This window comes from Lycium ferocissimum, chromosome 8 (assembly GCF_029784015.1).
Source record: "Lycium ferocissimum isolate CSIRO_LF1 chromosome 8, AGI_CSIRO_Lferr_CH_V1, whole genome shotgun sequence".
NCBI classification, from domain to species: Eukaryota; Viridiplantae; Streptophyta; class Magnoliopsida; order Solanales; family Solanaceae; genus Lycium; species Lycium ferocissimum.
Genome location: NC_081349.1, coordinates 10,814,483 through 10,886,571, shown reverse-complemented (window position 1 = coordinate 10,886,571; position 72,089 = coordinate 10,814,483). Strand labels below are relative to the sequence as shown.

The window sequence follows — 72,089 nt, the reverse complement described above, 5'->3', positions numbered from 1 at the left end:
CTAACTGAAAAATGAGCGACATGCAATGTGAATACTATTAAAGCAAATAAATCGAAAATGAAAATACAACATAAATTCAAAAACCACAAAAAAAAAAAAAAAAAAAAGGTTAACATAATATTCTTATGTCAAATTCCAACATAACATAAAATAGGTTTCAACATAACTTAAGTAAATATAATTCAAACAAAAAAAAAGTCTATAATCTCATTCAACAACGTAATTTTACTTTAATAATATCTCTCATTATATGCCAAGTTTGTTAATACCTCGTTATTTCTACTATTAGGAGGTGTAGTTTCAAAAACTAGAATAATAACGTGGTTACGCTAAATGGAGAAAATAAAAATAAAAATGTGAGCAATTATATGGAATCACGCAAAGCGAAGGTTGGGAAATGAGAAGAAAAGAAATAAAAGATAAATAATGTCAAAATATATATTTTAGAAATAGAACCAAATTCAAAAAGAAATAAAAAAAATTAAGAATAAAAGAAATTAAAATAAAAACAAAAAAGAACCCTATAATTACACCATGTAATTACCAGCAATTCTCACCTTCCCCTGAGAATTGAAGAGTGTAATTACACCCCCTCAATTACACGAATTACATGTTGACAAACAGGCCAAACTCTTACTAGTAATTGTTCTTGAAGACTACAAACACCTCAAGATGGCACATAAATAGAGCAAATATTTAATGAAGAGATATTATATCTTAAGACACAAATAAGTGTAAAATATTCAAAACCCCCTCGTAATTAATATTTTCTTAAGGGGCATGTAAAAGAAAAACACGACAAAATAATTTGAGATGGAAGAGTACAAAATTTTCATACCATCATGTTAAGTTTAGTAATCCTAATTTGATAACGGAAAAATTACAGTAAATAATTCGTTATAATTAGTTAAATACACTAATTATGTAGTAACAAAAACTTTACACTATAGAGTATATGTGTTGAATCCTTCTAAAAACGGTGATAGAAAAATGTGAAAGGAGGGAAATACCAAATTTATGGAACAGTTGATACAGGTAGGTTCAAGTGGTGTTTGGTTGGTTTATCTTCTTTTCCTCTGTATATAAAACCCCTCCAAAAGTCCCACATCCCTTCATTCCAAACTCCATACACTTATCAGTTCTCCACAAAATAATTCTTCCCCTTAAAACACAAGGGGATTTCAATGGCAATGCCACTTTCCTTTCTTCTTTCTCTTTTTTTAGCTCCTATCTTCACATTCTCCTCCCATGTTCCTGACCCTGAAGTTATAGTCCAAGAAGTTAATCAGTATGACACTTACACCCTCACTCTTATTCCCCATTTCATTTTTTGACAAAATCTTTTTATTATCAAAAATTAGTTGGATGCAGCTATATGAATCCTTAGCTTTGATATTCAAAATTTATCATAACTTGCTTATTTGACATTAACTGTGAACATGCTGCAATCTTGATTTTTTTTAAAGGAAGAAGTAAGCAAATCAAGATTTTTACGTACTTACATTATGAAGGGTTGCTAACCCTTCATTAATATATGAGTTGCTAACCCTTGATCACTTACATCGCCCCTAACAACTGACTGCATTTTTTAACTGAAATAGAATATTTATTACTACCTAACTTACATTTTCTTCTTTTTTTTTCGGCTTTTGGACCCACTATGTTTAACATCTTGGTGGAGTTAAATTCTTTAACTAAAGATTTCAAAAACAATTTATATACTTTTGCAGGAAAATCAATGCATCAAGAAGGAACTTAGGCTATTTATCATGTGGCACAGGCAACCCCATTGATGATTGCTGGAGATGTGACCCCAATTGGGAAAAAAACAGGCAAAGATTAGCTGATTGTGCTATTGGCTTTGGCAAACAAGCCATTGGTGGAAGAGATGGCAAAATATACATAGTTACTGACACTAGTGATGACCCTGTGAACCCAAAGCCAGGCACTTTAAGATATGGTGCAATTCAAGATGAACCTCTTTGGATAATATTTTCTAGAGACATGGTCATTAAGTTAAAAGAAGAATTAATGTTGAATTCATTCAAGACTATTGATGGTAGAGGTGCTAGTGTACACATTGCTGGTGGTCCATGTATTACCATACAATATGTTACAAATATTATTATACATGGATTGAATATTCATGATTGTAAGCAAGGTGGGAATGCTTATGTTAGAGACTCACCAGAGCATTATGGTTGGAGGACATTATCAGATGGAGATGGGGTTTCTATTTTTGGAGGAAGTCATGTTTGGGTTGATCATTGTTCTTTGTCAAATTGTAGAGATGGGTTAATAGATGCAATCAGGGGATCTACAGCCATTACTATTTCCAATAATTATATGACACACCATAATAAGGTAAATTAATCAGTGGCGGATGTAGTCTTTCCCTTCATTTTCGACTCGAATTATGTATATATATATTTGAAAAACGCGACATTTTCTACGTACTGACTTTAAATTTTGGATTTTCATATGAAGGTAATGCTTTTGGGACATAGTGATTCATTTTCTAGGGACAAGAACATGCAAGTTACCATAGCTTTTAACCATTTTGGAGAAGGGCTTGTGCAGAGGATGCCAAGGTAAAAAAACAAAATGTCGGATCTAATATGCTTTGTTTGTTTTCTTAGTACATTTATTATAGGTGTAATAAGGCAATATGTTTTTGGGATTTACAGATGTAGACATGGATATTTCCATGTGGTGAATAATGACTACACACATTGGGAGATGTATGCAATTGGAGGAAGTGCTTCTCCAACTATCAACAGCCAAGGCAATAGATTTCTTGCTCCTAATGATGTCTTCAACAAGGAGGTAGATTTTACTATTACCTTAACACTCTTACTTTTCCCTTTTTTGAAGAGAAAATATTTTTTCAAAAAGGAACAGGGTGAACTTTTGGTGTTTAAAGGTTACAAAGGTATTTAACAATTAAACAAAAAAAAAAAAACAAGAAGCAAAACCTTCTCATGATTTTTCAAGATTACAATTTTTACTAATAAAATATAGTAGCATATTTTGTCATCTTTATTTAGTAATATAACTTCTTTTATGCAGATGTCCTCACTAGTCACTAGTTACCATAATTTATCTATAGTAATACTGATTTATTAACATTTGAATAAATTTTAGCATGTTGAATAAACTTTATTTATCCTTTAGCCCGTACAAAGAATCTCATTGAACCAAATTTTGCCTAATTAGAGTTGAAACTTGATAATGTCAATCGCCTAGTTATTAGGTGTCATAAATGTGTACATAATAATAACTAACTTTCATAAAGATGTTAGTGCAATGAAAAGATTTGCTGAAATCAAAAGCATGGTAACTTTAACCTATTTAAGGGACAAATCTGACTAAATGTTTGTTAAAAAGGTGACAAAACATGAGGATGCAGCAGAAAATGAATGGAAAAACTGGAATTGGAGATCTGATGGTGATTTAATGCTTAATGGAGCTTTTTTTACAAGATCTGGTGCTGGAGCTTCTTCTAGTTATGCAAAAGCTTCAAGTTTAAGTGCAAGGCCATCTACTTTAGTTAATTCTATTACAATGAATGCTGGTGCACTTGGCTGCAAAAAGGGCAAAAGATGCTAATTGGTTTATGATTATCAATAATCCTAATTAGCATTATATGTTCTCTTTTTTTTGTAATTGTCTTCTTGAGAAATTGTGAAATATTATAATCTCTCAGTCAATTCCCATATAGTATAAATGGATTGATGAGTTTGTGACTTGACCCCCCTCATTGTAATGTTATGTGATAATCAAGGAACAGGTGTGAATACTACTACAACATTTCAACTAGAAATAATTGTGCCCCAATGCCCCCACTCCTTTCCCTACCTACACACTTAACTGATGCTTTATAATTGTTACTAGCAATTCTCCTTCACTTATGCCCTTCCATAAAGGTTACATTGATGATATGGGTTTTTTTTATGATGCCTAACTTACTGACAGCAACTCCTGTATATTATCGAAAGAGTACTGTGGCCATAAATAATACTATCATAGTATTTGTAATTCCATGTGTACAATATTTGCAAATGCTAATTTAATCATCAGTATTTGCAAATCCTAAACTTCAGTATTTAAATTACTGCTGAGCAACTGAAAATAATTCAAAATAATTGTTTGAAGAATATTTCAATGAAATAATGATTTTCGTTCATAGCTTTTATTCATGTCGAAACAAATTTGTGCTTCCGAAATAACACTTTCTTACCTTCAATTTTGAGCACGTCTACAAAATAAAGCGAGCACTCAACACACTCTTACTGCATCAGGATTTTAGCTTTCATTGAGAAGAAGAGATTACTTTCAGTTAGTTTTTTTTCTTTTTCTTTTCCAACCCTAACCAATAAACGATAGGCGATTTAGAATAATTGAAAACGAATTCACTTTAAGTAATTGGAAGCAAGTTACGAGCCAGGGCGGGCGCCCCCGGCTTCTTAAATTTGGTCATTTATTTCTTCTGTTGAAGATGTCCCACTTGGGGGTTTCCTTCACATGGGGTGGTACATCAACATAAATGCAACTATAGTGAAATAAGAAAGAGTAGGGACCTTGTTTGTACACTCTGAATTGGACCATGATTTGGTAGACTGAAATTGCAGTCACCTAAAAAGAATGCATCTTTTGACAAAAGTTGCAATGGCTCCATCAATGCAGAGATCTTGTTTTTTTTTGCAGAGAGCAATGGTGCCCAAAGGCCTAACCGCTCAACTACCAGTAGCAACTAACGTGTAGATATTAAAAGCTTCTGTCTCAACCCCATAGATTTCCTTAAATGAACTACCAGACATAAATTTATAACCAATCTTGCACCACCCTACCCATAAATAGCATATCAAGGTTCTCCCATGAAACTTTATGCCAATTCGTTCTGGATTACAAATTGCATCTACTCTTCTTCTATGTTAGCATAATTGTTCTTTTTTCTTTTATAGATGATAAATCCCCAAAGATCGTAATACACAATTAGAAACTCAATGAATAATAGTCAGGTTCTCTATCCTCTGCTCCACTTAAATACCACTTCTTTTCACAGCAGAGTTCGAACCTGTGACGTGTCTAACGCACACGTATTGCAATCTACCACTAGACTAAAGCAACACCTACCACTAGACCAAAGTCTTAGGAGCAAGCATCAAGTTCCAACGTCAACATACGAGGAAAAAACAATCAACTAGAATATCCAGATTGATGAAAGGTTCAGTTGATTATTATGATAATTCTATTTAGGCTGAAAACTCCTATAGCGATTTGAGACGACAACTTTACGTCCAAACTTAGCTAATGCAACAAATTGGGTCGATTTGTTAAAACTGTAGTCTCGTCGGAGAATTTATAAAGCGGGTAACCCTCAACACGTATAGGATTGATTGAAAATTTTATCCATAAGTACCACCACACATGGAAATGGAAACCATAGCAAACAAATCTCAGCTTCGAACTTAGGATGATAAAGAAATTACCCCGCTCACTTTTTTTCAACTTTAATGAGCAAGTTGTATTTAAATGCTCCTCCATGGTAGTAACTGAATAATCAACATTCGTTGCCACGCAGAGGCAAAGGCGCATAATCCTTTTAATGTAATTGCTACATCATTGCATATAAACTAAAGAGGAAGCACACCATGAAGGTGCCACTAAGTTCAGATGAGAACGCAAACAGAAACTATAGTGTTTGCGCAATCTAATTCTTTCAGAGATAAATTGGTAAAATCTATTGATCGAGCATACTGTGGCAGAAACTGAGCATCAATCCAGTTAAATTCATCAACCACCAAAACTGTACTCAAATAGACAATACAGAAGCCAAAGCATAAGATGGTGAAAATTTAACACAAGAAAACTTGTGGTTTGTGTAGCCAGAAGGAAAACGTTCATCTTCTCTTGGGCGAAGAAAAAATTGCATTTCCGTACTTAACATCAATACTCAGATGGAGAAATCACATCATCAATCTTTAGGATCATCTTGACAACCTGAGTTGCAAGCAAAATCTGTTGTTGCTTTCCAATTAGAGTCTCGAAGACATTTTGCTCACGCATGTCATTTGTGCCAACATCATTACAATCTATTCCACAGCAAGGATTGTTCTCCTGCATATAAGATTTGAAGTTGAGGTTATAACATAATTGTTCAGAAAAACATTGGATACATACGTGACAGTCAGAAATGGCAAGAATAGCTTCTGTAAGTTTCCTTTTTTAACACCCGAACAGCTAGAAATGTCATGGAACGACTCATCAATATTGGACTAATTTAATAATGCTCTTAAATTCTAATAAGTCAGGATTACCTTAATTTGCTGAGCCTTAACAGCAGATAGAGTTTCGATGGGCTGGAGACCACTGTTCTCAGCAAGTGCCATGGGCACAGAATCCAAAGCATCTGCAAATGCCCTGATGGCATACTGCAAAAAGAAAAATAGAGGCCTCAGCTGAAGACACTTAAATACACAAGATAGACGCAGAAAAATTAAAGATACTTTACGCTATACCTGTTCAACTCCTGGGTGTTTATCAGCAGCAGCTTCCACAGCAATTGAGCAAGAAATTTCTGCTGAACCACCACCATATACAATTGAATTGTTGCGAATAAGATTTCTAGCAACACATAAAGCATCATGGATACTACGTTTCGTCTCTTCTATCATCATCTTGTTGCCTGTACAATAATCAAAGATCAGTTCAGGCATCATAATCCGTAACAGTTCTGGTCATATGGCATAATGCAATGCTATTTCATATAGTCTGGATAATCTCTAGCATAAAAACCTCAAATTTGCACAGGTAAAAACATGCTGCACCATGTGCTCCATGCAAAATGAATGGCACAAACCATGATGACAGCAGATTATGCTTTACTTCTATATTTAGTTCCCATCTACAAGTTAGTTACACTTAAAAAAGGGGGAAAAGGAGGGGACTGTAATAAGCCAATCAACCAAACAAGACCAACCCCCTTTCGGAACTTAACTGGTTTGTTTTGATTTTGGTACTGTGAATAAAAAACCATAGAAAACCAAATTGAACAGATTATTTGTATATATCTTATGAAGTACTCCTAAGTTTGGTATGACGGAAAAAATACTCAATTGAAAAAACAGTTCTAAAATGTTTTGAAGCATTTTACACAATGAAATCTTTTTAACATTTTCTTCTGTTGGCTTAACTTCAAACAACTAGTTATGGAAGGAGAATACCCCAATAATTATTCCATCTAATTAAAAAAAGAATATCTATGCTTCTATTGCTTATCCTGAACAATAACATTTTGAGAAAATGAAATTCAGTGAGCATTTAAAATGTGCTGTACTTTAATTAAAATGCTTTTATGGTTCAAACATTCAGTTGTTACATAAATTTTGATACATAATATCATGGTTGATAAGTAATTACTAAAGAATGTCTTATTATGAGGAATGGTTCACTTTCAGACACAACGTAATGTAGAGGAAAAACTATCTTTTATATTGGTAGAGGAAACCCAAATTTTCAAACATTCGTTTGTTACATAAATTTTGATACGTGATATCATGCTTGATAAGTAATTACTAAAGAATGTCTATTATGAGGAATGGTTCACTTTCAGACACAACGTAATGTAGAGGAAAAACTATCTTTTTTATTGGTAGAGGAAACCCAAATTTTCATAAACGATAAACCAAATCAAATTGGACCAATACTGCCAATAAGAAACCATTGTTTTTAAACATACTTTGTTCGACTTGTTCTTTTTATCTCCAAGTAAGGATAGGTTCGGCTCGATTTTTCAGTAAAATTTGGACCATCTGAACCACGCCGACACCTAATAAACTGAGCCGAAAATTTTCAACTCAGACCAAATTGGAGCTGTCACTCACCTCTCCCAGGAAAAAAAGGCTTCAAAAGAGAATTAAAGCTTGTTTACCCTTATCTTTTGCATGCTTGTTTTTTTTTAAAAAAAAAAAAAAAAAAAAAAAAAAAAAAAAAAAACTGTGTCCTTCCCTCACTGGGTTAGTAAGTTAAGGTTTGGCCTCTCCTTACCTGTAATCTCATTTTGAGGCATTATTAATAAAAGTCCACACTCCACACAGGAACTATGTCTGGGTGGTTATATTAAAATTATTGAAATTAAGGAAGCATTATTGATAAGTCATGAGTCATGACATTATGCACCCGATCTAGATTCAAGGATCACATATTTGTAGAGTTCAATAGTAAATAATACTGACACAATCTAATAAAACATGGACATAAGCAAGGGCAAATAAAGGAACTCCAAAATTTAATTAAATTCTTGCGAATATTGATTACCAATTAAAAAAATAGAACCAAAAACAACACATGCAATTTCCATTAGCAGCAGAATGAACTAATAAGGCTTTTCAGCAGGCAATTTAGATTAACAATTAAATTCACCAAAAATTTAGATTAACAATTAAAAGAAAGACCAAAAAGCAACACCGTTTCGATCAACAGCAGAATGCATTAACCAGGCATTTCAGCAGGCAATCGACTTACCACCACGGATGAATATAGTTACTGCTCTTGAATTTGCACAATGCTCAATGTAAATCATTCTATCCTTTGTTGTACCGAAAGATTTCTCCCGAACAATACCAGCCTGAATTTATTAAAAAGTCATCTTTAACCGGTAGATACTAGAGAGAACTTCAAATCCATAAGCACAACATTACTCATAATAGAAAGATTAATGAAATGGTGAGGCTTTAATGGAAAAACGCAGCAAGATCCCATATTTAAATGAATGAGAAAGACTTTCACAACATATTGATGCAATGTTTGGCATTAACAATATATAGGTAAAATGCATTATTATCCATAAACTTTACGATAATCCCGTTATTAGCTTTAAGAACCAATCTTTTTTTAACAACTTCCGCATATATGTTGACAATATTTCATAGATACATAATGTACGTCCACAAACAGAGCAGAAAGAAAGGGATGTACCTTGCCAAGTTTTTCAGGTGTCAACTCTTGAAACCTTGGAACTATTCTCCCACCTAATCAAAAACAGATACCAAGAAGAACATGTAAACAAGTTAGTTAGATGCAACAAAAACAGTGAAAGATGCAAGGCATCTATTCAATAAGAAAGTGGACACAAACCTGTGGCAATTGCTATCAGCTCCAATTCCACACCACCTACCCATCTAACAGCAGGCAAATTTCTATGCATTAATAAGTGATTAGCTTCATCGTCAAAACCCCACTGGCATATAACTAAGGTGGCACCAACATCCTGTTATATATGGCACCCTTGTTAGACAAATAAAGCTCCAGAGAAGCCAAACCAGCAGAAATGCAAGGAAAATCGATCCAGATAAAAATCAACTGCATGTAAAAATAAACATACCCTCTGTTTCAATTTATGTGAACCTATTTCCTTTTTAGTCCATGCCATACCTCTTTCCTAATTTGGAAACAAATTTACTTTATGAATGATATACAGCCACACAAATATTCAAGACTTATTTTGAACCACAAGTTTCAAAAGTCTTCCCTCTTTCTTAAAAGTTGGCGTAGTCAAATGGGTTCACGTAAATTGAAACGGAGGGAGTATAAATTAATGGTAATTGTGAACATAAGCATCGGCATCCCCATTGACTCTACTTGTTTATGCTAATAGCAGACCACATTGTATAACCTCATAGGAAAAGGGGAAAGAAGGAGAACATATATCTCCAGATTTTTTTATTTTTTTTTTTGAAAACTGGTAAGTTGTATATCTCCAGATTTCATTCTTAACTAAGTCTGCACATACAACAATAGGCTGGGAACAACAAATTCATTTGCTAAAACAGATAAATAGATGTGAGAGAGTGAATAGAACAACAAATTCCTTCGCTAAAACAAATACTCCCTCCGTTTCAATTTGTTTATCTTACTTTCTTTTTAGTCTGTTTTAAAAAGTACGCCACTTCCTATATTTAGTAACTCTTTTCTTTACACCCAGCACCTTACATGGAATATTTAAGAGCACAAGATTCAAAAGTCTTCCTTATTTTTCTTAAACTCCCTGTCAAGTCAAACCAAGACAAATAAATTCAATCGGAGAGAGAAATAGTTATGAGAGACTGAAGAATTGGTTTTGCAACACTATCACCTGAAAATTCAAGGAAAATACTACTCCCTCTGGATAAAAAAAAGTGTCCACTTAGCCTGTTTTTCTTGGGTCAAAAAAGTGTCCACTTACGAAATCAAGAAACAATTAACCTTATCTTTCCAGATTGGCCCCTATTATTAATTGTTATGTGATCAAATCCCAATGCCTATTTAATTAGGGGTAGTTTAGTCAATTTACATATTTTTTCCTTGGAGTGAGTAGTTTCTTAAGGGGTGTGCAAATCGCTAAGTGGACTCTTTTTTTGATCCGGACGGAGTATTAGTTTTAGCTGATCATAGACTTTTCACTACTCCAATACATCTATAAGGGCTCAAAAACATGTTTCAAGCTTTTGTTGCTCCAACCCTCCCATTTTCATTCCCCTATTAAACAACAAGATTAGCTTCAACTCTTTCCTTCTTGTTTTCCCTTTGGAAAAGGTTTTCAACTTGATCTCATGTACATATCAGCAGTTTTACCTTGCATTTCTGAACCATGTCATCGAAGTACTTCTGCTCCTGTTGCCGTAAGTTCTGAAACTTTTCAACAGTATCAATGTCAACCTTATGCTTGGTCTTTGGTTTAGGAGGCTCAAAAGGACATGTCAAAATTGCAATTTTGGCATCCTCAATTTGCTTTGGCATCTGTGGATGACTCATATCTTTGTCAACTATAATACCATAAATTAGCTCTGTGTCCTCCAACTTTCCACCAACTTTTCCTTCAACTTTGATTAAGTCCAGGTTTACATCCTTCCTCTCTAAATCAGCAACTGCTAAAACTGCTTTAACAGCAATTTCAGCCATGCTCCGCTTGCATCTGTTCACACTGCAGTAAATTATTCATGTCAAAACAAGAACAAGTTTTGTTGCAGGGTCTTCAGCATTGTAATCAATATCAAAAGCAGCAAAATACTATCCATGATGCATGTGTAGTAAATAAATAACATGCTTGTGCATGAAGCCATAAAATACAATTCCATAACACAGAAAATTATAACCAGTATCTAAAATTGACTTGTCACTTACATCTTAGATGACAAAGTAGTCATGCAAGTTTGAACCAAAGGCTCAACATCATTCAGACCGAATTCAAACTTATGTGCTACACGCTCCAAATGCTCAACTGCAATCCTCGAAGCCATTTCATACCCTTCTGCAACTCGAATAGGATGAATACCACGTTCTAACAACTTCTCAGCTTGTTCTAGAAGTGCCCCAGCCATGACAACAACACCAGTGGTTCCATCGCCAATTTCATAATCTTGACTCCGTGACAATTCGACCATCAACTTTGCAATCTGATTGTCGACATCCATCTGCTCCAAGATGGTGGCACCATCATTTGCTGACAATTGAAATATCTAATATTAGAAACTTCAAAACAAGAGATGAGATTGTATGCATAGGTTTGATCCAGAAAGGGAAGAGCTCATAGTGATAGTAGCTTTAACTATGCGTTCAACCAAAAGGTCGCCTCAACTGGCTTGCCTTTTGAATGAGGCAAGGCCTCACAGGAGCCTTTTCTCAATATAAAGTGCTCAAAAAAAGTCTCCTAAGCAGTATTGTTACCTCTTAATCATATATTAATCTACCCTTCACACTTAAACCTTGTAAGCAAATGCACAAGAATAGACGTAGAGTTAAGATTTTCTCCCTTAATTGTTCAAAATTGTCAGTAATGTTGGAATTACAAATAATTGATGCAAACTAAAACCATATCCTAAGAGAAACTCAACAATCCAATTTCCATGAATAAAATGGGCCAACGGCAACCGAAAGCTTGAACTTATACACCGGCTACGCACCATCCCCTTTGAATCCCTCCTTAAACCAAGTACAATTGCAGGCACTCATATGGTCATACATCAATCAAACAGAGTAAATGAAATGGACGCACTTAAACAACCAGTGGTGGTTCTAACTATAGCAGCCTAACTCACTTGACTCTAGAGCCGTGTAGAGTAGTACCCTAGACATTCTACTAAGCGTAGTTGCTGGAAAAAAAGGAACTCATAAGCTCATTCACTGCAACCTCACACAAATTTCTTTAAATCAGTAATGCATCTACAACTTAATGGCATACACAATACAGAACCAAAGCTCCTACACTTACAGTTCCTCTCACATCGTTATTCAGAACACTAGGATTAACACTAGTTATGCAGAATCGAGTTTTATTTACAAATACAATGTGCCAAAATATTCCACGTGGAGAAGTCATTTTCTGGTGTTCGGTTAGCAAAAAGTATTTTTCCCAAGAAAATATATACATTTTCCAAGAGAAAGGGGGGACATTCCATCCCTTGCTTTTGCCTTTATAACTATCCCAACTCTAACCCCGTATCACTTTCCTTATCAAAAAAAACTCTGTATCACTTGCTCCAAATAATACTTAGACATTGTTATCAATCATTACTACTCAAAGATTTTATCAAAACACTATCCAATTCGTTGACATTATTATCAATCTTGGATAAATATATTTTCAGAAAACATTTTCAGCTCACCAACCAAACATTCCTGGAGAACACTGTGCACTAAACATTTTCCTTCATACACAACATGCTTTCTGGAAAAATTAAATCAAAACCACAAACGATGTTTGTTAAAAACATACTCCCTCCGCTTCAATTTGTTTGTCTTACTTTCCATTTTAGTCCGTTTCGAAAAGAATATCCCTTTCCTTTTTTTTTTTTTTTGACAACTCTTTAATTCTAATTTTCATATGGCATGTTCAAGACCACAAGATTTAAAGGGCATTTTGGTACATTAAACATATCTTTAGTTTAACACCACAAGATTCAAAAGTCTTGTTTAGTTTCTTAAACTCTGTGCCAAGTCAAAACCAGAAAAAACAAATCGAATTGGAGAGAGTACTACACAGCCATAATTAGGTAAATAAAAAAAGATTCCTTTTTTCATACATCATAGGACTATTTTGGTCAAGGGGAATATATCAAGGACCAAACTAGTCCAACACCTATACATTTAAGGACCATTTTGATCAATTTCTCTAACATTTTTCCTTCATACCGAACACACAATATACTTTCTCAAAAAAGCAAATCTAAACCAGAAACGATGTTTACTACATGATAAGTTTAGAACCACAAGTTTTCCAGCTCCAACATGAACCACAAGTTTCAGGACATTTTAGTACATAACATATATCTTTAATTTAGAAGCACTTTGTTTCTAAAACTCCGTGTCCAGTCAAGTCAAACTAAGACACTTAAATTGGGACGCCAGGAGTAGTACGCAGCTACTTAATTAAAGAGTAAGAGAAGGAGGAGCATATATACTGATGGTGACATCGCCGTCGGGGCTTTGAAGCATTTTATCCATGCCTTTAGGACCAAGTGATGTGCGCAATATACGTGCTACTGCTTTCCCTGCAGAAATGTTGGATTTCTGAGCATCGAGACCTCTTAATCTGCTCTTCTGTTCTTGCTCTCTCAGTATTATAAATGGCCTTCCGAATTCATCGAATGCTAACGCCATTCTTTGTTTCCGGTCAGATCTCGGAAACTAAAAAGTTACTAATAGAGAGAGTTGCGCAATCTAGAAAGGGCTTTCAGAACCCTAGCATAGCATGTTTGCTTTCTGTGATGCGATAAACCCTTAAATGTAAAAATGCTCCCGCTTCTTGTTTATTTATTCATTCATGCCCCGTTTCTCTATTGGGTCGGGTCGGGTCGGGTGAACTCCCGGTCTCAAGTTATTAGCCTCTACTAACTTTTACTTGTCACGTTTCACTTCTCGAGAGTTAAAATGTATGAACTTTAATCAATATTTTAAGATATATTTTTTCATCTTATTAATATGAGAACTTATATTATTTTTTGTATAGTTCCCTAACATCGAAATTTTAATTTTAATTTTAAAATATTAAATTAATCTAATTTAATTTAGCTCTGAAGATTTATCAAATTGACTCTCGAAAAATGAAAGTGACAAGTAAAAATGAATGGAGTTTGATGCTAAGCTCACGTGAGTTAAATGTGCACCGAGACGGTGACAATGGCAAGGGGGAAGACGAGGCCAAAGGCAAACTCAAGGCCAAGGACGAGGTCGAGGAAGCCCTCGCAAGACTAACTCGATAGAAAATACAGCGAATTTGGATGAAGGAAACAAAACCCCAATTCTTGTGAACAATGTAACAGTGATGCTGGTGACCACCACGGTGCAAGTGACAGACCTAATACTCGATGCAGTACTTCTGGGGTCTTGAAGCAGTTGTAGATGAGTGTTCCGGAATCACAAGCAACCCCATCCGGAATCACAAGCAACCCCACCCCAATTTTAACAGAACTCAGATCATGTTCCTATTTCAACCAATGGAACAGTACTAATGGCAGTTGCAGCCACTACTTCGCTTGAAGTTGTTGCTGATAAACCACCCGAGGTTTTATGGACGAGTATCTTTGTTGGTAACAGAGCAGCAACAAGTAGGTTAAACCTGAATTTTGTAGCTCCTAAGTTGATTAATGGTAATGTGGTGGTTCAACAAGATGAACAGAAGGTTGAGCAAGAGATAGAAAAATGGAAGTGCTCCTTGATTGCATACGTTGTTGGGGATTCGCCTGGGTACAACTTTCTGAAAAGATACATAGCACAAAACTGGTCTTATGTAGCACCTACTACTCTATTTTATCACGAAAATGGTTATTATGTGGTGAAATTTCAGAAGATGGCTGATTTGAATGAGATTCTCTACTCTAGCCCCCACACTAGAAACAACAGGCCTTTGACACTTAAAATGTGGAATCCGAACTTCGATTTCAAAAATGGACTTATTACTGAGGTTCCTTTATAGGTTAAATTGCCTAAATTGTCTTTTAGCTGTTGGAGCAGTAATTCTCTAAGCTGTATTGCTAGTGCTTTGGGAGTTCCCCTGTTTGCGGATGAGTGTACTGCCAAAAAATCGCAGATCTCTTAGTTAGGATCTTAATTGAGATAAATATTACTAAACCTCTTCCCTTGACCACTACTATTAAGGACCCTTATGGTGGGGAATTTCAGCAGGATGTCATGTATGGGTAGATCCCAGAATATTGCACTGAATGTCTTATAATTGGACATGATTGTGATAAACTGGAGAAGGCTAATCAAGACAAGGAACAGGCCCATAAAAGGAAGAAACAACCTAAACTTGTACCAAAATGGTTTGCAAAAGATCATCCAGATGAGGGCACTTCTCTCAACACTGTCCAAGCAGAGGTTGGCATGGGCACTGTTCCTGAGATGATGGTTCCAGAATGACTATACAACAGAGAAATGTTATCACCACCTCTCTTTGGATGGATTTCACCTACCAAAACAATCAATAGAGGAAAACAGACTATGCAAATGGTGAGCCTTCTATTGGATCCAGAGGAGTTTTCTGTCTTGAGTTCTGCTACTATGAGGAACTCTTTTTTAGCTCTGAGAATTGGTGAGTATTCAGGTAAACCACTTCCCTTTGATGAAGGTGGTACCACTTTATCACGATGAATTGGATAGTGTGGAATATAAGGGGCTTGAATAAGAGATATAAACAAAGGGAAATGTGAAACTACTTGAAGACCAATAATATTAAATTAGCTGGACTTATGGAAACTAGAGTCAAGCAGCATAAAATAGATAAGATCATGAATAATATTACCTTTGGTTGGTCTTACAAGAATAATTATCAACATGCTATTAATGGGAGGATTTGGTTGATTTGGGATGACTCGATTTACTCAGTGGATGTTCTTGACAATTAAGCACAACTTATTCATTACACTATTAGATGTAGAAGAGATGATTTCACATGCTGCTTAACTGTCACTTATGGTTTTAATACTATAGAATTGAAGAAAGCATTGTGGGATAAAATACACTCTCTTGATGGTTTAATCAGTGAATCATGGCTGATCATTGGGGATTTTAATGCAATGCCTCATCCCCAATATAGGTTGTTTGGGAGCCCCATTACTCAAGATGAATTAAAAGATTTCGTATGTGTTTAAAGTTTGCAATTGACTGAGTAATCATGGAGGGATAATTATTACACAAAGACCAATAGACAATGAAGGAGTGACATAGTGTGTAGTAGGCTTGATAGAGCTTTTAGAAATGCCTCACGAATGATGAAATGGGCCCACATCTCACTGGAATATGATTTTCCTCTACTCTCTGATCATTTGCCTATGAAATTAGTTTTGAAGCATGAAAACTGGAATATTAAGTGTCCTTTTAGATAATTTTAATGTGTGAGTTGCCTTTAAGGATTTCAAGAAGATTGCTTATGATGTTTCAAAAATGTCACTCCAATGCAATGCAAAATGTATGGCAAAAACTCAACATGCTAAGACCCAAACTGAGGCAACTTAACTAGCAGGAATTTAATAATATCTCTCAGAAGATTGGCAAAACAAGAGCTGATCTGAGAGAGATCGAACTTCATATCCAAAATTAGAACTCAAACAGTTTCTTAGAAGTGGAAAAGGAAGCACTACACAACCTGGAGAAGTGGTCTTTCATAGAGGAGGACATGCTTAAATAGAAATCAAGAACAACATGATTGAACTAGGGGACTCAAATACAAAATATTTCTCTACTGTGGTGAGGGAAAGGGCTCAAAAGAAACAAACCACTGAGCTCACTAATGTTACTAGACAGAAAGTAAGTGAACCAAAAACTATCCAGAAGGAAATAATTCAGTTCTACAAAGCACTAATGGGATCCTCAGCACATCCGATACCTGCTATTAATAGACTAGTGATGACAAGAGGAACTAGATTGTTTCATTCTCAACAGCTTATGTTATGTTTAGAAGCAATTGCTACAGATGTCCATGATGTATTATGGAGTATTGATAATGATAAGGCTCTTGGAGTGAATGGATACAATGCTCACTTTTTCAAAAAAGTATGGCCCGTTATTAATACAAAAGTGACTACAGCTGTTATTGATTTCTTTGCCACAGGTAAACTCTATAGAGGAATGAACTATACAACAGTTACACTTATTCCTAAGGTGGCCAACCTCGAGACTGTTAAGGATTTTAGACCTATTACATGTTGCACCATATTTTATAAAATCATTTCTAAGATTCTAGCTTCCAGAATTTAGCAAGTTATAGCTAGTGCTATTTGTGAAGCTTAGGCTAGATTCATTCCGGGGAGGAAAATTGTTGACATCATTTTGGCACATGGATTGGTTAGAGCCTATGAGAGGAAATATTTATCACCAAGATGCATGTTCAAAATAGACTTGAGGAAGGCTTATGACTCAGTGGAACCCTATTTACAGCAAATCCCTGAGGAATTAGCTTTTCTCCAACAATACATAGCCTGGCTTATGGAGTGTGTCCAAACTGTTAATTATACCATCTTGATTAATGAGGAAACTACAGAGCCTCTTAATGCAGCTAAAGGTTTGAAGCAGGGGGCTCCAATGTCCCTATTTTTATTTGTTATTGCATGGAATACCTTAGTAGATCACTTAGTGGACTTTCAAAGGATGACAACTTCAAATTCCACTTTAGATGCTCTTTACTAGGGATCACTCACCTTAACTTTTCTACCAATTCGTTGTTATTTGTCAGCGGAGGTATTGAGACAATTATGCTACACATAACTGTTTTAATCTGTTCTCCTTGGCCTCGGAGTTGCAAGCAAATTCAGATAAGAGTTTCTTGTATTTTGGTGGTGTAGGACTGCCTTATCAAAATGCTTTCTCTTTTGGGGAACTCTCTTTCAAATATAATATTTTGGGAGTCTGTTTGTCCATAAAGAGATTAACTATACTCAAGTATTATCCCCTCATTGATAAAGTTGTTGCAAGGATCCCATCTTGGACCTCTAAGAAACTATCCTTCGTTGGTGGAATGCAATTGGTATCATCTGTCTTATTTGGAGTTTAGGTCTATTGGTCTCAGCTCTTTCTTATGCCAGCTAAGGTATTGAAAGTCGTGGAAGCCTTTTGCAGAAACGGTTCCTCTATTATCACAAACAAAGCTCTTATCTCTTGAGAGAGAATGTGCATGCCTAAGTCCTCTGTTGGTTGGAACCTCATCAACATGATAGTGTGGAATAAAACAACTTTAGCTAAAACATACTGAAACCTCACTCATAAGCAAGATAAATAGCAGATAAAATGGATCCATAGCTACTACATTAAACAACAACAAGTTCATCAAATAGGAGTGCCAAAACAAGCATGTTGGATGATAAGGAAGATTGCGGAAGCAAGAAGCATACTAAATCAAATGCAAAAACCTTTATCAGAAGGAAAAAGCTTAATAAGACAAATATATCTACAATTACTTGACATTGCTCCTAAAGGCCTATGGAAGTGCCTCATGTTTAGGAGTGAAGCTACAATTAGATGTTTCCACCTTTTTTCAACTTTTCTAAATTAATTCTCGGGCTCATTATGTCTTGTATCACCACTAGCAATATGGATATTCTACTAGACGGAACACCCACCAACCGTCTTAAACTGTCTAGAGGCATCAAATAAGGAAAACATATGTCGCCTTACATTTTTATCATATGCATGGAGATACTCTCTATAAACATAGACCATGTTGTCGATCCAAGAAACATGAAGTCTGTAAAAATTAACAGGACATGACCCTTCCTATCCCACATCTTCTTTGCTGATGACTTCACTATTATGGCTAGAACTATCAACAGAAAGATAAATAATATTGTAGAATCCTTAGAAGACTTCCGGTCACTACATTAATTTCACCAAATCAAAAATCATCTTCTCCGCTAACTACTAAGCTCAATTTATTGATGGCATTACCAAGCAACTTTTCATAAAGTAAAGTAAATTCTTTGACAAATATCCAGTATTCCCGATCCTAAACAAATGCCAGACAAATAAAGACTTGCAGTTCATCATTGACAACATGAAGACCAAGCTCGCAATGTGAAAAACAAAATTTCACACTATTGCGAGGCGTTTTATACTTGCAAAATCTTTATTAAATAGTAATCCCAACCATGTAGTGCAATTTATTAAGCTTCTCATTTATTAACAAATGTATTAATAATATTCAAAGACAACTTCTCAAAAAAAAAAAAAAAAGATGCACCTTGTGAAATGGGATATAAGTTACTATGCCTAAAACTTTGTGGTGATTGAGATGAAAAAACAAAAACAAAAACCAAGAACGAAGTTGCTTTAGCAAACCTCGTGTGGCGCCTCCTATAAAACCCGATAAATCTTGAGCAGAAGTCCTCATTGCAAAGCAATGCAATTACAACTTTGAGAAACATCATCATAAAATTATGAACTCCAAAATATGAAAGTGCGTAATACAAAGATGGACATGAAATGAAAAATGGAGAATGGATTATAGTTTACATGAAGGGACTTCCATCGACAATCAATACAAGAACTGAAGTTATTGCACTCCTCCAAGGACTGTGCATTGCTGCCGACCAGAACTTTTAACCGCTAGAAATATACATAGATGCAAAAGAGGTAATCAACCTACTTATTAGTCCGAATGACATTTATAACAACTAATTAAAATGAATGCAGGTTGTTGTTGAAGAGACATGGGGACACATCTGTTAGCCAAAACTTCAAAGAGCAGAATCGGATGGCGGAAATGCTGGCAAAGGAGGGATCTAGGAGGCAGGTATATGAAGACTCTTTTTTGGATGATTCCTCCTATGTTTGTTATAGCATCAATCTACGCAGACAAATAGGAAACAACTTTTGCTAGAAATGCTTTATTTCAAACTATGAAAGTAATTTAGATACTAACTATAATTCTCCTACTTACCAGGCGCAACACGGTCCGAACTTATTTCGCTTTTTTTGGTTAATATTTATATTATAATAATGCATCATTTTAACCTTAAAAAAAAAAAAGGGGGAAAAGAAAACAAACTCATCATTTTTCTCTGATTTCATTTGCATGATTAATGAAGATGTTGTTGGTAAGTTCTTGATTTCAAAACGTATGTTTTTACCCGTTCAACAAATTAATATTTTTAGGCATATTCCAGTTAGACTTTTGATGATTTGGTTTGTCAAACAATCTAAGAATACTACTTGGATTTTATTCACCTTTAAATTCTACATAATAATTTCGTCGGTCTGCTTATTCCACTAGACTAAAACTTTCCAATAATGACCACACTTACATCTCTATGTTGTGAAAAGCTTTTTGATTCTTTTTACAACCAACAACAGTAGCTATGTCTTTATCCAAGCTAGTTAAAATCGGATATAGCAATCGTTATTGTCCATATCATTTATACATATTGTTTTGATCTAAGATTTCAATTCTTTCGTGTTTCAACAGTAACAAATTCTTCCATGGAGCTAAGGTCCAAATGCTTCATTTTAAGCTTGTGTAAGTGGAATATTAAAATTTTACGACACTTTCAAGAAGACCTTGTTAGAATTAAAAAAAAAAAAATCCTTCAAAATATTGTCGAAGTACAAATAAGAGTTGAGAAAAAAACTAAAAACATTTCAAACACGTATGATTTGGTTTAATATAAATGTATTTTTAAATACTTCTCCGAAAATATTTGTCAAATTAATTTAAAGTTGGTCAAAACCTGAATATCATAAGCCTTACTATTTTAAGATAAAAGTAATAATTCATCTTAAATTACAGAAAAAAAATTCGATTCAATCATTTTTCTTTTTTCATTTAAATTTCATGGTTTACAAAGATGATGTCTTTTACATATTGTCCAAGATAACATGTAACATAACTCCAAATGGATTAAAGACAGGAAAATATGTAACCAGAAAAAAGATGTTAAACAAGGATTTAAGCTCCACTCATGTTGGATTCTTGATTAGTTATCATTCAAAAAAAGAATGAACCAGCAACAGCAGCAGAAACAATAGTTGTGGCAATGGTGATGAAATCTGGGGTGCTAGTGGTGGCACCGTTAGTATTGGGTGCTGGTGGTAGGGTTATGTTAGGGAAAGTATTTCCAGAAATTGGTGCACCAACAGGTGCAGCAGCTACAGCTCCATTTTCATAGGATCCATTGATAGTACCTATTAAAAGATAATGTAATTGATAAAATTAAATGTATACTCTCTTTAACAATTGAATTTTTTAAATGAAATTGTCACACAATTCAATATAGTAGCAGAATTTACTCAATTGGTAACCTTAAGTTAAATCTTTATAAGAGGCCTTCATCTTATTTATTAATAAATGTATATATTAACGATACAAAACACTTATTTTCTCATCTATATATAAATCAGACGAGCTAGACCAAATAACTAATTCATTTAGGAAAAATGAGTTGAAATTGAAATGTAAATCATCATATTCTGAAAAATGAATAAATAGTCACAGAGGATGAAATCAGTATTAAAAATGGAGGTAAATGTACTAATTAATAGAAAAAAATTATTATAATATACTCACCACGACCACAACCAAATCCCAAAAAAATAGACATAACATTTGAAACCTTCTATTGATAACAACTACATATAAATTAAAATATTAAATATATTATAAAATTATAATTTGAGAATCTTTAATTTTTGTGGCCTAAAGTAAATGATTTAATTTCCTTGCCCTTGAGTTGGGTTCTAATAACAACATAATAGGCAAAAAGTTTAATAGCTTGTTTGAGGAAGCTTCCAAAATGTCGAAAGTGCTTTTCTTTATTTAAAAAAATTATTTTAGAGAAAGATTTAAATTTCATCGCCCTCAAAATATATGTGTTTTGGATCATGAAAAGGAAACAAACCCACACAAAGGAGGCGTATTATTGAGATATAATATAATTAAGTAATTAAAAGTGTATTCATAGAATTAAAACGTACCAATGATACTGTTGTTTTCAACCGGAATTGGAGCATCCGCTGCGTCTTTCAAAGCTGCTGCAGCATAATCAATGGCGGAGGCCATGCAGACCATGGCGAAGAACACGAGAGCAAGAATCATAATTTTACGTGCCATTTTTTCTTGCTAGAACGTTTTCTTCCTTATTTTTTGTATTTCTTTTGAATGCATCAATTCTCTAAGGGGAATTGGAGAAATGGTGCAGTGAGAAAGGAATTGATAAATGTAGGGATTAATATAAGATGAATGAAACGCAAAATAGAATGTTTTCATGGTTGAGCGTAGTCCAAGGGTGGCCACGAAAGGCCCTATTATGTTTAGAACCTACAAAAGTTAACTAATTTTTTTCAATCAACCACATTAATTAACTTTTTTTTCATCAACCGCAAACTTAACTAATATTTATTTCATTTGACCAAGGATTTGATTACTTCCCCCTACGGGTGTACAATGGACCGGGTTAGTTCGGATTTTTTAAACACCAAATCAAACCAATTGCGTCGGGTTTTAAAATTTATACACCAAACCAAACCAATAAAATTCGGGGTTTTCAACCTCGGGTTTTCTTGGGTTATTCGGTTTTCTCGGGTTTTTCAGGTTTTTTTTTTCTTTTCGGAATAGTCTTGATACAAAACATATACACTTTTACTTCAAATATTTCTTTAGTCCTAATAAGATACAACTATATAATTAAGGTGTTTCTTAAGAAAATAACACAAAATGTGAGAAGAGTGATGACATTGTATTAAAATATTCAACAAAAGATAATAAAATCGGTTAAAATAAATATTGCTAATTAATAAGCCATAAAAAAAGACCATAATCTAAAAACACTAAGTCATGCTAAAATAAGTACGGCTAACAAATATTAGTTATATGGCAAAGAAAAACAAAGAAAAAAAAACTTAAGTTATGTATTTTCACTCTCTAAACCAATTATGCAAAACTCAATAATAGATATCCAACATTATTGTCATTCTTAGTGATAAATTGATTTTTTTTTGTTAGCATTAGTGTTGAGTTGGTTTTGGTTTGGACTTTATTTGAGTTACTAACATCCATAGGATATAAAACTTATTGACATTCAAAATTATAAGTTCAAGCTTGAATAATATGATAATAGATAAAAAAACTACGAAAAAATTTAAGAAATATTTATAAACTACATTACAAATAAATATTTGTATGTATAAAATATTTTAAAAATTGAATTCATGTAATGTCGGGTTGGTTTGACTTTTTTTAGCTAAAACCAAACCAAACCAAACTGATTATGGTCGGGTTTTTTTTTTCAACACCAAACCAAGTCAAACCAAACCACTAGTCGAATTTTTTTCTCAGTTTGACTCGGTTATCGGTTGGGTGCGGTTTGTCGGTTTACTTTATACACCCCTACTTCCGTCCATGATTATGATTTATGAATGATGTTAATAGTATGAAACAAATAATAAGAAAGGTTATCATGCGATCAAGAATATGTTATTGGTTTCATTTAAAAAGGGAAAAGGGCCAAATATGCCTTTAACCTATTGAATTTGGCTAAAAAAAATACTCTTCTTCGACCTATCGCCAAAAAATGCCCTCAACGTTTTTATTTTGGCTTAAAAATGTCTCCCTTTTACCTATTGGATCAAAAATGCCCTTAACGTTATATTCTAACTTAAAAATGCCCCTAAAACTACCGATTGAATAGATGGGGCTTTATAAGACGCCACGTGACAGCGTATGATTGGTCCAATTATTAATTTAGTGTGAATTAATTTACCCATCCATATGTAGTGGTCAAGCTCACCCATATAATTTAACCCGAGTCCTCATTATAAACCACCCACCCCGATTTCTTTCTTCTTCCACATGTATTCCTCCAATATTATCGTGGTTATTTGGGTAAAGATCCCTTTTTTTTTTCCTGATAAAATGATTAGAAAGTATAAGGAATTGTTATGTACTCGGTACAACCTGATTCGTTTACTTACCCTTTTCACTAATTACCCATTTATATTTGCTGATTTGTAATGTTTTAATAATTTGATTGGGTAAAAGTATTCTATACGAGTGAATAAAGATCAATCTCTTGTCAATATTTAAAGCAAACTTGGCCACCTTGTGAGCTGCACCTTTTTCCTTTTTGTTGCAGAAATGTTTTTCACTTGCAATTCATCAATTTTTGTGGCCAATTTTTTTTTTTTTTTTTGACAAAGCACTACCTGGGCAGTCTTGGGCATTTGTTAGCTTTATTCAGGAAAAATATATATTGGACGAATATATAAGTTATAAATATTCGATAATAAATTGGAGGACTACGATTGATTGGCCCCGAAAGTAAAGAAGAGAGGAGTTGAGGTTTTGGGGGGGGGGGTAGTTTAATAACTAGGAGAAAGTTTAATTATATGGGTGGGTCAGATCAACACATATGTATTGGGTAATTTAATTCACATTAAACAAATAAATTGACCAATCATAAGTTGCCATGTGGCATTTTATAAAGCTCCATCTAGTCAATATTTTGTCTTAGGGGCATTTTAAAACCGAAATAAAACATTGAGGGTATTTTTGGTCTAATAAGTGGAATGAGGGGCATTTTCAGCTAAAATATAAATGTTAAGGGCATTTTTGGTCCCATAGGTGGAAAGAGGGTATTTTTGAGCCAGATTCAAAAGGTTAAAGGGCATTTTTGGCCCTATTTTAGTTAAATAAAAACTAATATTTTAATAGAAATTCTATTTTAAATTGATCCAATCTTTTTAGAACTTACAAATTCAGGACAAAATGTTAGTACATCTAGTGTTGCTCCTACCCTTTCATCATGATTGGCTGATTGCCAAGTTTCAAAATAGCTTTAACAGTCATTGATAAGCTCCCAAACGAGTTAATAGAGAATAAATTAGGAAGGTAAAGGAAAAAAACAAGAATGGACAAATTTTATTGGTATTGATTGATAAGCATCCATACGAGATACGCCCCGAGGTATTATTACAACATATTAAATGAAAAATCTAAGTTGTAAGTAAAATGATTTATCGTTCAGGGATGTTGTAAAGATCCACCCATTTAGAAATTAGGGTGGATATGCAATTTCGGCTACGCGTTCGGCTAAACGGCCTAAACCAAATAGTTTTGACCTAAACTCTATGTTTGTCGTAAGAAATTCATATAATACGTATCAATTATTAATTTAGAACCAATAATTAGCTCAAAAGGGCTAGAATTATATGAACTCATAAATTTCAAATCTGAAATTCACCTCATTTACAAGCACCTTTAAGATCGCATAGTTTGACCAATGACTATTTGGTTCCTATGAACCCACACGAAACACTCCGAATCCGCCCTTATGAAGTAGGATGGCATATGATCATTTATTGTATCCACGGTGAAGGTGTTATAATTACCGATGAATCACAAGTCCTTCGCTTTGAGCCCAAAGGAATCATTTAAAGCGAGCCCTGATTTCTAATCCATTATATTTTTATTTGCTAGTCAACCGTGGAACTTCTTATTGGAGGGATTGACGGGGATGGTATATCACTATTATGTATGAAAAGAGCTAGATTCATGTGACGACCCAAATTTTGCTAAATCATGATGGCACCTAACTCAACTTGTCAGGCGAAACAATCGTGAAGTAACCACGATACAAGGACATCATAACATAATAAAGTCTAACAGGATAATATAAATCAAATTGTCACGACACAAAATCCTCTAAGCCGTGATAGCACCTACACGCAACCCAGTAGGTGAATCATTTCTATATTTTTATCCACTTCTATTATTAACATGCATAAAGCAATCATGATTAGTGATAAAATATAAAAGATGTCACGAATTTACATAAGTGCACAAAGTACAATCAAAATACACCAAAGACCTGGTGATATGACTCAAGAGCACCTAACTGAAAGCAAATACAAGAAGTTTGACATGACTTTGTTTAGAAATAGAAAGACAGCTAAATAAAGAAATAAAATTGGAGTCGGCTGCCACGAATTCACAACTGCTCACTCTGAAACTCCAAATAGCAGAACTTGAATTGTCTTGTCATAATCAGCTAGTACTCACACCTACACATAGTAGTGCAGTAAATTTAGTATGAGTGCGAAAAATACATGTACTCAGTAAATCACGCTGACCGACAACATTGAAGCAATGTCAAGGTTAATTATAGAAAAGTCTCATTTTAATATTTAAAAGTGTTACTTTATCTCAATTATAATTCAACAAAGCAAGATAGGAAGATAGCCTAAATAACCAAGTAGAATCAATCAGTCAAATAACAATGAAATCAAGTAGATGCAATGCAATGCAATACCATATATGAGCAACTCGTATACACACTAACTCCAAACGGGGGTGTCCAAGAACCGTGACCTATGGGGGAATCACGAGGTCCATACACCCGTCCTGAATAACTTCCCACCGGGCATGCATCATTTTTTCCCGGAAGCATTTCTCACCGGGCATGCATCACTTCATCCAGAACTAAATCCGTGAAGATCACATCGAGTCATAACCGTGTGAACCATCACAGTGGATAAATATGAATGATCACATAAAGCATGAATATCGCATGCAACACAGTCATAAATGTCTATTGTTTGGGAAAATGCACTAAAGCAGCTCAATTGTATAAGATATCCGGAGTAATGTATGATGGATATAAAATATACATATGTTATATACTTAAAACTATACTATCTTAAATAAAGAACTTATATAATACTTCAATTTCTATGTGTTTTTTAACAATATTTTGCAGGAAATAAGAAAGCCATGAATATAGCTAAAGATGAAAGAAAAGAGGAGATCGCAACACATCCACTTCACAATACAAAAGGCGAAGTTACATCTTCCTTAAGGATAGATTTTTCTCAAAATATATCTTCTCAAGATACATCTTCCTCACACTACATTTCCACATTTAATGAGGAAATTCACTTCTATAAATAGAAGACAACTCTTTGTATAGAAGACATCTAGAGTAGTAGGAAAATAACCACTTTTCTGTCTAGCTTTGTTCTTGCTCTTTCTTTTTATTTTTCTTTTATTTTTATTTTTATCTTTTAGCAGATCTTTTGTTTATATACTCCTTAATGGAGTAATATCTTTATGGGAATAGTTGATAAAACTTGGTATGTTATTATAGTATTTATCTTATTTTAGTTATTCCTTGTCCGGAAGTTCTTTATCTTCATATTTACTAAGTGTCGGAATTTTAGACTTTTCCTAAATATTATCGCTACTCTATTATACTTTATGTTGTGGTTATTCTTGTATTAATTTTGTAATTCTCACGAAGCAAAATTAATACTTTATAATTATTGCATAAAATATTAGAGTAATAATAATTTTTAATTATCTATCATTTCAAATCGTTGATCTTGCTTCTTTCTCAAATCTAATTCTCAAGAAGGAATTGACTTAAGCAAGTTTATTGATTTAAAGAATTTTTATCTTATTTCTTTTGGTCCTAATCTCACAGAGGGATTGACTCAAACAAGTGTATTGATTTGAGGGATATCTATATCTTATTTCTTTTAGTTCTAACCCTCACGGGGGAATTGACTCAAATAAGATCATTTATCGAAAGACTAATCTCAAGAGGTCTTTACTTCTCATGACACAATTCAGGGAAGGAATTATTTCTCTTTTAATTTTCACTAGTTGTAATTAATTAATATGCATAACCTCAAGGAATGTTATTAATTGGTTATTTCCAAGTGAAAAATGTAATTGTATAAGCAATAAGCAATTATTCTTTCGTGAAATGTATTAAATTAAGATTGTATTATAATAATATTACCAAGTGACTTCAATTATTCCCAACTCTTTTTAAATCTTTAGGAAATTATTTGTTTTGTTTAAGTACTTAATTTTAAGACATTATTCTCTTTTCATCAATTTGATTCTCTCAAATAGTAACCGGGATAATATAAATCTGTAGCCTAGGTGATTCCAATCTATGTGAGACGATATCTTAAACTATACTATAATTTGACAGAGTACAAGCAAAAAAACTCTATATGCTCAGAGCTCGTCAATGTATGAACACATAAACAATCCAATCAAGAGAATCGTCATCTATTAACTAATTCACAACATACTTTAGCACTCAAAGATTCTATCCATCAATTACATATATCAATAAAGTTTTTGTAACATGACACTGATACCCGTAAAAGTGCTTGTCACCTCACGAACACAGGACCCCGTGGCGAGCGCAAAACACTATATAATTGAAGCGCTTAGCTCGTCAAAGATAGTATAGTGTTTAGATTGTCTCCATAGACATTGGTACAAACAATTACTCAAACAAAACTTGCTTAGTATTATTCAGGTTATCAAAACTTGAGTTTGTTGTGGTTATAAACCACGATTATTGACTACAATGTAAGTAAGGACAATTGACAGCGAAAACAAGTAAGGGTGGTAGACAAGGTAGATGCAAGATTTGCAATTAGCTCCAATTCGTTTTATCATTCTCTTCTAAATATTATTGAGTCTTTCGAATTCAAAAAGTAATTAGTTCACTCAAGAATCCCATAAACATCTTCCGATTATTTATTCAGATTCCACAAATTAAACTGATGCAAGCCCCGAAAATGTTAAAAAATTATGGATAGAAATAGATCTTTAGACAACTTCTTACGAATTTCGTCAGCTTATAACATCAAGATAAATCATTCAAGAACCTCTTTCGATTACTCAACAGAATCATTCAATCATGAGCTAAATCATATTTATATTAAGATAATTCATAGAACTCTTCCTCTTCCGATTAAAGCATCCAAGAATATCTCAATGATTAAATAAAACTACGATTCATGAGTTCAAGACTAATAAAAAGACCTGTGAACCTATGCAAGAAAACATAAAGGGGTAGTCTCAAGAAAAACGTCTCCCGAATATTTTCTCTCTTGGTTCAACCAATAATCCAAACTCTTTAGATTACTTAGAAAAATCACCAATTAAAACCAAACAAAAATAATGTAGAGATATTCAAATAGCTATTCCTCTTTCGATTACATAAAATAGTAAATAACTCTGCAATTCAATTCAAAACTCCATTAACAAATTCAAGCAATAAAACAAGAATCGAATATAAAAACGTCAATAAATACATCATGTCTTATCAAAATCCTATAAGAAAACAACTCTGTAATAGAATAAAAGAAAATAGAAGAAATAGAACTAGAAAACATTACAACCGAATATTAATCGAAACTTTCATATTGAATCGGATCGTGATGGAAAGTAACGAATTCAGGCGTCTGAACTCTTTGACGTGCTTCCAATGCCCCCTTGGCCCAAAGTCCCTCGTGTTTTTCATGTATTTATAGAATACCCCAAAGTGTCCAGACCAAAATACCATTAAAAATTGAAAAATTGAAAAATTGAAAAACAACCCGAAATTAGCTTACCGTGTCGTGCCAGTCGGGGCGGTAGGCCATATTTTCAGAACCTGAGATTTTTGGCCACATGCAGCAAAAACAGGCGTGTGCAGCGCGGCGCGCTAGGCTTAGCGCCAAGCTGTTTCACGTGTCATCTATTTTCTTCAATTTTTTACATGCATACTCGGTCCTTGAATCCCAAACTCGATCTCAATTTATTTGTTGGACTTCTACTCAGACTTTAAAGTACTAAAACCTCCATTTAAGCTCTAAAAATTCTTGTTTACTCAAGAACAAGTCCTACACAAGAAAACACACGTAATAAGTATAAAATACTACATTATAGCTCAAACGCGGAAAAAGCATAGTCAATAAAGGTGTGAAATATAGCTAAAAATCCATGTTTCTAGCCTATCATCACCCCTCTTTTACCCTTAGCCCTTATCATTACTAGTTATTAAAAACATCCCTCAAATGAAGTCTAAAATGTCTTAACTTACCTCGATCCAAATAAAGCTTTAAGTCTTCCGAAAAGATCTACCACGTCCAAAATCACCAAACGAGTCCAATATATTCAAATAAGTACTCTACGAGGTTAAACGAGTCCAATGATACCCATATTGCTATCTAAAATAATTCGAACTAAAAAGATCAACCAAAAAGTCAATCCCTAGCCAACCGTTCAAAACCGCAAATTTCGGGTTACCCATTCCTTTAAAAATTCAGATCTGACATTTCACCCCAAGACAATTTCGAATCGGCCTCAAAATTCATAAATTTCATCTTCTTAAGTTTTAGGGCTGAGATCCTCAAATACCCAACCAACATACGGATTAATTCACTAATGAACGAGTTTAATCATGTTGAAATACAAAATTTGAGGTTAAATACTTACCCCCACGCTAAAACGAGAAGAATCCCACAAAACTTTCCCAAAACCGAGCTCTAGAAAACCAAAAAATTGATTTTGAATAAATGATTCAAAGTTAAAATTTCTAAACCACTCAGGGCCTTCGCACGTGCGGCCCCCACGTCGCACCTGCGGACATATTCCCAAATCTGGGGCTCCGCATCTGCGGTCCCTTTTATGCACCCCCGGTGCACCAACGCCAATAACTTTTTCCGACATTAAAATGGGTATAACTCTCTCATTCAATCTCGAAATTCAACGATTCCTGTTGCTATGGTTCCGTAAGTACAATACGGGTCTAATGGTTCAATAAAACATAATTTAGAGTTCATTTGCTTAATGTGGTACCATTTATGCTCAAAACGGCGTCTGAACATCAAATATGAATGCAACACGCTAAAACCTGTCCGAAAATCATTAACATCTAACAAAAATTTGTGGAAAAGTCCAAAATCATCATACAAACTGGTTGGAACTTTCAAATCATGAATCTGAACTCGTTTAGTCAACTATGTGGTCAACTCTTAACTCTCAATTCTATTAAAGTGCAACTCAAGCATTTGAATCACTCTAGAGACCCTCGGAATTCGTCCAAGCTATCCAACTAAGTCATAAATCACCATCCGGACCTATGTGAACTTTCAAACCTCGATTCTAAGTCCATTTATCCCGATGTTGACTTTGGACAACTCTTATTTTTTTTCCTCTCAAAATTTCTAGTTTTTGATTTTCTTCTCCGATACTCATTCGGTTGCCTCAGGACCTGTTTCAATCGTCCACACAAGTCATAATATGCATGTGGAATCTACAAGAAGCAATATTTGGGGAAAAGGCTTCTAATGCTCAAAATGACTAAACTAATCGTTACAGAAATGTTGACACTGACACGTGTATGTTTTGATGGTCGACAAAGTGAATGAACCAGGTCTATAGACATGTTCCATCTCAGTAAGCGATGCGAGATAAAGTGAATGAACCAGGTCAAGTCCATGAACATGTTCCACCTCAGTCCTGCTATGTATGTTTTGATGGTCGACAAAGTGAATGAACCACGTCTATAGACATGTTCCATCTCAGTAAGCGATGCGAGATAAAGTGAATGAACCAGGTCAAGTCCATGAACATGTTCCACCTCAGTCCTGCTACAAGTAGAACTCTTGAATTAAAAAGATTATGAGATAAGGACTTGGTGGACAAGCTACAAGATTTCTTGTCATAATTATCCAAAATACACTTTAGACTTCTAAAGGATACTGAAGCCGTTTGAACGCAAGAAACCTAAGTCAACTCAAACCCTAATACTCTTATTGGGCCTCATCATGTAGGGTTTGTTTCAGCCGACTTACACATACCAAAAGCTATATATATCCAAGTCCTCTCTTGAAGAATCTCACGCAGCCACATAGAGAGAAAAAGCATAATTCGAGCGAATACAATCAAAGCAATATTTGTGAGTTCTGATTCCTGAAGTGCGGACTAATACAAAGAACAAGATTGAAGAACCTGTTTCATTGAGTAATATTTTACAGTCTTCAAGTCTAGATTCGTGTATTAGGATTGTTAATCGAGTTGTACCTTTACCAGCTTTTATAAAAGTAATTGTCGTAGGTATAAACGCTTGTCAAATTGAGCTTCAAGTTGAGGACAACATGAAGTGGGCTCAATAGTCTAGGGAGATTATTGAGATAGGAATTAGAGTTAGTTCCTAGGTTGCACAGTTTGTAATATGAATTTGGAAAGCTCACAGTTGTATTGGAGTGTTGCGAAAATTCCTACAGAGGTGTAGGTAGTGTTTTTTTCATCCTTGTGAGCCTGGTGATTTCCATGTAAAAATAATGTTTCTCTAAATTCTATTCTTTATTATTCCGCAAACGTAAGCTTGGAACAAATAAAGTAATCTAGTATATCCTATAGGCAAAATTGGGTATAACTTAGGATAGATATTTGATCATGCAAAATATCAAAAAATAATACTAAATCAAATACAACGCTGAAATAATCAATACAGCCCCTAGAGACTACAGTCACAAGTCACGAACTACTAAGAATGGAAAGTACAATTTTGTAGAAGAATACATAATATCCATTTGGAATACTACAGACTCATCGTCTCAATCACTGTCACCCAAGTAGTGGGATCACACAGACACATAAACTCAACACACGAATGAAATGTGAATTACATATGCTATCAATAAGACACATGTAAAGTGCATGACTAAACAATTTAAACCATATATCCGACATACATGAAATCAAGTAATGTTACACTAACATGTAAGTGCTGCATATAACACTATCTCTAGCATGAACGCATGCCCAATTAGTCATACAACAAGTAAAAGCATAGAAGTAGATATCGTATATCATATACCTAACATGTAAACCGAGTATCCGCATAAGCACTCATCACCTTGCTTATATGTTACCCCCACAGACATAGTATATCACAATTATGTCAATTTGTAAAAAATTAAAGATCAAAGTCTTAATTTACCCCGACGTAAGCGAACTTTAACCTTCCAAATTGCTCTACCACGTCCGCGACCACTCAAATCTATTAAAAGATTATTCTACGATGTTAGACGAATTCATTGATACCCATATTGTAAAGACTAGGTCAAAGTCAATCAAAAAGTCAAATTCAAGCCCGTGATCAAACCCCATATATGTTTTCGATTACCTGTAATCGTACAATTCCAAATATGCAATTAGATTTTCAATCAGAGTCTGTTTCGATGTTCAAATCCCAAAATACATGATCTTAACCCTAGGTTAACAATCTCTCAGTTTTAGCTCTTTAATTCGTGTATTAAGTGTTAAACCAAGCATGTATTCGAGTATAAACACTTAGATTAGGTATAGAATATGTCAAATCCAAGTTGAAAATTCTCTCAACTTGTAGCTTAGCTCGTCCAAATATGGAGCTTACAAATTAAAAATCTCGAAATCGGCCCTTATATTACAGGGACCTATCATAATTGCAACTACCTTGTCGCAAAAGCGGCAACAGCACCCCCGCCCCCCCACCCCCCCAAACACCATGGCTTGTTACAAAAGTGACACCGATCGCAAAAGCAGCCCCAGTCGCAAAAGCGATCCGTGGGTCGCAAATGCAATGCACTAGCAAAAAAAAAAAAAAAAAAAATTGAAATAGCTAAAATGTGATTTTTTTTTTTTTTTTGCCCAAAGAGTTCCATCCCGAACTATTGCCAACAAGTCCTAAAATATAATACCAAATTGTGAGAAGTCTCAAAACGTTGGACATAATTACTTAAGACGAGGGATTATATTGTTACAGTTCATTATGAATACAAAGCTCCTCGCATATAAGCAAAAAACATAACTTAGTAAGCTGACATAGCGTGCAGACATGTGAAGTTGGATGATGGTGAGATGCCTTGTGCTGAAATAGGAATGCCCTTTTATATAAGACTTGTTGATATGGTTAAAATTAGTCCCTGGTAGGCCTTTCGAGCCGTAGAAAATAGTTTTTAAAATCCAAGAGTTTGTTTAATCCCAAGTGGGAGGGGAAGTAGGTAATACTTTTCTATTGGTGTAATCCTAACTCATATAGTTAAATTTACGAAATCTAACGCATTAGAAACATTAAATAGGTATGACCTTTGTAACTCCCTATTGGATAGATTACGCTAACGCTCTTAGATGCATTTCAATTTTCATTTTTCAAGTTTGAGAAATTGTCATTTTCAATGAATACTATTCGGTTCGAATAACAAAACTGCTAGTTAATTATTTTGATAAGTATTATCAGGTGACTAATCAACTTCATTAATCTGTCCTTGTCATCCTCAAATGTGAGATGGATGTCTTTCTAACTAAGCTAATATCGAGAGTGAAAGCAATTGAAATCCAATGCCTAAGACAAACATACCACACATACAATCAAACAGCTTTTCATTCCGATGGTAAATCCAAATCATACAATTCTGCAATTTCAGTAAGGGTAATAAGTTAATTAAATCAAAAGAGCACAAACCAAAAATTATCAACAAATTGCAAGAACCTGCCAAACTTAAAACTCAAATAATGCAACACATATCATCACTAATCAACGTTAACTCTCTCAAGACCAGATACTAATATCAAGCAAGATGAAGGCACAACTTTTAATCACTAATTAGTGGTTGGAACATCTAAGTAGCTCATCTCATTCCCTTTTCAAGCCAATCAATCGCCTTCTCCGTTAACTGCAGAACCCCTACAGTTCATAAGTTGGGGGTAACGAAGGAGAATGGATAGAGCAGGTAATAGTCGATAGTGCACAAATTCTTCTTCCATTTTTTTTTTGGGTCAGAAACACAGGCTGCTAGGGAAATGAACCAAACCAGGGAGAAAAGACCAATATCGTAGGTCCAAGTATCACAGTTCAATTTGGGAAGATTATTCCAGCTTGCATTTGGTGGACAATTTGGGAAGAGAGAAACCAAAGATGTTTTGAAGACAAAGGCAACCATTTCCAGAAGATCAAAATGAAGCGTTTAGGGCTGTTCTACTTTTGGTGTAAAGGAATAGGTTTAGAAGATAATGAATCAATCTCTGATGTATTACAATCTTTGTGAGATGACAAAGGATCAGATGCTTACCCTTTTGTAATCTGTAATTAGGGGGACTACACAGTTTTGTGTAGTCTATATATATATAAATATACAAATATGTTACCTCCTCAAAAAAAAAAAAAAAAAAAAATCACAGTTCAAATGGTGGAAAGAACAACACTATTAGGCAATCAAAAACCCAAAGAAAAGACGCCTAGAGGATGTACATTACATGGTAACAAAACTGAAAGAACTGCAAGTAAATCAAGGATGTACATTACATGGTAACAAAACTGAAAGAACTGCAAGTAAATCAAGAATAGAGCATTACCTTAGAGCACATTGTTATGTTGCTCGGACTCTTCAGAAATGTCGACGGGTGCATGTGTGATTCTCCAAAATAGTGCATTTTTGGAGAATCAGACACGGGTGCAGCCACATTTTTGGAGAGTCCGAGCAACATATGAATGCAAGCGAGCTATCTTCTGGATTCAATGTTTCTCTGATCAATTATAAAGACTTGCACTAATTGGTGAAACATCAAATTCCAGGCTAATTAACAGATGTCTCAGCAGCTAACATGCACTAACTGAAGCTAAAACCAAAAAAGGAAGAACAATTAAGATACAACAGGTTAAAGGCAATGGGAACCCGGTACTTGTCTCCGGGCTCTTTGATACATTTGAACCCACAACTTGCTACTCCTAAATCAAACTATGTTAACATTACATACAGCCAATGTGGTACAAGTTTACAAAATGAGTTACAAGAAAGCATAATTGACCAAAATCAAACATTTTCAGATATTACAACAGGAATTTACACTTGGTGTATGATCTAACTACAAAAAAGTTTTTACAGGCCTACAGGGAGTTTGCGCAGATGCAATCTGCAGTCAATATCTGTGTCTTGGAATGTACAAGGAAAAAAAACTCATATTGGCATAACTGGGATGAATAATAAGCCAACTCCTCCAGATGTTACAGGCTATATTTCGGATTACAGCACCCTACAAAAGTTGCTATCCGACCACAACTAACCTAGACTAGCATTACTATGTACAAACCCACCATACGGATATCTACAAGACAAAGTGCTCAGCAGACTTGGTACAACACTTTACAAAGCTCAAAGAAAAGCAAAAAATACGTGTATGAAACATTACACATCGTGGAACCTACTACATGATCTACAATACATAGCTCAAAATAGAGCTTTTAAAGACTGGATGCATCCCTATCTAAATTGGATGCCCACAATGTTATATGATAAAGGAAACAAAAATTACAGCCAAATATCTCAGGCGCACTAGGCACTAGGCAGAGACTAGCAATTTCAAACAATTGTCCAATTTAACTCATCTTCCTCCAGATAACCAAAATATGCTGATTTAGTCACGAAAAACAGAGAGTTGCCTGGCGGCTCCCTGAATACGATAATTAGAGAAAATTGCCATGTTAATACTCATGAAAAATGACAGAACACAAAATTCATATGACTGCATCAGTTATGGACACCAAAAACAGTTAAGAGATGCATTTAAATTGACATAGAACCCAAAAGGAAAGAAGGAATAAATCAGCTCCACGCAGACTGATCTTTAACTGCCTCAGGAAGCAGGTTAAATGGTCAAACCCTCCCGAACAACATGTCAAATCAGAGCAACATATGAATAAGAATTGTACAAACAAATGCACATCAAGCAAATAATCTACTAGATTTAACATAGTTCAAAATTCGAAGTGGCATCCAATGTATGTCTCTGCATTTCTGCCTGTACCAATTCCATTCAAGAAAAGATGAAACAATATCAATGTAACACAAATAATCAAGCATATTTACAAAATTTTTTAGTTATCAACCATGCAGATGTGCCGAATATTTTAGCTATATCTATCAGGAACAGAGAAACGCAACTTTAAATCCTCTGCATGAGCTCATATGAGGGCCAGCTAAGGATCTATAATTTAGTACCCCTATCCTCTTCTGGAGGGTTGGGAGGAGGAGTTGGTGCTGGTGTCACATAAGATGTTTGCTTGGTCCATAAAGTAAATGTCAAAAGCCCTCAAAATTATACTGTTATTAAAGCATTCTTTACTTTAACACAGAGAAATAAACCAGAAAGTCCTAAGTTATGGAGGCTCTTTCGGTCATTCACAAGGACCAAAAAAAAAACAGCAAGGAAAAGGCCAAAATGTAACAAATTGTCAGCTAACCCATGACTCCGTCATATATAATCAGTGTCCAAAAATGCAGCAGAAATTTAAGGGAGTGAAGGTCACAACATATTTGTTGATCACCTAGAGCCATTATGAAAGCAGCAACAACCTATGAGCCATGCAGTGTCACATAAACTTAAAGTTGCTAAATAAATTCTCCAAGACAATATGCGTACAAATTACCCGCACGAGAACTATGACTCTCTAACTAGTTGTCAACTAAAAGACTTCAGCTTCACAAATAAGATGTGCTAGTGTGCACCCATAGTGGTGGAAGATCCATACATATAAGCACAACTTTACCACCTAACAGCCACGGCACAACCGATTAATAGGAACACCACACTGAAATCATTAATTCACGACTTTCGAAGAATACTATCGTGAAAATTCAGTTTCTTCCCTGGAGACATGATCAAATAAGGACTAAGTTTGCCTCCAAGCTTACCTAGATAACAAGGTCTGGCAGCCTAGAGATGAATAACCAAGAAAAGACAACCCCCTCCGCCGCCAACACGTGTGTGCACCCAAACAGGCAAACAAAAGAAGAAAAAATCACATTTTGATATCACATGAGCAAAGAAAAAAAAAAAAAAAAAAAAAAGAAAGAAGGCCAGCTCGGTGCACAAAGCATCCAGCGTTAACAGGGTCTGGGAAAAGCCGCACCCCAAAGGGTGTCATGTAGACAACGAATCAAAAAAGCCAAGCATCAAGATACATTAAACCTATTTCTCAGCTTATTAAAGCTAATATAACTAACTGAATGAACTTAGCCAACAAACCATCGTACACAAAAGGGACCGCAACTCTAAGATAATAAACAACAAGATGTAAAAGCTCCAAGGAGCTAATTTATGAGAATAGTCATAAAAACTACAAATGATCAGCAAGAAGGAATTAGAAAGCTCAACTCGTCAAGCAAACCCATAAGAATATTTTAATAAAGTTACTCATAATCTTAGCACAAACAGAAGTTTGCATCAAAAGATGTTTATAGGGAGTAGAATAAAAGGATCTATATCTACTTCCTTGAACCGTAGTAATACTGACTTACTTCTTTAAGTCCTGAAACCACAGAATATCAGCACCAACAGAAAACAGGACGAACGCCACAGCATAAAAGTAGCTGAAGGAAGGACATCGCCGGTAGTCCTATAAAAGACTTGGAACAGACGCATGGCAGCATAGAAGAGATCATTCAGAAGGCGCACGTCTACGTTTCCCATAATTTGTGTCTCTTGATCTAGACCTATGACCCTCCTCCTGCACTGCTCGGGATCTGCTACGGGATCTTGAAGAAGACTGTCCACGGTCATAGTCTTCCTCATACTCTGGTTCACGCTCCTTTTGACGATAGTCCCGGTAACCATCCCTTTCTTCCCTGTATCTGTGCTCCCTATTATCATACCTCTCTCTGTCATGTTCTCTTTCCTCACGATGCCGCCTCTCGGAATCACGCTCAGAACCCCGTTCCTTTTTACTGGACACAGCACTTGACCTGGCTCCTTTATCATGGCTAACCTCTCCATAGCCACCATACTCTGATGCATTATCTTCACCACCGTAACTGGACTCTCTAGTTCTCCTGCCATGTTCTTCTCCTCCTCCCCATCCGCCCCCGCTTGTGTCAGTCCACATTCCTGGATGAGGCCCCCCATCCATCCCAGCAGTACCCATCATTCCCATTCCATTTGCAGCCATTCCTCGACCAAAGAATGCAGGGTTGACATGAGGAGCCACCCCAGGTAGACCCATAGGATTAACAGCTGGAAATGGAGGCATCATCCCTGGAAATGCAGGACCTGAAAATCCTCCATAACCACCTCCTCGACCCATAAAACCGGGATCAAAACCAGGACCCATCATGCCCTGAGGATGCATTAGACCTGCAGGAGGACCACCAAATGCTGGACCTGCAAGTCCTCCTTGGCCAAAAGCTCCACCGGCACCATTGCCAGCTCCAGGATTCCCCATCATATTCTTCGATCCCATGGCTCCTCCTCTTCCCCTCACTGGTCCACCCCCAGGTCCTCTGTTTTGCATTCCCGGCCCTCCACGCCCCCAGCTACCTCTACCAAAATTCCTCCCAGCATCTCCAGGAGTGTAATTCGCTCCACCTCTGCCAACTCCCTCATTCATGGGTCTCCGTCCCTGTGGCTGAGACTGCACCTGGTTTTGAGTTTTGTTCACATACGAGGAACCCATCTGTTTTATAGTTTGTGGAGTTGCAAATGCAACAACGCAGGCTCGCCCATTGAAAATATGACCATTCATTCCTTCTTTGCAAGCAGCTGCAGAAACTGGATCAAAGAACTCAACTTGACAATAGCCTTTAGATTTGCCACTAGCTCTCTCATCAAAGAATTTGATCTCCTTTACCTTCCCATATTGAGTCAACACACTCTCAAGCTCAGCATCAGTAGTCCACCAGTGCAATTCTCCAACAAAAAGCATGGTGTTGCCATTCTCCAGAGATGGCCTTATAGGAGTGTCACTAATAATTGGGCTATTCATGTTAACATTCCCACTTGAATTCAATTGATTAGTTGGCATTTGCGGAACAACTCTCGATCCAGAATTCACCAACGGTGTAGCTTCACTGGCATTCTTTTCTGGCATAGCAATAGGATCAGCTCCAGTTTTCTGGGGCACTGGCATGGATCCTTGGTAACCAGAGTTTCCCACCTGAGTATTGAGAGTCATCGTAATTGCTGAAGGCCTTGCTATTTGTGCAGCATCAGCGGGTCGTTCAATTTCCCTTTCAGCTACAGGCCCACTCTTTTGCTCGGGGAACCGGACTTCAGTGCCAGCATACTTCCCTTCTGTTGCAACACCAGGGATTTTCGCCTCCTCTGATCCTATACCACCACCCCTTGCTTCATGAAAACTAGCTTTCTGGGCTTGAAAATTCCCATTTCCCGCATCAACAGAAGGGGTTGGACCCTCTGACCGCTGCATCTGTAGGAAACCTTCCCCAATGTTAACATCATTGTAAAGATCATCATATTCATCATCTTCACCCATCATTTCATCCTCTGCTAGTGCAGGAATTGTCCCACTTCCATGGTACTGGTGTATCTTGTGGCTTCCTCCATATTCCTCATCACCATAATCCAACTGCTCATCTGTTGTTGGATCCATCCAAGGTAACTGAGACTATAAATTAGGAAACTCCACCTGATTTTTAAAGGCATAAAGATGATTGTTAAGTTCATTGATTTACAGATTAAGAAACAAAGAACGTGAATTTCCATCTGCAGCAAATATACACAAGTCATAATACATATGGTCATTAATGTACAAAGGATGAGACAGAGTCTGCTTCCATTTTTTTTTTTTTTTAAAATTGATAAAACCCACCCCCACCCCCAAAACTCCCAGGGGCCAACAGTGGCTTTTTCTAACTTCCACCTTGGTCATTCAAACTCCCACTTGAGCAACCCTCTTTTGTCAAAAATGACTGTTTTAGCCAAGAGAAGAATAAGATCTTAATATAAGAATAACAACAACATACCCGATGTAATCCCACAAGTGGGGTCTGGGGAGGGTGGAGTGTACGCAGACCTTACCCCTACCTTGGGAGATAGAGAGGTCATTTCTGATAGACCCTCGGCTCAAAGAAAAGCAATCCGTAAAAGGAAATAACAGAAGTAGAGAAACAATAGACTATGACAGAAATCAGTCTGAAAAAAAGGAACAATAACATAACTGCCACAAAATCATACGATAATCGACGTACAAGAAACACCAGATAATAACAAAAAATCAAAGGGCAAGAAACTACAAGAGCAATACTGCGACTAAGAATAAGATCTTAATATAGTGAACAAATATGTGAAAACAAAAGAGCATAAACTTTAACTTTAATTTACAGCAAAACGAAAAAAAAAAAAAATTGCTGAGTGGTCATTAACTTAGCATAGAACACCAAAAAAGAGAGAAATGAAAGTTTAAGCATTTTCAAGCAAGGAATCTAGAGATCTGACGTTAGGAAAGTAACAACAACACATAGATCTTTACAAACACGCACACCAGAGTAAAAACTAAATAATAACTCAGTAGTAAAAATGGACACCCAGCTACACACATCCAAAAGTCCCAACAAAATAAAAAAAAAAACATGAAATTTTGTACATCATGTAATGAAAACATCAACAAAATGAAATTTTGATCAATACCCATATCACGAAAAGCAATCTTGTTGAATACCCAGATCACAAAAAGCAGTCTTGTTGATTACCCATATCACAATTTTTCAGATTTCCTAAGATAACAAATATTTTGAACATGTACACAGGCAAAGGGTATCCGATTGCATATATCGGTCAACAGATTACAATTTATCATTGACGAAACTATCGAAAACCTGAGTTTCCTAATGGAAAGAAAAATTGAGGGACCAAAAGATAATTACCGAAAGAAAATGGGGGGAAAGTGAAAACAAAATGAGACAGTTGTTTTTCTTACTTGAGCTTCTCCTCCTAGCTGTAGAGGTTAATAACTTCAACTTTGCCCAAATCTCTCTCTTGTTTTTCTCTTATAAAACTTGTGCGTTTGGTTGTAGACTGGCTTACTTTTGTAAGTCTTCGCCCAATGACCGTCCAATCTTTGGCGTGGTAAATTGGATTGAATCTGTTTTTGGATCAGAAATACAATTATAAAATTTTAATGATCTGTTTAAACGAAAACACGTCTCACGTACTCGAGTATATTTTAATATGTTTGTCTTGCTTTTTTAGTCTATTTAAATTAAAATAGAATGTCTATTTCTTTTTTTGACAACTCTTTAATTTTAATATTTCACATGAAATATTTAGTAAGCCTTTGGCCATGAAAATAACATACTTTTCACTTTATTTGAAATTTTGACGTTAGAGTTGAAGTTGAAGCTGAAAATGGAGTTGTGCTTGTTTATAGTTTTTCAAAGAATATTTGGTTGTTTGAATGTTGTCACGACCCAACTCCTGGCTCGTGCCGGCACCCACACTATCCCAGGGGCGGATCCACACTATTGGGTGTGGGTTCACGGGAACCCAAAACTTTTATCCGAACCTTGTATTTATAATGTGAAACCCTTCAAATATATAAGAAATTTGAGCTGAAAACCTAGTAACAACAGACACTGCTAACTGGGAACCCATAAGTTTCAAATCCTAGATCCACCTCTGCACTATCCCCTGATGGGTGAACCCTTCCCTTAAAGCTAATTCGTTTTTTGTTAACATTCAACATGCGCAAGTAAACAGAGATAAACTAACAGTCTTAATTTATATAAATCAGTGCGGAAATACTAAATTCACATAACCCCAAGAATGGTATGAAATCGTACAAGGGCCACTAATAACAAATACATTGTCTGATAGATTAAATACAGTCTCATAAACTAGATAATCTTTGTCTCAGAATAAGAAAGAAGACAGGTAAGCAAGAGGGAGTCTCTGGGCGGCAGATCAGGCAAGTAGCTCACCTTGGAAATCTCCGGTCAAGGGCCTTAGATAACTCACGAGATTAGGGTGTCGAATCAGCAACAAACTCTGCATTCAACAAAAGTGCAACAAGTGTAGTATGAGTATAAACACACGTACTCGTAGGTATCATAGGCCGACAAAGACTAGTTCACATATATAAGTAGAAAGAAATAGACTGTCACGACCCAAACCGATGAGTCGTGACGAGTGTCTGACCTCTAGCGACCAAACACCCCTATACTCATATCTAAATCTTACTGGACATCTAAGGCCCATACATAACTTAAACTGATCTCATAAATAGGCGACATCATGAACACTGAACAATCTGTATATACATAAACATACGGAAAGAACAGTGCAAGCCAGTTAGGCTGCTACATATACTATACACAAAAGAATAGAAGCCGACAAGGCTACATCATGTAACTAATACATACAACTGTCTACAGACTACTATTGGAATAAAAGCTGTAGAAAGGACGGGACAGGGCCCCGTCATACCCATGTGCATATATATCTCAAAAGGGTGGTATACCAAAACCGACCGCAGCCTCCGGGATCAAATGGAGCGCACCGACCCGCGCTAGATCTAGAGGTCCACCGAGCCGGACCACCGTCGCCTACCTCCGTACCTCGCGGCATGAACGCAGCCCTCCGAGCAAAGGGGAGTCAGTACGGATAATGTACTGAGTATGTAAGGCATAAGAACAACATATATACACAAGAATCATGAATAAGATCTGAACTCATAAGCTGAAATGACTATCTCGCTCGTACTTGTATGAACTAGTATACGTACGTATCCGCGTAAATACGTAATCTGTCAATGCCACTGTGGGCGCATAATATGCATGCTCATGCCTATCAATGAAGGTCATACATCTATATATATGTGCGTGTATAACGCTTGATATATGTGCGTATATAACGCCTGTCTCTTTTCTCATATCATATCGGCCTCTCTGCGGCCATCATCATATACATTGCTGCGGTACTTGCAGCCTGATTCTCATATCATCATCATAGTGGTAATGCATATATAACGCCTATATCTCTTCTCATACTTCACATATATCTAATATTAGCGTATATAACGCCTTCTGGTCATGGGTAAATGTACATAAATACATAATGAATGTAATGCATGGGTAAACTGTATACATATAACTGGCTACATAAGACTGTACCCATGAACAGAAGGAACACTCATAAACTAGGTACATGAACATCCAAGACTGAAGGACTTCTAATGCTTTTAAGAGTAGAGTAATATGGAAGCTCGCTTACTTGCTTGTTGACTCATATCATAGGATCATGCCAAAGGAAAGAAAGGATAGCCTTAACATACCTTGAAGTATATCCAATCGTCCAACTTCTACCTCTCGAACTTACAAGTCTACAATTAAGATAACATAGGCCTTAATTAGGCTATTTTCGTCGCTTACTAACCATCTTTAAACGCATATAGAGCTTAACGAATTATAGACAATAATTGCCCTTGTAAGCTTACAACTCTTCAACTTCCCATTCAATCCAACATTAATCACAACAACAATAACAACACTTATATATAAATATATACTCAAATTTATCCCCAATCATCACTTAAAATAGCCTCAAGTCACTACCTTTCCCTTCATCAACTCACTACTTCCACAAATACCTTCTCTTTACTTAAAATCACTAAAACTCTTGATAATAAACTCAAATACAAGGGTAGAAATCATTTACATACCTTGAGGGGGTCTAAGATCCCAAGAATCACTTCAACTCCAGCTTCCTAAGCTTCATAACCTTGAAGAAACCCTAGAAACAACCTTTTTCTTCACAGCACGGGTTTACGGGGTTCGGATCTTACCAAATCTTCACTAATATGATAGGAAATATTGGGAGAGAAATATTAGGGTTTTTCTCTGACTTGGAAAGGAGGTAAATGAGAAATAAGTCATGAACTACAGCGGTGCAGTTCGACGAGCGGGTCGACGGCCCGTCGACGTGTCGACGGTCCGTAGACCTGCGCTTGCAGATTTCCAGCTGCGGAACCCTGTCGACGCCGCACATCAACGGTCCGTCGACCATGTCGATGACCCGTCGATGATGACTGGTGTCTGCAGCTTCTCTCAGATTCAGTTCAGATCGCGTCGATTCGATTCGCTCAACTTCTAATCCTACAAATTGCCAGGAATACCTGCTGGTACCCTTGTACACGGGGCAAGACACTTTCTATCTCCAAACTCGGGCTCGGCTTTCTACTCCAAGGGCATACCCGACTAGAAAACTATAAGTTCTACCACTGTGAAAACGAAGGGTGTAACATAGACAAGTACAGCAGATAAGCAGGTAAGAACAGGTCATAAAAGATATCAAGTATATGATCAGATGATAAGTATAAGCTGCCAAGTCAACAGTCAAGAAACAATTGAATGTGTGTGAATGTAATACAATGCAACTGCAGTGGTACTGCCACACAGGCCCTTCTCTATGCAAAGAGCTGCCACATAGGCTCTTTTCCACCGTACACACATGCTAAGGGAAATGCCTCAAAAGCCATGGCCATGAGGGACCCGCGAAGTCTATGTACACACTTGATACGCCCAAATTACACTTTTAAAATAGGAGTAAGCGGTCGTTGTCAAATATAGAACCCAACAAGGTTGGGGTCGAATCCCACAGAGAATACAACGAAGAAATAAACTCGTTAAGTGTAACACTTGACTAATAGTCAATATTTCTAGGGACGGGAATGTACAAAGAGTTTGGCTTTAATATTTGTCATGATCATTGGTAAGAGAATACTTTGTTTTTAATTAACAATTTACTAGAGGCACTAAGGTTGTGGTTCCAATGGGAAGTAATGCAACTGGGTATTAATCCAACTCCTTTATATGTGTAGACGTAATTAAATATGGGATACAAAAGTTTATCAAAAGTTTCTCAATCAAATTGATAAATGACATTACTAAGCTTTCTCAAGCCTTAGAATGTAGAAAATATGAACACCCATTTTATCTCAAGTAACTCTCCTATCTCTACCTCAAATTATTAGGTGAGGTTTATAAGCCTTAAATCCTTGCTATTTACTCTTTTCCTAACTTCCCCCTTCTTTCTCAAGCAAAGGAGAAGTGAGTAGGCAAAAATAATGTTGTACACTATTAAATGGCATTAAAGAACGAAGAGTAAATAGAAAAACATCATTACACATAAATGGAAGTTGAATGCAAAAACCTAATCACATAACTAACACATTTGGTCCCACAACCTTAGCTAAATGATTTAGCTACTCATATTCATTAAATACAAAGTAGAAGCAAAGAGAATATTCATGGAAGCTTACAATAATGTTAAAGAAGAAGATGAAAAAAAGGTGAAGAATCTTCTCTAAAAGCTTCCCCAACAATAGTATTCAATGCTCTTCTTTGAAACTAAAAGACAACAAGAACTGAAAAGTAAGAAATATTCAATGATGTGCAAAGAGCACTAGGTATAAGTATTTATAGAGGGAGAACAAAAAGTCAAATTTTCGGACAAATTCATGACTTGCGAACCAAATTTGCGGTCGCAACTTGAGTTTGCGACCGCAGGACGCTCATCAAATCTTCTTGGTCCTTCTGAAGATGCGGCCGCAACTTTAGTTTGTGGTGCTGCATCTGCTTCGCACGTCTAGGCATGTAGCTTGGATTACTGGGAGGTCGGGCCTCCAGGATGCGATCGCAACTCCGAAGTTGCGGTGCTGCATTCTCATCCCAAGTCGATGCTCTTTTCTCAGCTCACTGTCACTTCTCTGGGCAAAAGATGCGGCCGCAAACTCAATTTGCGGTGCTGCATATTCGCCGCAACTTTATGCTCTTTTGTTCTTTTTATTCCATTTTGTCCCTCTTTTGTCCTTGACTCACAAAACCTGAAAACACATGAAAACGCACGAAAACAAGAACAAACACTTGAAAAACCTACTCAAAAAGCATAAGTAGTGGATGTAAAAAGCCCTAAAATCCACGACTTACCAACACCCCCAACTTAACCTTTTGCTTGTCCTCTAGCGAACGAATCGATACTCACGACTCATGACTTGCCAACCAACCTATATAGGATGCACATGACTATCGGTTGGTATCAATAATTAGAAAACACACATAATCCTTCTACTATATCCGTCCCTTCCTATTATTTCAAAAATGCACTAACAATGACCTTATGACACTCCAAAGCTTCACAACGTTTCTTGAGATTACTCAATTCGCATTCACATTCTACTGACTCGCTTGCATGGTTTCATTGCTCATCTATTATTACAATACATACGCCCTCACAAGAAAGAAAGTCCCTTTCACACAAATATCAATCAATATAGAGGGATAAAAGGAGAACACTCGCACTCAAAAAGAATCTCACGTGTCACAAGTATCAAACCATATGCTTGCCCTTACTTTCTTTCCATACTAATTCCAAAAACAATAGATTGTAGATCACAAATGTCTTTTCGGGTTGTAATGATGCCTTCGGACTGGGTAGGTACAAATTTGGGTACAAAAGTGACTATCCCTTCCTTAAGCACTACATTTGACTTGGTTGAGGCCTTTTCTTTGATTCACCACGATTTCATTTTCTTTCCACCTTTTCTCTCCTTAGTCACATCTTTCTATTGCCTTCTTATTAACCGCCCCTTTTGCACTTATTAGAGAATCCTTTCTAGTAAACACAACAGTAACCAAAACTTCTTTCCTTTTCTTTTATTTTCTTTCGTGCAGGGGCAACCTCTTCATTTCTAACAATCGCCATTCCACTTTCTATTTTTCATCAACCTTATTCTCATGGCCTCTTACCCCCAACATAGGCTAAAAGCCTATGTTGGGATTTTAGATTTCAAGGAAGGATGGGTTCAAAAGAGATACATGAAGTGGTACGGCTTGTAATATGGCAACAAGAAAAAGGCTAAAGGCTCAAAAGGGTTGAGTAGTGATACATATATGTACAAGGTGCTTCATATGGAAATTCAAAGATTGCCTAAGATCCTTTCTTCAACCGATCATTCAAGTTTAGCTTAGAAAGATAAACCGGACAAGTTTTAGTTGACACAAGCAATCACACAAGTCAGTATAAAATGTCATCACTCCTGGCACATGCATTGTTCAGAATGAGTCAATATCTATCAAAACAAGATCAATTAATGGTTTACCCAATTGAATAGTCAAGAGTAACAAAGTGAAGCCTAAGTTGTCATGGTCCTCATTTCTCACTAAAGTTTAAAATTTTTGGGGGGTACGCGTCTGCCTTTTATCCTTGCAGCTAATTTACATTCTTGAATTACTTATATCGTTCTTGTCGTAGTAGTTACACTTTCATCTAGATTATTGCTAACTTGTGTTTTAGTATTGATTCCTACCTGTTTGAGTAGTTTATATTTGCTTTACTGGCTTTGGTAAACGATGGTAGACTAGGGTCACGTTCTTGGACGGGGGTGAGGGTTGGAGGGGGTAAGTGGGTTAAGGGAGTCTTTAGTCTACGAGTAGGGTCTTGGAATATTGGTACTTTAACGGGAAAGTCCATCGAACTAGTTAAGATTCTTAAGAAGAGAAGGATTAATATAGCTTGTGTCCAGGAGACTAAATGGGTAGGATCCAGGGCTAAAGATGTGGACGATTATAAGTTATAGTTCTCAGGTAGGTCGAGGGATAGGAATGGGGTAGGCATTTTAGTAGATAGTGACTTAAGAGACCAGGTGGTAGAGGGTCAGTGATAGGATGATGACGATTAAGCTGGTCGTTGGAGGGTTTATTTTGTACATTATTAGTGCTTACGAAAAGACATTTTTGGGAGAATTTGGACGAGATGATGGGAGGTATACCGCCCACTGAGAAGCTATTCATCGGAGGAGATTTCAATGGGCACATTGGGTCAATTTCAGAGGGATATGATGATGTGCATGGAGGTTGTGGTTTCGGGGATAGGAACGGAGGAGGAGTTGCATTGTTGGATTTCGCAAAAGCCTTTGGGCTGGTGGTAGCCAATTCGAGTTTTCCAAAGAAGGAGGAGCACTTGATAACCTTTCGTAGTTCGGTGGCTAAGACGTAGATAAACTTTTTACTCCTTAGGAAGGACGATAAAGGTCTCTGTAAAGACTGCAAGGTGATTCCGAGTGAGAACCTAACGACCCAGCATAAGCTCTTGGTGATGAATTTGGAGATCAAGATGAGGAAGAGAAAGAGGGTCGTGGATGACAGGCCTAGGATCAAATGGGGGAGTTTGACTATGACGGGTGCCCTGGAGATAGGGGAGAAGTTGAGGGTTACGGGAGCCTGGGAGAGTAGTGGGGAGGCGACCGACATGTGGGATAGGACGGCCAGTTGCATTAGGGAAGCAATTAGGGAGGTACTGAGAGTCTCGAAGGGTAGCCGTGGTCGGCACCGAGGGGACTGGTGGTGGAATGGAGAAGTTCAAGAGAAGGTGGAAGTAAAGAAAGTGGTGTATGCGAAGTTGGTAGACAGCAAGGATGATGAGGAGAAGCGGACAAATAGGGAATTGTATAAGGTGGCGAGGAAGGAGGCAAAGTTAACGGTTACGGCGGCAAAGACAACAGCTTTTGAACGCCTGTATGCAGAACTAGAAGACAAAGACGGAGATAAGAAGTTGTACCGTCTAGCCAAGACGAGGGAGAGGAGGGCGTGTGACTTGGATCAGGTGAAGTGCATCAAGGACGAGGATGGCAAGGTACTGGTGGAGGATGCTCTCATTAGATGGAGATGGCAGTCATACTTCCACAAACTCTTGAACGACGAAGGGGACAGAGACATTGTGTTGGGGGATTTGGAGTACTCCGAGAGATGTCGTGATTTTGGATATTGTAGGAGTATAAAGGTTGAGGAAGTTAAGGTTGTTGTTCGTAAGATGAGTAGGGGAAGAGTAACCGGGCCCGATGAGATTCCTGGAGAATTTTGGAAGACTGCAGGCAGGGCAGGTTTGGAGTGGTTGACTTGGTTATTTAATGTCATCTTTAAGACGGCTAAGATGCCCGAGGAATGGCGATGCAGTACAATGATTCCATTGTACAAGAACAACAGCAACATTCAAAGTTACAACAACTACATAGGGATCAAGCTGCTGAGCCACAATATGAAAGTGTGGGAAAGGGTGGTGGAGATGAGGGTGAGGAGAGGCGTGTCTATCTCAGAGAACCAGTTAGGATTCATGCCGGGGCACTCAACTACAGAAGCTATTCATCTTGTACGGAGATTGATGGAGTAGTCTAGGGAGAGGAAGAGGGACTTGCACATGGTATTCATCGACCTAGAAAGGGCATATGACAAAGTACCGAGAGAGGTTCTATGGAGATGCTTGGAGGCTAGAGGGGTACCTGTGGCCAAGACCAGGGTAAGGACTATGAGAGGAGACTCAGAGCACTTTCCAGTGGTGATGAGGTTGCACCATGGATTGACGTGGCAAATTCAAGGTGAGGTGCCATGGTGTATGTTATTTGCGGATGACATAGTCCCGATCGACGAGTCTCGCGGCGGAGTTAACGCTAATTTCGGGAGGTTTGGAGACAAACTCGGAGTCTAAAAGGTTCAAGCTGAGTAGGACCAAGACAGAGTACTTGGAGTGCAAGTTCAGTGATATAGTGCATGAGGCTGACGTGGAATTAAAGCTTGGCACTCAAGTCATACAGAAAAAAGATAGTTTCAAGTATCTTGGGTCTATTATACAAGGAAATGGAGAGATTGATGATGACGTCACACACCGTATTGGTGCAGGGTGGATGAAATGGAGGCTTGTCTCCGGAGTGTTGTGTGACAAGAAGGTGCCACCAAAACTTAAAGGCAAGTTCTACAAAGTGGTGGTTAGACCAACTATGTAGTATGGGGTGGTGTCTTGGCCAGTCAAGAAATCTCATGTTCAGAAGATGAAAGTGACGGAAATGAGAATGCTGTGATGGATGTGTGGGCACACTAGGAGTGATAGGATTAGGAATGAAGTCACCCGAGACAAGGTTGGAGTAGCCTCGGTGGAGGACAAGATGCGGGAAGTGAGGCTGAGATGGTTTGGGCATGTGATGCGGAGAGATGCAAATGCCCTAGTGCGGAGGTGCGAGAGGCTGGCTAGCGACTGTTTCAGAAGAGGTAGAGGTAGGTCGAAGAAGTACTGGGGAGAGGTGATTAGATAGGACATGGCGTATTTCTAGCTTACCAAGGACATGACCTTAGATAGGAGGGTATGGACGACTCATATTAGGGTAGAAGGCTAGTAGGTAGTCGCGTTTATCCTTTCTTACGAGTAGTTGTATTGCTCTATAGTTTCTTGTCACTTGATTTCTGCGAGTATCTATTTTCACAGAATGGTTTATCATGGCTTATTTACTTTCGTTGTTTTTATTTTCATAATTACTTTGAATTGTTTGCCCGTATCTGACCTTTCCTATGCTTTTTCTTGAGCCGAGGGTCTTCCGGAAACAGCCTCCCTACCTAAGGTAGGGGTAAAGTCTGCATATGTTACATCCCATACTTTCGGAGAAGCACTTGTTAAATTTGAATGTAAGTATGTCGAGCTATGGCTAGGTAAAACAACTTTGGATTGTGAGGAACGAAGCATTATTGAGTATATTGTTTAAGTAAAGGATGAATTATGATCTTGTAAGTCATAACCGGGAAGGACAACCTTGGAACCAAAAGACATGACCATTATCAAGTATGATTAATGATAAATATCATGTATGGAGTGTTTCGGAAGATTTCGGGATCAAGCAAATCGAAGAAAATAAGTTTGTCAAAAATTTGAAAAAAAGTTGGCAGAATTTTGGACAGAATTTTGGGTTAACTTTGCAGGGGGTATATCTCCTAGTATATTAGGAGTTTTAAGGTGTTTCAACAGCGTAAAAAAAAGTTGGTCGAGTCTAGTTTCCAATGCAACAAACCGCTCATCGATACGACATCGGAGTAGAGAATTATGGACGTTGCAAGTTAGGTGACGAGAGCGTAAAATGCGTGCTACGTAGCTGCTACGCTTACGCTACAGTACTGCGTCGAACTGACTTTGGGACCTTATAAAAGGGGTTTTGCCCCTCATTTTTCATCCAAAAACACCTCTCAAATTATCCAAAACTCTCTAGAAAATTCTCCCAACCTCTCCTCTACAAAATTTTAACGCGAATTAAGTATAATCTCCGGATTTAAGTTCGGATAGGGCGTAGTTGCGATTATACTATCATATTGCGGTGAATCTTGGTTGGAATTCAAGGCAAATATTGGAGATATCGCGGTACTAGCTAGAATAAGTTATGAATCTCTCCTTATTGATATGGATATAAGTTTATTTACGGAAGTAGAGTTGTTGAATAATTGTATAGTGGATTTGTTGGTGGAAAAATTGGACAAATGTCGTGTGGGATATTTTATGGAATATGTTGGTATTGATAATATTGTGGTTGATGTTGGTATTGTTGTTATTGTTGTTGGTTGCTGGATTATGATTTCGAGCTAGGAATATTAACAGGGGAGATCTTTGCCTGAATTTTGGCAGATTTTTAAGGGGATTTAAATTGAAGGATAAGCATATGACGATAAGCCTAACAATAGTATGAATGGTTTTATATGTAGATTATGAGACCACGAATGATCTTATGTAGACTGCAAGTCAGAAAGTAAGTTGGAAAGTCGAGAAATAAGCTTCCAAGTATGTTAAGGTTAAACCTTTCTTTCAAAAGGCATGATTCCTATGTTTTGATTCCATACATGACATCCATAATATTTTTAATCCTAGAAATGCCAGAAGTCTATAATTCTAAAGATTCTTATGATGACTCCAATCCCAGAGATTTCCAAAGTCTAAGGTTCTAGATGATTTCATGACATGATTGAGCATACTAGATAATCTGGATTATATTTAGGATATGTGGCCTCAGCTTATGTCTGAGTGTGCTACATAATTCTTGATTACATTCAGGATATGTTGCTTCAGCTTATGTCTGAGCGTGCTACATAATTCTTGATTATATTCAGGATATGTGGCCTCAGCTTATGTTATGGATCATTCAAAGTGAGACATGATAGTGGTAATGATTATGGTAGTGATGAAGATCCTTATTATCTGAACGAACCCAGCAAATAAACGGATTCCAAAGACTCTATTCCTAGACAGTGTAGGGATATTCGTATCCTTGACCTCTTAAGTCCCGAAGGGGCATCCATAAGTTGTACGATTTCATAACGATGTCTAATTTCTAAAGGGGACATTCATAAGGTTTCCTCATTCCTATGTATTTTACATTTGATTTTTAAGTCTCGAAGGAGACAAATGAAAAGGGGAAGAAGTTCCCATTTTTGAAAAGGCCAAACCCCTCGACAGACACCTGTGGTCGTCCACTTCTTTCACTTGAGCACCTCAAGTGACCCTTGTTCCATTTAGACACTTCAGGTGGGTCATTCCTATTCCACTTAGACACTTTTTGCACCGTTATCGGAGCAAAACCAACACCAAAGGGGGCGCCACCTTATTACACATCCAACCAGCCCAAAAGCCCCAATTTTTAATGGTCAAACGAATTTACAAATTAGTGAATTTACAATTAAAATGAGTTGGCACAAATTAATTGAGTTGGCACAATTTAAATGAGTTGACACAATTTAATTGGTCACTTAATCCACGTAGGAGATGACTGGTGTTGGTTTTGCTCCGATAACGGTGCAAAAAGTATCTAAGTGGAATAGGAATGGCCCACCTGAAGTGTCTAAATGGAACAAGGGCCACTTTAGGTGCTCAAGTGAAAGAAGTGGACGACCACAGGTGTTTGTCGATGGATTTGGCCTTTTGAAAAAGGGGAAGAAGTTCCCGTTTTGAACTAAAAGTTACTCCGAAGGGAGTCTTTTGATGGTTTCCAAAGATTATCATACATTGCATACTTATATACATGCACGACATCATTTAATGGGAAAGGGGAAAAGGGCTAAGGCGTTATATACACAAACCACCTGAGCAGCTGGTATACGATGATTATGATACCTGAAGCGGCCATTATGCTATTATGCTCGAAGGGGCTGCAAGCAAGGTAAAGGCATGCATTATATATATATATATATATATATATATATATATATATATATATATATATATATATATATACACACACACACACTCATGATGCATTAAAAGTTCATATGCACGTACATGATTCGCAGTGTTGGTTACAGGTACAGATTGAGTCTGTTACTCTTTTATTATTCGAGTCGAGATATATTGTTTCAGTTCTGCCTTACATACTCGGTACATTATTCATACTGATGTCCTTCGCCTGGGGCGCTGTGTTTCATGCCACACAGGTGCAGACAGATGAGTAGAGGACACTCGCTATAGGATGTTCCCGGATTATCAGCTGGTTTGGTAAACTCAATTTCTCTTCGGAGTATTGCCAAGTCAGAGTACATATGTATATATATGTGTCATATGCATTATGGGTACATCGGGGCCCTGTCCCGACCTATGTTATGGTATCTTGGTTCATGTTAGAGACTTTGCAGACAGTGTCCTGTGGATAGTGCGTCGAGATGTCGACAGTTGTGTAAAGCGGCCATGTAGGTCGACGTGTTCATATGCATTGTTTTAAAGATTTTATTGTGACCAAAGGTTTTCTTTGAATTAATGATAAAGGAGAAGTCCCTGACTTGACGAAAGGGTTTTTCATGTTTTACTTGACGGAAGCGTCATTATATGATTTAAAGGTTCACATAAGATTGTGACTTATGAATAGAATGGTAGTATGGCACTCAGCCGAGTAGGGTCTTGGGTGTCAGTCGCTGCCCTCCGGTTTGGGTCGTGACAGCATACACTCTACCCTCCCCATACTCCACGTTGTGGGATTCACCGGGTATGTTGTTGTTGTTGTTACGCCCTAATATGTAACCTTCTAACTGTATTGATACCAAATAAGTCATGCTCATGTCCTGACCCTACAAGGCTTAGTTCCCTTAAGAAAGCGCCCAAATATCTATCATTGGGACCTGCCGACTCAAAACTTTCTACAAATACCGGGTTCAAAAGACCATTAGCATCCTTAGGAAAAGAACCACGGCTAAGAAAAGCCAAGGATATAACTAATACCACAAAATGACACAAATAACATCCGGGCAACAACACAACAACAACTATGCAATAATGAAAATACTACAATGTTTAAAACAACAATCAAAAGTACTATCCATCAAAAGTACATCATATCAAAAAGGCTACAAAAATCCACCCCCTACTAAAAACATTGCATTGTCCCCAATGCAATAAACAAGTAGCACTCAAAAGGAAGTAAGCACTCCCTGTAACAGCTCATGTGGCCTCTCGAACTGCCTCAGTGCTGTGCTCAACTTGATGAATTTTGGCGAGAGCACTGCCAGAGCAGCCAAAGATGCGATGGATATACGACCCCGCAAACTGAGTTTGCGACCGCAAACTCAGTTTGAGGTCGCAAATCCATCGTCGTCCCCAAGGTTTAGGCCCACACCATGTTTTACGAGTTTTAAGCATTTTGAGGCCAATATCCCCCATCCCCCAATCACAATAAGCAATGCCAACAATGAGAAACTACCAACAAGCAATCCCTATCCCTAATCTAACAATTCCCACACATGAAAATTCACATCCCACAAAACTAAAGTAAATATATTTAAACGAGTGGGAATAGTAATTCACGCATCACACTAGTGTTACCAGGCACTGTTATAGGCTAATACCATGCTTAGATTGCAAGATTTGAAAGAGTTAGTGTCAAAAGCCATTTAACATACCTTATAGATCAATAGTAGAGATGGGCAAGTGGGAAATTGTTGATTACGAGCCAATAGACGCACCACACACAAGATGGGGAGGGGATTGGGTTGGTTTTGAGGGGTGTATGCTTGAAATTGCAATCAAGGGAGACAAAAGGGCACAAGCGTCTCGTTGGAAAAGAATGAAGAAGAAAAACGTTTCAAACAACCTTATATACTTTTGGAGTTTGTAGGGAGAATGCGGTGGCATATCAAGTTTGCGACCTCGCATTCCCACCATAAACTCCACTTACCTGGCGTGGCACTGGCTGATTGGGTTGAGCAAAGTTGCGGCCGCAAACTCAATTTGCGGTGTCGCAACTGGCTCGCAAACTTCCCCTTTTTATTTGGCCACTGCCATTTTGTGGGGTGAAGTTTGCGGCCGCAAACTTTCACCGCATCACGCGTTGCGGTACCGCATCAACGCCGCAAATTGACCCTTGCCTTTAATTTTCTCATGTTCTCTTCCAATTCTCCCCACGAGTTCACTTTGCATTTATTTTCCCTGCATCCATGCATCCTACACGCTTAAGTAAACATTAAACAAAAGACTTAGGTTGCCTCCCAAGAAGCGCTTGAGTTAACGTCGCGGCACGACGGTTTTACCCTTTTTTATGGTTCATTGAGGTAGGTGAACTCCATTGTCTTTGCATCATTGGGTAAACCAAAGTAATGCTTAGCCCTTTGCCCATTCACCTTGAAATACTCTCCATCCGGACCAATAAGTTCAATTGCTCCATGTGGGAACACTTGTGTCACTTTAAAGGGCCCGGACCACTTGGACTTCAATTTACCTGGAAACAACCGGAGCCTTGAATTGAACAACAAAACCTGATCTCCGGGGCTAAACTCTCTTGCAAGATCTTTTTATCGTGGAAGTGCTTCATGCGGGCCTTATAGATGGAGGAGATCACATAGGCTCGAAATCAGAATTCATCCAGTTCATTTATTTGATCCATCCTTAGTTGCGAAGCTTCACCCCATTCAAGGTTTAACTTTTTCAAAGCCCACAATGCTTTATGTTCAAGTTCCACCGGAAGGTGATAAGCTTTACCAAACACCAATTGATAAGGAGACATGCTAATTGGTGCCTCGTATGCCGTCCAGTAAGCCCATAGAGCATCATCCAACTTCCTTGACCAATCGGTCCTATTGGCATTGACAGTTTTGGAAAGGATGCTCCTAAGCTCCCGATTCGACACTTCCACTTGACCATTCATTTGGGGATGATAAGGGGTGGCAACTCTATGCTTTACTCCATACTTCTCAAGAAGTGCCTTGAATAATCGGTTGCAAAAATGACTACCCCCATCACTAATGATAGCCTTTGGAGTCCCAAACCCTGTGAAGATGTACTTCTTTAAGAACACGATGACACTCTTTCCTTCATTGTTAGGAAGCGCGACAGCCTCCACCCATTTAGACGCATAGTCCACCGCTACAAGGATATACTTGTTATTATAGGAACTCACAAAAGGACCCATGAAATCGATCCCCCAAACATCAAACAACTCCACTTCAAGAATTAGCCTCATTGGGAGTTCATGCCTTCTTGAGATGCTACCATGGCGTTGAAATTGGTCACAAGCTATCACAAAGTCATGAGCATCTTGTGGATGGCAGGCCAATAAAAACCACTTTGAAGAACCTTGGCCGCCGTTCTTGAACTACTATGGTGTCCACCAGCCGGAGATGAGTGACACGCTTCAATGATGGGCATCATTTCTACTTCGGGTATGCACCTCCTTATGATGTTGTCGGCACAAACCTGGAATAGATATGGCTCATCCCAATAGAACTTTCAGACGTCACTCAAGAACTTTTTCTTTTAGTGGAAGTTCAAATCCTCCGGCATGATGTCACTAGCATGATAGTTTGAAAAGTTAACATACCATGGAATCATATCATATGACCCGCCATCACTTGCTCACCTGAAAATGATTCATTTATTTCAAGACCATCCAATGGACGCCCACCCTCTTCAAGGCGAGAGAAATGGTTCGCCACTTGATTTTCACAACCTTTTCGATCTTTGACTTCAAAGTCAAATTTTTGTAAGAGAAGGACCCAACGTATCAACCTCGGTTTAGTATCTTTCTTTGTCACGAGGTAACGTAGAGCCGCATGGTTGGTGTGAACAATCATATGGGTTCCTAACAAGTAAGCACGGAACTTCTCGAAAGCAAACACAATGGCAAGCAATTCTTGCTCGGTGACCGTGTAATTCATTTGGGCACTATTTAGAGTCTTGCTTGCATAGTAAATCGGGTGGAAGATCTTATCACGCTATTTTGACCAAGTCAAAATAGTTTACAACATCCCGATAATTCGGGTTATTTAAAGTTAAGGAGTCACACTATAATTATTTCTCGTGAATTAGGACACCTAAAGTTTATTAAAGTAGTTATCTAAAGTCAATCTATTTAACGAAATAAGATTCTAGGTAAGGGTTCAATTAGTCTAAAGGAAGATGATAGCATCCTTTAAGATTCTTTCATTCAAGCCTTATGATTAATTAGGCTTAAGTGTAAATATAATATTTTAAATATTTAAGAAAATATCTTTAAAGTATTCTAAAGTTATAAATAAAAGTAGAATATAACAAAGTAAAACTTGTGAAAAAGTAGTGATTGCATAAAAGAATTTAGTTATAAATAAACTAAAAGAAACGGAATGTATAATGTTCCAACTAACAAATTAAACGTATAAAGAGGAGTTAATGTTTTGACAAAAGATGTATTTCAAGTGTCGAAAAGGAACTAAAGTGAAAAGTCCGTTGAAAACTAATTTGTTTTTATTTCTTTAGTATCTTCGTTAGATAAGATTTGTGATGTTTTAAACTTCTAAGATAGTAAGCATAAATTGTGATTCCTTCAGCCAAAATATGTGTAGTCATACTATTTTGAAAATCCATTACTCAAATAAATGTTATAGATACTATAAATAGTTTTAAAAATAGAAGTGAATGTAATTTGTGGAATTAACTACCCATTACTAAACTAAATCCCTTAATGTTACTAAAGTTTATCTTAATTAACAAGCACAAATGTTAGTCATACAATACAAGTTAAATGCACACAGAAATAAAAAATAGAGGGAAGATATTGTGCCCCATTTGGAGACAATCCCTTCTCTCACCATGCTTTTTAAGTGTTGTCACGTTACCAAGGCTGTTCACATTTATTCTCTCGTGTTCCAATTTAGAACCAAGTTTGTCTCTTCGATGGTCATGCATAAGAACAAAAGAAAAAGATTAGTAAAGTGAAGATGTGCGAAATATATTCTTTGAATATATAAAAATATTTGGGCAAGATCAATAATCCACAAAGCAATATTCAGATATATAAGTGTATACTTGGAAGTCCCCCATATATATATTTTATTATACACGGAAAAGTCATCCATGAATTAATTAGGAATCTAACTAATCATTTAAAGGTCGAATATTTAGCATCTCAAGTCTGCGCATCAACATTGCACAAGGACCATATTTCAAGACATCGAGCTACTAAACAAACTATACATCATATTCAAAAGTTGAACCGAGACAAAGACGAGGAACAATTTCAAAATTACAAACCTTGTTACACATAAAAGAGAACCAGGGAAAATAGCCAAAACGGCGGCATCCTATCAAAAGTGAGAAAGAAGGGTCCCATAAGGACACAATGAAAGTCTGGTTTTCTCAAAACAACGGCTTTTAATTATTTCTAGCAGGGAGAAGCTTGTTTCCTCTTTTAAAGGTAGTATTTTGTTTTGTACCTTGGCAATTTAGATATTAATGAAGAAGTAATAATAATAGGACCATCTCCCTCAAGCCTCAAGCCAAATAATAATCATTTGAGTAACGGCTCGAGTGTAGATCCATGAATGCTAGTTATGAAAAAAAAAGCGAGTCTCAATGATATAACCAATAATGTATCCGCCTTATTTAGAGAAAAGGAAACAAACATAGAAAGCACCACTTATGTTCAACCTCATGGATAAGTTCCATGAAACTAGTTTAAATAGACTAATGTGATCCAAAACCAATTTGATAGAACTATCGAGAAAATAAACAAGGGAATGATAATTTATTTTTAGCATTTGTACAACATCTAACCCAAGCATGTTTCATTATATATATAGCACAAACCGCTTTTTGGGACGCAGAAGTTATTAAGAAAAATTTAACCGGACAATATAACCCAAGATTCACCAACTATAAGCAAATGATTAACATAGAACTTTCTGTGTCTAGGAACCAAAAGAGTAGACCATACAAATACTAACTCATGCTACTAGGTCATGATGATTTTTTCTCTTTTTCACAACCTTCTTTCTTGATCATGAACCAATGGAAGATTTCGAGTCATGAGAATCATCCCGTAAATAGCCTAGACATGATTTATTTCATAATTTTTTATAAACAAACACTCGGACATAACTGATATCAGGGTCTAAAACATGTTTGTTTTTCATATCGTACAAAATGAGGACTCAAAAATCTTCAAAAGTTAAATTTTATGAGTGATAAGGTAAATGTTTCGGCCAAGAGTGTTGATGTCCCCCGAAGATATCCGAACCGATTAAAGTAGTTAAAGTTTTACGAAAAGAAATTAAACCAATAAGTTGTTTTTGGTGATTCTTCAAGATTAGGAACTAACAATGTCGTTGCTTTGAGGGAGGATTTTTCTCGCTTGTTCATCTGTGTGTCTTGCTCCTCCAAATCCCTCCCAAAAATAATCATTCCTCTTCATTTATAGAGTGAGGATGAAGAGGAGTGTTGAAAGAGAGGAGCCAATGGAGAGGCGTGGGGGGGGACATAGTGGAAGGGACCTGAAGGAGAGAGAAGGAGAGAGAGGAGAAGGGGAGCGGGAGAGAGAGAGAGAGGGGGAAGTGTGAAAGAGAGGTAGGTTTGAGTTCCAAAGGATTAGGGCGGGTTGATTAAATTAAAAATATATAATGTGGGCGGGTATCAAAATGTGGGTTGATTAGAAAATCGTAGAGTTTCTCTATTTAATTATTCTTGGGCTTCTAATTTCTAAAGTACAAAATATATTATGCGTAGATATGTATAAAACAAAATGTTGTTTTTGTAATTAATTGAGCGGGTCCGAACCCAAAAATCAATCAATTTGCATAATCATAATGTTGAAAATCAGGGATATTAATAGTAGTCAATAAAATAGTGAAAAATCAGTATTTAGCTCATTTTTCATCTTAAAGGAGGGACCCCTCATAGTTCATTATCACCTTTTGACCAAGAACAACATATCACATCGCACAAGACAATGATGATAGGTGTCGATGTGATTCTTTCATTGCTCAAATGCCTTCAAAGTAAGCATCATCAAATACATACTATCCCTTCTCCAACAACTTGCATCAATCGATAGAAACCGGTATCAATAACCTACTTAACATTCATATCGGGAGGAAGTTTGATAATAACTCTCAATTTTGCTTTTATCCAAACTTTGCACAATATGATAAAGTGACTTTTCTTTATCATTCATTCTAAATTTTAGGTCACCCACGGAAAAGTCATCCACATCTACAACAAGAGAAAATATACATCATGTAACGTTGAAAGGTTGAGGGTGTATTAAATAAGAAAGGTCCATAAGGACAAGTGAAAGTGGTTTTCTAATGGTGATTGGGCACCCATTAGCGAAATCATAATAATCACAATCAAGCCTAAGATTGACATGCTAAAGTGTTCCTTTTGTCCACTTGAATCGATCAACTCTCACAAACACATCATAGAGGATACCAACCGGTTTCTTCACGATGATTCCATCCTTTTGGGGACCATTTAGCAACCTCATATGATATTGTGGGTCGAGAGCATCTAACCACTTGATGATTTCAAACCCAACTTGTTGAAAATAGCAAGCGGCCTACATTCATCAAGTTAATGCTTGCTCCGGATATCACACTAACTAATAGTTTTTTTGTATCTTCTCAAGCCAACCTTTCGTTGTTCATTTGGCGGAAATAATCACGCGGAAACGTGTTGTGCAAGTGTGAAGGAAGATGAGTTCCAAAGTAGGAGGCTCCAATAATAGAGGCTTTCGGGAGGAGTTTTCTTTCTTTCAAATCAAGGCCTTTGTCCAATAGAGCTGACCAACCCAATGATGTGTCAAACTCCCATTGTTTCTTTATCAACTAACATATCACCCACATGCTCATGCTCAACGATTGTATCCATGGCTTCATCAATTGTATCAATAACCTACTTAACATTCATATCCGCCGGTTGTTTTATTGACTTGCAAATATGAAAAGTGACTTCTTTATGTTTAAAAGTGCTCCACACCAGCACGCCCCGTTGCTAAGAAAGGTCTCCCCAATATTATGGGCCTCGAAATTTCACAATCTAAGATTCAAAATTCTGAATCGATCAACTCTTGAGAGGATACCAACCGGTTTCTTCACGGTTCTATCCACCATTAGCAACCTCATTGTTGTGGGTCGAGGAGTGCGCAAACCCAACTTGTTGAAAATAGCAAGCGGCATCAAGTTAATGCTTGCTCCAAGTTCACATAGTGCTTTGCCAAATTTATACATGCAAATTGTGCAAGGGATGGTGAAAGCTCCCGGATTTCTTTCTTTTGAACCAAGACCTTTGTCACATAGAGCTACAATGATGTGTAACTCCCATTGTTTCAAAAACTAGCATTCTCTTGGTTACAAGATCTTTCAATCGTACATTTGTTTAAGTGCTTCCACCAAGGGAATGTTAATTGAAAGCCCTTTCCATTTCTCTATAAACTTGAGAAATTTTTCATCATCCGCTTTCTTTGCCAATCGTTGAGGAAATGGAGGAGGAGGCCTTGGAGCGGGCGGTGAAGCCCTTGGCACCTCCTCTACCGCTTCCTTGCCTTTTGGAGCTTCATCAATTTTCGGACCGTCTTCAACAATAATGGGCTTTTCAATACTATCCCGCTTCTTCTTTGGAGTCACTTATTCCTCAACAATGATGGGTTCTTCAACCATTTTCTCATCATCAACCACCACATCATCTTTCACCAATGCCTCTTCCCCAATTGTCTTGCCACTCCTAGTTGTGATTGCATTGCATTTATAATCACCATCATTCCTTGGATTTGCAACCGTATCACTAGGGAGTGTGCCTTTTAGCCTTTGGTTGAGGATAACCGAGATTTGGCCAAGTTGAGACTCCAATTATTTAATGAAGGTGGGTGCGAACTTACAACTTGCCCTATTGATTTCACTTCATCTCTCGTCTCCTTGCAAAAGGTATCGGTGGGTTCCATTTTCTTCAATACTCTTGACAACATATCTTCGATTTTTGAACTAGCAGGGTCGCTAGTAGGCGGTTGACTAGAGTTTTGTTGATTCCCCTTTGGAGGGACATACAGGTTTGAGCTCCGATGATTGTTGTAGTTGTTGTTGTAACCCCCTTGGTTGTTGTTGCGATTATCTCTCCAACTCGAGTTACCTTGATCTTTGTTCCAACCTTGATTCACTTGACCTTGCCGCCAAGATCCTTGATTAGGACCTTGGTAGTTTGGCCGGAAACCCTCCCTTTGATTGTTGATATAGTTCGCCTCCTCATCATACATTTGGAAACATTGCTAATCCGGAGAACCCCCTTCACAAGATCCTACCTCATTCACCGTTTTGCTTCCACCACCCATGACAAGTTTTGTAAGAAGGTCCATTTGGGTGACAAATTTTGCCATGGAGTCATCTCTTTCTTCCTCTTTCTTAATCATCTCACGAGTGAGCATATTTTTTGAGGAACTTCCTCCACCTACTTCCAACTCCCTAGTATGCCATGCTTCATTAGTCTCGGTCAATTTATCCAAGAATTCACAAACTGTGGCATAAGAATTATCCATAATAGATCCTTCCACAATGTTATTCGCCACAGATTTATTCACCGAGTCCAAAGACCTATAAAATATTTGTAGAAGCACACTATCGGGCAACCTATGCTTGGGACAGCTTTTAACTTTCTTTTTAAAACTAAGCCAAGTTTCATGGAGAGCCTCATTAGGAAGTTGACGAAAGTTGTTGATTTCATCACGGAGTTGCAACATCCGGGATGGAGGGAAGAACTTCTTGAGGAATACTTCGGTCAGTTCCTCCCAAGTAGTAATGGACTCGGACGGAAGATCATCTAACCAAGCAGTGGCTTCCCCTGTTAGGGAGTACGGGACGAGCTATAGCTTGACTGCTTCAATTGAGACGCCCGGATGCACATTGGTAGAGCATACCCCAAGAATGTTCTTAAGGTGCCTATTCGGGTCATCTTTAGGTAGACCGGCGAATAGGCCCTTAGTGTTGAGCAGGTGTAGCATGGTGTTGGCCACGTGGAAACTCGAGTTCCCAATTAGAGGCGGGGGTTGAATTGTAGCTGCATAGCCAGTGTCACGCCCTAAAACCCACCCTAGACGCGACCGGCATCCGACGTCATGAACAACATCGGAAGAACCTAAAAAATGCAATAACAATATTTGAACCCGGAAGTGGCCACTCTTCCTCCCGAACGGCTAGGAATTATCACACCCCAGGTAGCGAACCCGGAAGTGGCCACTCTTCCTCCCGAATGGCTAGGCATTATCACACTAGGATCCATAGTGGCTGCCCTTCCTCCCTAATAGCTAGGCCAAACACAACAATAAAATTCATAGCATAGAAGACGATTCACAATTTGTCTCAAAGTAGTCACACCATCAATTATCATTAAAGTTCATTATGCCATATCGTAAAGATAAACCATTTCAAAGAACGTCTTGAAAACGTTTACACTTCTTTAACCAAGATTTCAATGTCATAGTTCAATATGAAAACATTATTACCAACCCTTAGCCATCCTTATTGACCATCTCTTATGGAAGAAAGCGATTATGATTTCATATACGTATATAGAGGATAATACAATCAAGGTTTAATGTGGGTTTGTCCCCTCACGCACATCAACCACAATCAAAGCATGAAATAGAGTACAAATGCCTGAAAAGTTCACCTTTTTATTCAATAAAGAACTTTCAAAAGGAGATATACATTTAAAATAAGGTTTCCAAAAAGAGACATACGTTCGAAGAAGGTTTTCAAAAGAGACATACCTTAATTCCCGCTCAAGCGTACTTCCCACAATCCAACAATTATTCTACAATAGTTTTAGATAGGAGAGATTAGAACTCTAACCTATTTCCACCCATAACCCTTCTTACCAACGAAAGCTAGGGTTTTCATGACTAGAACGTGTTTTTCAATACTTCATGAATCAATCATGGATTCTAATCCTATAGGATAACCTACGCTAGTTTAAACCCTTTCAATAACATTAGAAAAATCAAGGATCGTACCTTTTTTAAGGAATCTCAAAGTCTCCAACGTTCCTTTCTTATTCTTTTTCTTGGGTTTCAAGAATCTAAGGTTTTTGGAAGATGAACTAGTTTTAATTTTATGTTAGATTGATGAAGTAATGATGGGAATTGATCAAGAAATTAACTTATATGTTTTGGGGAAATCCTAGGGTTGTTTCCTCTCAAAAACTCAGCCAAAACAAAGTGGGAATGAATATGACGAAGTTAGGCTTTTATAAAATTCGGGAAAAATCACTTCAGGCATAAAATGGCCTGGTGCGACGCCTGGGGCATCGCCCAGGGCGGCGCACATAGTGTATCCATTTCAACGGCATCAAAATTTTGAGTTTCTTGAAAATTTGGCCTGGGGCGCCGCGCACGCCTAATTTTCGCACTCGTGACAGATGATGCTCAGTAAAATGGGCATAAATCCTAGCACAGAGCTCTGTTGGAGCTGGGCAACCTACCGTTAGAAAGATATTTCAACGATATACAAATTTTATTGAGGAAGGTTTCCAAAATTCCCAACGTATTTTTACAAAACTGGCTTAGAAGGCAGACATACTAAAATTTAGACGAGTTTGGGAACTCTTACGAACTTCACTATTTGGGTTGACTTAAAAATGACTGTTTATCGCCCAAATTCATCTCAAATGGATTAATATATTCTAAACTATCATCTTAGTACTAGTTTTACACTTTCACACCTAACTCAAATTTACGGGGTGTTACAGCTAGCCCCCACCGCCTCTTCGACGGCTGCTACCGGAGGTTGAATAGGATCACCATTCTCATCCATATTGCCTGCACAACACAAAACAACAAAAGAAAATGAGAAGAGAAATAAAGATTAAAAGTAAAGTCTTACACTAGTTAGTAAATTTCTAGACCGTATTCCCCGGCAACGGCACCAAAATTTGATATGCCCAAATTACACCTTTAAAATAAGAGTAAGCGGTCGTTGTCAAATATAGAACCCAACAAGGTTGGGATCGAATCTCACAGAGAATAAAATGAAGAAATAAACTCGTTAAGTGTAATGCTTGACTAATAGTCAATATTTCTAGGGACGTGAATGTACAAAGAGTTTGGTTTTAATATTTGTCATGATCATTGGTAAGAGAATACTTGGTTTTTAATTAACAATTTACTAGAGGCACTAAGGTTGTGGTTCCAATGGGAAGTAATGCAACTGGGTATTAATCCAACTCCTTTATATGTGTAGACGTAATTAAATATGGGATACAAAAGTTTATCAAAAGTTTCTCAACCAAATTGATAAATGTCATTACTAAGCTTTCTCAAGCCTTAGAATGTAGAAAATATGAACACCGATTTTATCTCAAGTAACTCTCCTATCTCTAGCTCAAATTATTAGGTGAGGTTTATAAGCCTTAAATCCTTGCTATTTACTCTTTTCCTAACTTCTCCCTTCTTTCTCAAGCAAAGGAGAAGTGAATAGGCACAAATAATGCTGTACACCATTAAATGGCATTAAAGAACGAAGAGTAAATAGAAAAACATCATTACACATAAATGGAAGTTGAATGCAAAAACCTAATCACATAACTAACACATTTGGTCCCACAACCTTAGCTAAATGATTTAGCTACTCATATTCATTAAATAAAAAGTAGAAGCAAAGAGAATATTCATGGAAGCTTACAATAATGTTAAAGAAGAAGATGACAAAAAGGTGAAGAATCTTCTCTAAAAGATTCCCCAACAATAGTATTCAATGCTCTTCTTTAAAACTAAAAGACATCAAGAACTGAAAAGTAAGGAATATTCAATGCTGTGCACAGAGCACTAGGTACAAGTATTTATAGAGGGAGAACAAAAAGTCAAATTTTGTGTCGCAACTTGAGTTTGCGACCGGAAGACGCTCAACAAATCTTCTTGGTCCTTCTGAAGATGCGGCCGCAACTTTAGTTTGCGGTGCCATATCTGCTTCGCAAGTCCAGGCATATAGCTTGGCTTACCGGGAGGTCGGGCCTCCAAGATGCGACCGCAACTCTGAAGTTGCGGTGCCGCATTCTCATCATAAGTTGATGGTCTTTTCTCAGCTCACCGTCACTTCTCTGGGCAAAAGATTCGGCTGCAAACTCAATTCGCGGTGCCGCATATTCGCCGTAACTTTATGCTCTTTTGCTCTTTTTGTTCCATTTTGTCCCTCTTTTGTCCTTGACTCACAAAACCTAAAAACACACGAAAACACGAACAAACACTTGAAAAACCTACTCAAAAAGTATAAGTAGTGGATGTAAAAAGTTCTAAAATCCACGACTTATCAACACTCTCTTTCTCGCTCCAGTATATGACCTCGGATCACGAGCACTCATCTTGCTCCAGTAAAGACCTCGGATCACGGGTCTCATCTTTCTTTTACGCTCTCCAGCAAAGACCTTGGAGGCTACACTCTCTCACTTATCATCATTTCAGAACCACGATCAAATCATATCAGTGATAAGAATGGAATGCAATGCCATGCATGAAATCGGCCTTAATAACATCACATATCAGTAAATCAACAGATACTTCACATAGAACACATATTAATTCAATCCATCAATATTATCCTTCTTTTTTCAGAGGATAAGTGAGATATCAAGAGACAGAGAGAAATACAGTCCAATTCATAGAATATCAAGTATGGTGACAAGCCCACATAACAGAAATCACACCAAATCAATGGATTTAACACAACAACTATGCCTGAAGGCCTATCATGCTTTACCCGTCAATAACTAACATCTATATATGCTTCGCTAATCGGAGTCTAACCAAAGGTAAGCCGTAACTTGCCTCAACAACTTAACATGCACCACGAACTACTCCACTTGAGTTTTCCCCTTTCGGATTGCCTCGGAACGGTCGAAGTCTATCAAATTAGTACTCTATGTTAGTACACGAGTCTAAGGACACCCATATCGAAATACTTCTAAAATGACTCCGAAAATGACCCCCGGCCCATGCGGGTAAAATCAAAAATTTATTTAAAAAATTAGGTTACTCAAAGTCTAAGTAGTCAATTGTCACGACCCAAGCCGATGAGTCATGACGAGTGCCTGACCCCTAATGACCGGACACCCTCACACTTGCTTAACTATCACATAACAACAGGGTGGCCCATATCTGACTTATATCCAATTGTATATATATATATATATATGCAAAATACCAGAGTAACAGTGCAAGCCGACTAGGCTGCTATATATACAGTATGCAAAAGAAAGAGAGCCGACAATGCTACATCATATACCAACTACATACAACTTCTACAGACCTCTAATGGAACAGAAAGCTATAGAAAGGACGGGACAGGGCCCCGCCATACCTATATATATGTATATACATCTCAAAATAGCATGTCAAAATGCACCGCAGCTCCGATTCAAGTGGAGCGCACCGACTACAGCTGAGGGGAAGTCCTATTGAGCTGGATCGTCTCTCTGTCTACCTGAACCTGCGGGCATGAACGCAGCCCCCCTAAACAATAGGGGAGTCAGTACGGATAATGTACCAAGTATGTAAGGCACAAGAATAACAAGTACATAGAAGTCATGAGAGACATCTGAAACATGAAAGCTAATCTCAATATCTGAATGCAACTGTAGCTAACATTCGAGAATATCTACATACTTTGTATAGGTGAAACTACCTCTAAGGGTGTATGATATGCATAGGTCATAATATAAAGTCCGATCCATATATCATATAATAGTGACAAGGAACGTACGGCCCGATCCATATATAATATAATAGTAGTGCCGAGGAACGTACGGCCCAATCCATATATAATAATATAATAGTAGCGTCGAGGAACGTACGGCCCGATCCATATATAATATAATAGTAAAGAGGAACGTACGACCTGATCCATATATAATAATACAATAGTGCGTATATAACGCCTTCTGGTCACGGGTCAATGTGCATATGAATATGAATGCAATGCATAAATGAAATAACTACATAAAACTCTCAGAGTGACATGAGGTCGTACTATCTCCGATGAACATTCTTTGAGCTAACATCATCAATATAAGAAATCTCAAGACCCATGAACAGAAGGAACAATTATAGACGGGGTGCATGAACATCAAAGACCGAAATAATCCTAGTGCTTCTAAGAGTAGAGAAATATGGAAGCTCGTTTGCTCGCTTGTTGGTTCATATCATAAGATCATGCCAAAAAGAAAGAAAGGATAGCCTTAATATACCTTGGAGTCTACCTAATGCTCGATACGTACTTCCCGAGCTTGTAACACTACAACCAAGATAACACGAATTACAATTAGGCCATATACATCCCTTACTACCCATTTCAAGTAAGTATGAAACTTAACGAAATTCGGGCAGCATTTCCCCTATAATTCTTACTCCAATCCAACTCCCCAAACGGTGAACAACACACAAAACATCATCAACAACAACAAGAATAATATACTACAACATAAACAAGTAGAAATCTCCCCCAAAATTCCAATCGAAATTTCTTCAAGGCAACCACATCATCAAGCTAGTTTAGGTCTTTCATATCATGTTTTCCTTCACTTTAAACTAAGGAATTCCTCCACAAACAACTTATGTCAATACTTTCATATCAAAATATAATCAAATCCATGCCAAAACATCTCCCAAAACAGCCCCTAATCTTAGTTTGACTCAATTAACTCACCGCTTCCATAGCTATATTTCCTTCACTTTAAATCACTAAAACTCTTGGTAATCAACTTAATAGCAAAGATAAGAATAGTATATGTACTTTAAAGGGGCTGGAATTCCAAGAAACTCGAAATCCAACTCCTAAGCTCAACAACTTCAATAGAAACCCTAGGAACAACTTTCCCTTTCACTAGCTTTGGTTTTCGGGGCTCGGATCTTACTTGGATGATAAAGAAAGGTTGGGAGAGGATTGATGAGTATTAGGGAGAGTTTAGGGTCTGTTAGTGTGGGTTAAAATGAAAAAAATCACGAATTAGATGCATTTATACATCAGCTGCACCGCCTGAAAATTGACGGGTCGTCGATGTGCATCGACGGATCGTCGACACCTCGACGGCCCATATCTTCCAGCGTCAATATGTGAATTCAAATCTGCCAGTTGCGTTGGAAAGTAGACTCGCCGAACGTATTAATGAATAGGTTATGGGCTCCGTAACTCCTTGTATTCTAGGATATATGCCTCCCCAAATTTGACCCAAAATTTCTGTCCGGAATTCTGCTGAATTTTTCCAAAATTTCAACAAACTTAATTTCTTCGATTCGCTTAACATCCAATCTTCCCGATACTTACTTAACATGGTACCAAGCTCTCATGTATGAAGAATGAGCATGTATAGTTCCTTATGACCTTGACGTCAACCTTACCTTGTAAATCTTCATCAACTTACTCACGACGAAACTTTACGTACAAAAGTACGGGGTGTAACATCCTTTCCCCCTTTGAAACATTCATCCTCAAATGTTAAACTAGTCTTGCATTCTCAATACTTCCTCAAGCGGTCTCTTATTGAATCATGCCCTGCACATCCCTTCCTCTCAACAGGTCACATCTCATCATACCATCATTCTCATTACTTGACATATCTTCATTGCTTCTCTTCTCATTTTTTCCTTTCACACGTACTCTTATCGTTTCCTCGACGTATTTCTACTCACACCTTGCATTGAACTCGCTAATATCGCATGCCTTCTTACCTTATTCTGGAGCTGCAAACGAGACACCAAACGGTCCTTATTTTCCCTGTTTCTTTCCTAGTTGGACCATTTAATACCTGGAAGCCCTAAGTCGAAGAGTGCATTTTTGAGTATTTAACGCTTCGTTTTATCACTCTTTCTTTATCCCTATCACGAGCCTTGAAACTCTCTTCTTTTATATTTCTAAGTTACCAGTTTCTTGCCTTCACCCCGTGTTATATCTCTGAAATTTTCTTCCTGGTTTGTCCTTCACGTAACATGACCCATTGGTTTGAACGCTTTACTGGAGATACCATATTATCCCACCGTTTACTGAATCATCATTTGATGCCAGTAGCCCTCCGCAAATTTTAATACTCTTGTCAACTTAGAGTCGTCACTGTTGTGCTCGATATGCTTCCACATTCTTCTCACTTCTATCTCTACGGTGATAGGACCATTTTACACCCTTTTCTAGACATTGTCACTTCCACCTTTGTAGTTTACCTATCTTACCGTTCATCTCAAATCATTTTCCCTTGAACTCCTTACAAATTAAGCTTAGTAATAGGTTACTTCTTATAAATCCTCTATGTGCGTTGCCTTTCGCAATGGTATTCTGGGAGTTGTCATATGCTTTATCCTAAATACCACTCTTATTAACCGGCGTTCTACACATTCCTTTAATCATTTTCTGACAACAATATACTTAGGGAAACTCTAATCTCCTTATTGCAACTTGAAACTCAACTTTAGGATTAACACGCTCGAACGGTAACTGAATATAAGCATATCTAATATCCCTAGATCTGGTGTACTTGTAAACTCCAAGATGCATAGCTCATATAGGGGAGCAATAAAGACATGCTGTGTCATATTGGCGAATCTCAGAATAGCCTCACAGGTTTCGCTGACTAGGTTTTATTTTTTCGTTCAATCCTTTCTTACATTTGAATTCTTCGTCGTCATTCTCCCAATCATCTACCATGTTACACACGGAAGTCATGCTTAATTCCTTTCTAAACGTAATTTATCTTATCCAAAATAACTCATGATCATCCTGCCCTTTTTATCGATTGTGACTCATAAACATTCTATCTTAATATTGGCTGTTGCACTCAAATTTATTCTTCCCTCCTTTATAGCTTCATCTTATCGTAATAGAACATTACAAACAACTTACCTATAGCCTTCATCGCCGATGTTTATTCATAACAACCTCTTGAATCCTCAAAATAATCCAATAACATAGAGTTAATGCTTCGCCCTTTTTGTGCCTTGTCTCGTCTTCTTTTTCTAGCCAGCAAAACATATACTAGGTTAACCTTGGGCATTACTAAGAATGTCTTAAACTTCACCTTTGGCAGCAACTTTAATTTGAATTAAACTGCGTCTTTTTTGGAATTTCCTTGAATTAATCCGCAATGCCATAACGGGTAATCCTTTGTTACTCTGAGGGATCATTGGTATGGTGTGATTGCCGAGTGCACATAGGAGGGCAAGAAATCCATTCTTAACTGATATTTGGAGAACTAAAGTATGCACTAATTATAACGCCTCGTTTTCAACTAGAATAGAATCACGTAACATATATCCTTAGCGGCTTGTCTTACTCTCAATCATCTTAAAGTGCTAATTCCTCTCCTAGTACAGAAGTACCTGCGGGGAGCTCATTTGTGTTAATCACGAATACTTCATAATGTCACTGCTCACTCTCCACTCATCCTTTAACTTGCTGTCCTTTTCATCTTGCTCTTAGTTGTTGACTCATTGTCCTATTCTTTCCTTACTCGTCAC

The 72,089-nt window shown here is 37.1% G+C and overlaps 4 protein-coding genes and 1 long non-coding RNA gene across 8 annotated transcripts; 1 reads left to right on the top strand and 4 right to left on the bottom strand.

Annotated features, from left to right (window-relative positions):
• Window positions 1-1,076: 1,076 nt before the first annotated feature.
• On the top strand, window positions 1,077-3,826 carry LOC132067219 (probable pectate lyase 5). Its single transcript, XM_059460376.1, has 5 exons — window positions 1,077-1,288; window positions 1,731-2,364; window positions 2,488-2,591; window positions 2,688-2,826; window positions 3,388-3,826. Exons 1-5 carry the CDS (start codon window positions 1,185-1,187, stop codon window positions 3,607-3,609), a joined length of 1,203 nt encoding a protein of 400 aa, XP_059316359.1. The 5' UTR covers window positions 1,077-1,184; the 3' UTR covers window positions 3,610-3,826.
• Window positions 3,827-5,717: 1,891 nt separating this feature from the next.
• On the bottom strand, window positions 5,718-13,771 carry LOC132067218 (T-complex protein 1 subunit epsilon). Its single transcript, XM_059460375.1, has 9 exons — window positions 13,440-13,771; window positions 11,164-11,482; window positions 10,615-10,963; window positions 9,139-9,271; window positions 8,980-9,032; window positions 8,527-8,629; window positions 6,522-6,688; window positions 6,321-6,434; window positions 5,718-6,120 (listed from the first exon to the last, which is right to left on the bottom strand). The coding sequence occupies exons 1-9, from the start codon at window positions 13,636-13,638 to the stop codon at window positions 5,950-5,952; spliced, it is 1,608 nt and encodes a 535-aa protein (XP_059316358.1). The 5' UTR covers window positions 13,639-13,771; the 3' UTR covers window positions 5,718-5,949.
• Window positions 13,772-20,763: 6,992 nt separating this feature from the next.
• On the bottom strand, window positions 20,764-22,177 carry LOC132066609 (uncharacterized). The gene is made up of 2 exons (XM_059459886.1): window positions 21,940-22,177; window positions 20,764-21,150 (listed from the first exon to the last, which is right to left on the bottom strand). Exons 1-2 carry the CDS (start codon window positions 22,073-22,075, stop codon window positions 20,954-20,956), a joined length of 333 nt encoding a protein of 110 aa, XP_059315869.1. The 5' UTR covers window positions 22,076-22,177; the 3' UTR covers window positions 20,764-20,953.
• Window positions 22,178-29,298: 7,121 nt separating this feature from the next.
• On the bottom strand, window positions 29,299-30,892 carry LOC132066608 (uncharacterized). Its single transcript, XR_009416876.1, has 2 exons — window positions 29,771-30,892; window positions 29,299-29,420 (listed from the first exon to the last, which is right to left on the bottom strand). It is a non-coding gene; the product is annotated as an uncharacterized LOC132066608 (long non-coding RNA).
• Window positions 30,893-35,581: 4,689 nt separating this feature from the next.
• On the bottom strand, window positions 35,582-41,716 carry LOC132067217 (uncharacterized). Of its 4 annotated transcripts, none has more exons than XR_009417091.1 (3): window positions 41,452-41,716; window positions 38,092-40,214; window positions 35,582-36,244 (listed from the first exon to the last, which is right to left on the bottom strand). XR_009417091.1 is itself a non-coding variant. In XM_059460374.1 (2 exons), exon 2 carries the CDS (start codon window positions 40,176-40,178, stop codon window positions 38,232-38,234), a length of 1,947 nt encoding a protein of 648 aa, XP_059316357.1. In that variant the 5' UTR covers window positions 40,179-40,214; window positions 41,505-41,716; the 3' UTR covers window positions 37,952-38,231. The 4 variants fall into 4 exon arrangements, 1 of the variants encoding a protein (XP_059316357.1); XR_009417090.1 differs by having other exon boundaries at window positions 41,505-41,716; XR_009417092.1 differs by lacking the exon at window positions 41,452-41,716 and adding an exon at window positions 41,216-41,422.
• Window positions 41,717-72,089: the final 30,373 nt, after the last annotated feature.

Coding starts and splice junctions, on each gene's coding strand:
- LOC132067218 (XM_059460375.1), bottom strand. CDS start 13,638: ATGGCGTTAGCATTCGATGAATTCGGAAGGCCATTTATAATACTGAGA. Junction 9,033..9,138: donor GCTGATAGCAATTGCCACAG/GTTTGTGTCCAC, acceptor GTTTTTGATTAG/GTGGGAGAATAGTTCCAAGG. Junction 8,630..8,979: donor CACCTGAAAAACTTGGCAAG/GTACATCCCTTT, acceptor TAATAAATTCAG/GCTGGTATTGTTCGGGAGAA.
- LOC132067219 (XM_059460376.1), top strand. CDS start 1,185: ATGGCAATGCCACTTTCCTTTCTTCTTTCTCTTTTTTTAGCTCCTATC. Junction 1,289..1,730: donor ATAGTCCAAGAAGTTAATCA/GTATGACACTTA, acceptor ATACTTTTGCAG/GAAAATCAATGCATCAAGAA. Junction 2,827..3,387: donor ATGATGTCTTCAACAAGGAG/GTAGATTTTACT, acceptor TTTGTTAAAAAG/GTGACAAAACATGAGGATGC.
- LOC132067217 (XM_059460374.1), bottom strand. CDS start 40,178: ATGGATCCAACAACAGATGAGCAGTTGGATTATGGTGATGAGGAATAT.
- LOC132066609 (XM_059459886.1), bottom strand. CDS start 22,075: ATGGCACGTAAAATTATGATTCTTGCTCTCGTGTTCTTCGCCATGGTC. Junction 21,151..21,939: donor TGAAAACAACAGTATCATTG/GTACGTTTTAAT, acceptor ATCTTTTAATAG/GTACTATCAATGGATCCTAT.